The following is a 72,089-nucleotide window of genomic DNA, read 5'->3' on the forward strand; positions in this document are numbered from 1 at the left end:
TACTATAGAATCTACAGATAAACCAGAACATACCCAGATTCATCACATGTGCTCTAATCTTCTGAAAAATAAATAGAATGTGATAACCTATACAGTAGAACACTATCTAGCAATTAAATGAATGAACTATTTCTACATATCAACCTGGATAAATTTCTAAAACATGCTGACAAAATAAAAACTAATTTCAAAATGTTTCATATAGTGGGAGACATTTATGTAGAGTTTAAAAAACGCAGACACGTGTAATAAAAAAATATAAAAGCATGCATGAAGAAGTGTATTAGTTTCCTATTGCTGTTGTGAAAAATTACCACAAATTTAACAAGTTAAAGCAATGCCTATTTATTATCTCAAGGTTCTGTAGCTCAGAAGTCCAAGTACAGCATGCTCAACTGGGTCCTCTGCTTAGAGTCTCAGCAGGTGGAAATCAAGGTGTCAGCAGGGCTTCATTCCTTTCTGGAGATTCCGATGATGAATCCACTTCCAGGCTCAGATTGATGGCTGAATTCAGTTTCTTGACATTGTAGGACTAAGGTCCCTGTTTCTTTGCTGGCTCTCAGCTGGGGGCTAGGCTCTTCTTCTAGAGGCTGGTTGCATTACTTCTCATGCTTTCTATGTATCCCTCCCCAAGAGATGATGAGCCAGGTCTTCTCATGCTTCCACTCCTCTTTGACTTCCATTTCTACCTCAACTTTCTCATGCCAGTGAGAGAAAGTTCTCTGCTTTTAAGGGCCCGTATTATTAGATTGGGCTCACCTGGATAATCCAAGATAATCTCCTTATTTTAAAGTCTGTACAAAGTCTCTTTTGCCATGTAAGGTAACATATTCATAGGTTCCAGAGATTAGAGAATGAACATCTTTGGGGGGCCATCCTGTCTACCACAGGAGGCTACATTCTGACTTTAGGATGGTGGCTATCTATGGGTAGGGAGGAAGAGATTGGGAAATGGTATAAAAAGAAGACTTCAAATCTACAGCGTCCTATTTTTGAAAAATAATCTGAAGTAAATATGGTAAAAGTTAAGATTTGTTAAGTATGCATGGTGTGTAGTGGATGTTATTTATGTTTTTCTAGTCATTATGTATATTTGAAATGTTACATAATAAAAACACTTTTTAAAATAAATGAAAACAAAAAACATTAAAAATACTGAAAATGGTGTTTTATGCATCTCGGTGTTTTAGAACAAATGCATTCTTGTGTCAGAGATCATAAATAAACCATAGAGAAGCTTTAGAAGAGTGGTTGGTGCAGAAATGGTTGCCAGGTAATATAGTTATTACTTCAGTACATTTGGGTGTGAGGAAATGCAAGAATTTGGTCAGATGTTGTAAGGGTATATGGGACTAGGAAAGTAGTTTTAGAAAATAATATATGCTATGAAAACACACACAAATAGAGAAGCTAGTTTGAATGTGCTAACTGCTAAATGTAAAAGACAAATGGAGAGGAAAAATTGAATACCAACTAGAAAAATAGCAAGTTTGAGGGAGCTTGGTCCCAGAGAAAGCAGAATGGAAAAATATCTAAAGCATAGGTGGAGGCATTTGTCTTGGATTGAGAAGGACATCTCCTCTACTGTATTAGCTCAGTACATATTTTTCATAGCAAAATGTCATAGTCTGAGTGGTGGAGATTGAGAGAGAGGAAGCTCTCCTGTGTCTTTTCTTGTAAGGACACTAATCCCATGATGAGGGTCCCACCCTAATGACCTCATCTAAACCTAATTATCTCCTGAAGGCCACATCTCCAAATACCATCGCACTGGGGCTTAGGACTGCACCATGTGAATTTTGTGGGACACCATTCAGACCATAGCATCTATCAAATTGAAGGAGGGAGTAAAAATAGTTCTATACAGAAGTATGTAGTCACAGATAGGAAGATAGGTAAACATGTTCTTATATATTGGATACCAAAAAATGCATTCAATGAAGTATCCAAGCTCTCAATCTATAACAAAAAAGGAAAGACAAATAGAAAGGTAAGGGTATCAGTGAGAATTCTAGCATACTACAGTAAAGACATTCAAAATTAGGAAGGAAAGAAACATGCCATTTGGGAGGAGACACCATGGCTTTCCTATTTTATTATTTTGCTTTTTTACTTACTAACATCTCTCATTTTATTTAGATACACAGTAGTAGGGGGTACTTTGTTATTGTCTAAACCATTCATGAAATTCCACTCTCCTTTCCCAGATAATCAGCTTCCCAGTCTTCCTTGCAGCTAAGGGTATTCATGTGACACAGTATTAGCCAATGAGTCTGAGGGGCACCCTCTAGAGGAATAATCTTTGCACTCCTCTCTAACTTGAGGACACAGGGAGGGGGAAGGGTAAGCTGGGACGAAGTGAGAGAGTGGCATGGACATATGTGCACTACCAAACGTAAAATAGATAGTTAGTGGGAAGCAGCCGCATAGCACAGGGAGATCAGCTCGGTGCTTTGTGACCGCCTAGAAGGGTGGGATAGGGAGGGTGGGAGGGAGATGCAAGAAGGAGGAGATATGGGGATATATGTATATGTATAGCTGATTCACTTTGGTATAAAGCAGAAACTAACACACTGTTGTAAAGCAATTATACTCTAATAAAGATGTTAAAAAAAAACTTACACAGTTAAAAAAAAAAAGAATGTGATGCTAGGAGCTACAGAACCTGTAGTGAGACTATGAGGGAAAGGGAAAAATATCATAGTTACATTGAAGCAATAACTTTACTTATCATGGAAATGCTGAATAAAACCCCAAATCTCATTACTGCCCCCATTCCCAGACTTCTCAAGTAAAAATAAACATTCTTATGGATTAGACTATGGCTATTTAAGTTTTCTCTTATTTTCATCCAAATGCATCCTAACTGATATGCAATGCTAAGATAGAGGAAGAAACCAATCTTGGAAAAAAAATAAACTAAGAAGCTTCAAATTCTTTGCATATACTTCTTTTGATAGAAATATGTAATAAGAACATCCATTGCTTTTAAAAAAGTAGGGAGCAAAGAAAGAATGATAAAAATTGAGATTAGAGAAAAAGCAGACAGAAGAGTAAAGTATTATAAAATATGTAAATTAGCAATAGCAAGTAATAATAATAGAATAGGAATGGACTAAAATTATCAGGGACTTCCACTTCGGGTAACTACTAACTAGATCACTTGGACCAACACACATTTAAAAAATTTTTAAAAAGCTGAAAAGCATATTTTTAAGATCTGCTCTAAAGATATTTGAAAGCTAAGAAGGCAGTGAGTAATTATGGAGCTGTCATCCCAAAGAAGAAGAAAAGCCAGAGAAGCAAGCTTTGCATTTAGGGTTCTCTTTTTCCTGTAAGGGCATCTTGAAGAGGTGATTGAAAATATGAAAAGTTATTTTGACAGTTTCCTAAAGTTAGTGGGGAAAATGGAATTCAGGGACCACCAGGGTGGGTTGGAACCTTAAAGGGCAATACCCTGAAGTAAAGGTGGATTGGAAGCAGAGCAGCTTTGTGTGGGTTGGAGCCCAGCTTCATTTCAGTCCCCAAGTTACATGAGGGTCATCCAGTATTGCTGATGCCCATGGTTGTCTGACAGAAGCAAGTAAAAATTTTCTCTGGAGGAAGAGAATATAATTCAGAGCCTTAAGTTATCTCCATAATTTTTCATAATAATATCCTATTCTCAATAGAAAAAATTTAACAAGAATATGGGGAGACAGAAACTAGAGGCAGTGGAAACAGATACAGATGCTTAACTTAAAAATAAATATTTATAGAGATTAAAGAAAAGATTGAGAATTTTGGCATAATATTTTTGGAAACTATAAATAATCTTAGTGAAAATCTTGAAAAAGTAGAACTCAATAGCTGAATAAGATCTTAATGGATAAGTTTAAAGGAACTTAGTGTTGAGGAGTATACTAATAACTTATAGGATAGGCAAGAAGAAAATATATACAGTAAGGCACAAAAAGAATAAAGAAAAGAGTATGAGATACATAATGCATAGATGCAGAAGGATACCATACATTTACATGGAGTTCTAAAGAAGAGGGAGAATTAGGCAATACCTAAGAAAATAGGGCAATATGTAAGACAACGAATGAAAATATTCCAAACTGAAAAATTATATCAACTATAAATGCTAGGAATTCTATAAATATACCCCAAGTATGATAAATTAAAAGAAAGTCACACTTTGTCCCATCATAATAAAATTACTGAAAGTCAAAACAGAAAATATTAAGCGTGGCAAGAGGGAAAGGAAAGACAAATTAGCTCCAAAGAAGTACAAGTAGACCAACAACTGACTTCTCAAGAGAAATATTAGACTAACAAGAAGACAGAAGACAATGAGGTAGTATATTAAAAGTACTGGATAAAAAAAAAACAACAGCCCTCCCCCATTAGGATTCTGTGCCCAGTAAAACATCCTTTAAGAATGAAGGTGAAAGAAATACATCATTAGAAGAGTTGCACTAAAGGGAAAATTAAAAGGAGTTCTTCAAGGAGAAGGAAAATGCCCTCAGATGGAAGTTCTTATTTTCTTCTGGCTTATCTTCTGAGTCACCTCTTCAGCTTTGTCTAATTTGTGTTAAACTTATCCATTGAAATCTATTTTCAGGTATTGAACTTTCAATTCTAGATATAGAAAAAATTGAGCAAAAAAAAAAAAAAGTCAAACATGTAGGTAAATTTAAATGACCGTTGATCATATAATAGTGATAGAGGCGGCGGCGGGGTCGACGTGGGGTCAGCAGGCCGCTCTGAGGCGGGAGTGCGAGCGGGGGCGTCAGCGTCGGGCCCAGCGGCTGGAGGCCAGACTCACCACACACACCGCTCTCTTTTGAAAGGGTAAGAAAAAGAAGAGGAAGAGAGAGCAACTACAGGAATCTACACCGAAACCCCCGCCAGGTGGAAGAGGTTAACTGTCTGCTGCCCACAAGCACGGAGACCCCAGACCGGTTGGGACCTAAAGTTTGATGATCTTGACTCCTGATTACCTCACCACCAGCCTATCAGAAGAATGTCCATGAGCGGATCACATACCCACAAACCCCGCTCCCTCACCCTGTCTTTAAAAACTTTTGCCTGAAAGCCTTCGGGGAATTTGTGTCTTTTAAGCACTAGCTATCCTGGCCTCCTTGCTTGATGCTCTTCAGTGAACGCTGCACTTTCCTTCACCAGAACCCAGTGTCAGTAGATTGGCTTTACAGCGCGTGGGCAAGCGGACCCAAGTTTGGTTCGGTAACATCTTCAGGTGAGAGCAGTTGACATGCCACGGTTTGGAACCATTAGCCTGGAGCAGAATCACCTGAAGGGCTTGTTAAGTCCCAGCGTAATGGGCCTCACGTGCAGAGCCTTTCAAAATAAATAGGTTGGGGGGGCGGAGCATTTGCGCTTCTAACAAGTTCCGGGAGGGAGGATGGTGCTGCTGGTGCAAGGACCACGCTTAGAGAAGAGCGGAACAAGAGAGGTTAGTGCTTATAAAGATTTCTATATTATCCAACTTCAGCTACTAGCAACCTAGGACCAATCTTGCTTATGTATATCCCTACCCCGTCCTCCTCAGCAAATTGTTTTGAAATGAATATCAGAAATTGTTATTTTGTTTGTAAATATATCAGTACTTATCTCTAAAATATAAGAATGTTATTTTCTTCATTGTTTTATGTTAATCTATAGAAATGCGATTGGTTTTTGTGTGTTTATCTTGTATTGTGTGACCTCACAGAGCTCGCTTACTTGTTCTTGTTTTTTGCTTTTGGTGATTATTTGGGTTGGTCTACATAGATAATCATGGACACCTGCAAAGAGATTTATTTTTTCCTTTGCTATCTTTGTGCCTTTTATGTCTTTTCTTGCCCATTGTAGTAGCTGGAACTTCCTGTAGTGAGGAGAATGAGAGTAGTGAGAGCACGTCCTTGCCTTGTTTCCAGTTTTAGAGGGAAAGTTTGTGTCTTTTGCTATTAAGTAGGATGTTGGTTTTAGAGGTTTTTTTTGTTTTTTGTAAATCTTCTTTACCAAGTTGAGGTAATTCCTCTGTAACTTTCTGAGAGTTTTTATCATGTTGGATTTTCTCAAATAATTTTCTTTAGCATGTTGGAATCGTGGATTTAATTTGATTTTCAAATGTTAAATCAACTTTGCATAGTGGTTTTTTGCAGAGGGGTCGGTTTATTTTTTTTGTACTGTCTTTGGTGTCAGGATAATACTGGTCTCATAAAATGAGTTGGGAAAACTGCAAAGGAACCTTCAAATTTGGCCATGGAATGGTAATTAGTGACCAGAGAGCAATGTAAATGATTAGAACAAAACTTTCACTAAGCTTTGGAATTAACATGAGGTTGAATATTGTCAATGTCAATATTATGAACATTATTTTTGTTAAAATGAGTCTAAGCTGGGACTGAGTGAGAGATTTTAGTAAATATAAGTGAGTTTGTGTTGAAGAGAAGCAGCCAGTAAAGATGGAGACGGTTGAGTAACCCAGATTAAAGACAAGCACCTGGGAGTGCTAAGTGGAAAAGAACCAGATTTGTAGGTAGAAAGATGTTTGTGGTTTTTTTATTGGTGTTGTGGATTTGGCTCACGCTGGCTCAGGAGGGCCCACTGTTAAAATTTCAGGAAGTTTGCAAGACAGTTGACTTCACGTTGGTAGCTTAAAATTAACCAGAGTAGGAGTATTTACACTATGGAAATTAGAAAATAGTACAAATCAGGATTTGAACTTCCCGTCACTGCCAGAGCCTGTTTTAAATATTTCCCAACATATCTCTGATTAGAAGACTCAGCTGATGGAAACACTATCAAATTAGATAAAACATTTAACATAAAGTTTACAATTGTAATTGTCTCTATATGGTGGTAAACAAGTCTGTAAAATTTCACCTTTAAAAGCAACAAACTGATGTGTATGTACCAAACATATGCCAACTAAGTACTGGGAGGCTTGGGGAACTGGTATAAATTTTAGTAACATTTAGATATGTGGTTTAGGATTTGATTTCTTTGTGAAAGCATCATAAGGAAACAGAGCTATATGTATATTTTTAAATGCAAAAACTGTGTTAGATGATGCAAAAATTGGCTATATGATTGATGCCAGTACTGCAAGTCAAGAGCCTAGATAAAATTGTTTAATACAAGGTAGGAAGGGAAAACAAATGTTGTATTTCTAAATAAAAATATTTTATGTAATGTTATTTAAGATAGTTGTATATAATTGTGCTAACAATTATCAGTAGATTTTTATTTTGTAAGTTCCTCAGTGTTCATATATTCAAACTGATGCACAGACTTTTTAAAAAAATATTTAGATTTGGAAAATTAAGTATCGCATTATTTTCAAGTTTCCTTTATAATTAGGAATGCATGCTGTATTGTACAAAAAGGATCATGAATAAATTGTATTTTTTTTTTTTTTTTTTTTTTCGGTACGCGGGCCTCTCACCGCTGTGACCTCTCCCATTGCGGAGCACAGGCTCTGGACGCACAGGCTCAGCGGCCATGGCTCACGGGCCCAGCTGCTCCGCAGCATGTGGGATCTTCCCAGACCGGGGCACGAACCCATGTCCCCTGCATCGGCAGGCGGACTCTCAACCACTGCGCCACCAGGGAAGCCCAAATTGTATTTTTAAACCTGAAAAAAAATAGTGATAATGTCATGTATAATAATTATGTCTTTAATGTGTATCATGATAAAACACTTGACAACATTAGAAAAATTATCTAAAGGTAAGCTATGAGTCACTTAGCTTCAATGGTAATTCCCAGAGGGATCATCCTGTAACTGTTTTTAGCTAATAAGTCCAAAGTATACTTCAGGCTGAGCTTTCCAGAAATCAGGAAGGTCCTAGATGCCGCCTGGGCTTTCAGGTTACATCTTGCCATCCCACTGGCCACCTTAACACACAGGCCCTTCTGGTAGACCTGAGCCTCCTTTGTTAGGATGCTGCTCGTAGCAGTATATCAGTGGTAATAGAGATATGTAAAGAAATGATTGTGCAGTTATGCTAGGGGAAGTATGAAAGAGGTTGCTTTATTCCTTGTTAGGAATTTGAAGTTCTCAGTTTTCCTTTTCTTTCTCATTTTATGGAGTCATAAAGGATAGGACCAAAATGCTACCAAAGTTCAGAAGAGTTTTCTGAAGTCTTTATTTGCAGGAGCTTTTAAGGACTGAGCTTATACATTTGTCTTTATGCACAAAATGTCTAATAGAAAAATCAATGTCAGTTTACACAATGGGACAGTTGTGGTGCATTTTCTATCTTGTGAATTTCTCCTGCACTCAGGCATGCCCACCAGCTTAGAAAACCAGGATGTATTCTGCACCAGGAACAGAGAAACTTGGTAATGTTTTCCTTCTGTTTTCTGATGTTGTTTTCCTGTTCTTGTGCTCCCCGTTTCCCCTCAGTTCCCGCCACTTCTTACCCTTCCCTCATCAGGCCCCTCCTTTCTCCTGCAGTTCTATCATCTTACCTTTGTTCCCCTGGGCTGAGGTAGTGCCCTCCTCAAGTCTCTCTGACATGGTATTCACTTCTGTTACCTAGACTGTTGGTCTGTTCCTCAAAATTACTTCTTGTCCTCCTTTTGGGAAAATTAAACACTTGGGTTAGAGGTGAAGAAAAGAGAATCTAATGATTCTTCAGCACCTCAGTTGTCTTCAGCACCACACTTCAGTTAATAAGTTAAGTCCTCACAACATTCCAAGCTAATTATTTTTAGCTTTCATTTCACATATGGGACAATTAAGACAAGAGTTTCCCTATATCTTACTATACTCCTTGTTTCTGATGCTGACAGCCCACATTATACCAGAAACCTGGAAGCTTGGGGAGGCTAATACCTGAGAACTGTCTATAAGAGGGGGGAGGAGATCAGGAAAATGATAGACTTTGGGCACCTCATGACTCAAAAATAACCCTCTCCAAGCCTTCCAAACATATAGGGTCCAGAAACTAATTGTACCTTTAATTATAGGTATTCCCTATAATTATATACTCATAGGTACGTGGAAGTTGAGGGCACGAGACACTGCATTGGGGCAAACCTCTCCTGTTGGCAGAACTTTTCTCCTGTGCCCTTCCCACAACTGGTTTCATGCAAGCTCAGGATGTCTAAATCCGTTACTGGTTCCTAATCAGATCTGTTCTCTACTAGTAGTAAAGCTCTAGACTATTCTCTTTCTGAGTTTCCTCCATTCACTTACTCATTCACTCATTTGTGCATTTATTTTAATTGTTAAGTAACATTTTTGAGCAACTCCTTGGGCCAGTCACCATGCTAGGTACTTTTGTATGTCCCATTCTAAAATGGACTCCGCTCAGGCCGTCTTTCTTTGGAAGTGATCTAGTCGGCCAACTCCACCTAATTAGGATAACAACTGAAAACATATAGTGGTAGCATTCTCAGAGCTGTTTCCATTCTCAATTTGGAATCTGAAGCATCGATTCTGAATAAATGAAGTATCAAGGACAGTGAAATTGCAGCATCAGGCAAAAAAAAATAAGTGATTTTATTTATTTCTTTGACTGCTTCAGGTAACTCTAACACAGTACACCTCTACCTGTGAGGAAGTATGGTTCCTGATAGTGTACAGTTTCTAGGTTTGTCCTTCATGAAAATGCCCTGTGCAGGATTTTCACTCTTTGGCTTTTATTTATAGGAGAATAAGTTTCCCCAAAGTTTAAGGAATTTCTAGTGCTAGTTAGTAGGGCTCCATTTAGAGATGAGTAAAATGGAGGGGACCTTTCTTTTTGCTGCCCTCCAAAATTACAGTGGGTGCTTCTCTGTATTTCATGACCTGATTTTCCTGTGTCTTCTGCCAATGATGTGATATTCTCAGGATGAATCCAGGTTGCTGTAGCTAGAGCTACAGTAGTGAGTAAAAGAAAAAAAAGTAATAATAATAGAAAATTATTATAATCCCCACATGAGAGGAAGAATTGAGGTTTTTAGAAATAATATACACAACTTACCCTTTTATTTTCCTCCTTTAGAAATCAAGGAAGAGGTCTATATCCAACAGGAATTTTCAAACTCCATCTTAACTCTGAATTCTCACACCGACATTCAAATTTAGTCATATTCTGGATCACTGGATTTGAAAAAGTTTTTGTTTAATTCTGTGCTAGATATCGCTCAACTAGGTGAGAAATACAGGTAATGTGAACTTGATTTCTAAGATAGCTCTAATTCTGGGTGTCGTTTGGATATACATGGGAGAGAAATCCTATTGGGTGGCGGGTCTTGCAGTGTGAGCACAAAAGATAGAGCAGGTCAGGAAGGGTCGAGATGGTGGAGTCAGTAGTGTTGAAGCGTTATCCTGAATCTTTGGATGTAATTTGGATTGTCAGTTTAGAGCAGAGAAAAAGAAGGCCAAACTTTAGAAAGTTAGTGGGTAGTCTATACTTACAAATGGCATGAAGGCACAGACAAGAGCTGAATCTGAATAGATTACCCAAGCTGGGCATGGAGATTATGAGCAGAGTATGTTCTCATACTGGTCAGCAGTTTCTTGTGATCAATTATATAACATCTAGGATATCTCTGTTCTACTTTCTCTGTAATTAATTCCCTTTCTCCTGACTCTGCAAATCTCCAGCCACTACCCCTCTTCACTTTCCATTAATGACCCTATTTAAATATTTAGTGAAAAAATAAAAGCCATTAGATGAGAACTGCTTCCTTCCTAACACCAAATCTATGGACTTCATGCATGTTTGATGAAGTAAACCCTCTCCTGCCTTTGGCCATGCTCTGCTTCTGCTCTGAGACCCAACTGCTCTCAGAGACACCATTTCTGCAGTTTCCTCTTATTCCTCCTGCAATTTCTCCCTCTCTACTAGTTTATTGTCACTTTAATAATAAAACAACAAAAAATAAACTCTAAGACATCAAAGAAAGAACAGTAAAGGTGGAGAGGGAGTTGATCTAGTGTTGGGATCCCACAGAAAAATTACAGGTTTTGGTAAATCTAGAGACTTAGGGGAAGTTTATCATTTCAGAACGTACATTTTTTTTAACATCTTTATTGGAGTATAGTTGCTGAACGTACATTTTTGAGTAGGCATGAGACTTTGTGAATGGAGCGGGTTAAAACACTTGGATATTTGTTAGGCATCAGAAGAGACTTCACCTGATTTTTTTCTTGCATTCCAAAGAAAGTACTGAAGGCAATGAGAAACCACAGCGTTGTCTCTGAGTTCATCCTCCTTGGGCTGTCTGCTGACCCCCAAATCCAGGCTCTGCTCTTTGTGCTGTTCTTTGTTATTTATATCCTGACCCTTATGGGGAACCTGATGATGCTGCTGGTGATAAGGGTGGATTCCCAGCTCCACAACCCCCTGTACTTTTTCCTGGGACAGTTGTCCTTCCTGGATCTCTGCCACTCTTCTGTCACTGTGCCCAAGCTGTTGGAGAACCTCCTGTCTGAGAAGAAAACCATCTCAGTAGAGGGCTGCACAGCTCAGGTCTTCTTTGTGTTTGCCACTGGAGGCACTGAATCCTGCCTACTTGCTGTCATGGCCTATGACCGCTATGTTGCCATCAGTTCTCCTCTGCTGTATGGCCAGATGATGAACAGAAAGCTGTGTATGGGGCTGGTGTGGGGCTCATGGGGCTTGGCTTTTATGGATGCTCTCATCAATATCCTTGTAGCTCTCAATTTAGACTTCTGCGAGGCTCAAAACATTCACCACTTCAGCTGTGAGCTGCCCTCTCTCTACCCTTTGTCTTGTTCTGATGCGTCTGCAAGGTTTACTGCCTTGCTCTGCTCCAGCCTCCTGCATTTCTTTGGAAATTTCCTCTTGATATTTTTCTCCTATGTTTGCATTTTTTTCACCATCCTGAGCATCAGCTCAACTAAAGGCAGAAGCAAGGCCTTCTCCACCTGTTCCTCCCACCTCACTGCAGTGAGCTTCTTTTATGGCTCAGGTTTACTCCGCTATCTCATGCCAAATTCAGGATCCACTCAAGAGTTAATCTTCTCCTTGCAGTATAGTGTGATCACCCCCATGCTGAATCCTCTCATCTACAGCCTGAAGAACAAGGAGGTGAAGGCAGCTGTGAGAAAAATGTTGAGAAAATGTTTCTAGTGTTTCAAATCATAGATTAAAAAATCAGAATGATGAGGAAATTGGGTAGAATTGCAATAAATAATGCCTGCATATTAAGGAGAATTCTCTGATATAAGGATCTGCACGATGCCAACCTCTTTTCTTGAAAATACTTAAGAAAAGTTGAAGTTATTTTCTGGAATGATACCAGTTCAGTCCTAATCAGAGGAAGGTGGATAGATAAACATTTTATCTAGCAATTTTTCTTGCAAAAATATTTAATTTATTACACACAATATGGTAGACATTGTTATTGCCTGCTTAGGCTATCTTTACCATTCTTCCAGTAACTAAACTCCATGTGTTCAATGTGGTCCCAGAGAGACTGTTAACCACAGTGTCCCCAAATCCTCCCCCTCCCCTTCTCATTATTCACTCATTCTTCCTGGCACAGTGGCTGGTACAGGAGTGAGCACATGGTCAATGCTGGACCATTCACTCTCTTAGGATATTTGAAATTGTTTATTTGACCTACATGTGTCCAATAGAGACTACAAATGAAACATTTGTTTATCATTCTTCAAACCATTTACATAGTGACCCACCATCTCCAGCTGTGAGGGGGCCCCATAACAAGAGAAGATTCCCTGGCTTGTACACACTGCTGGACAAATAGCTCTGCCACTGAGCTCTAGTGGTGCTGCAGAAAAGGCAGAATGTGAGCAAATCAACAACAGAGCCAAGTACTGTACAGGGCCTTTGATAAACACCAGGAAGAAACCAAAGGGCTTTTCAACAAAGCCCCTTTAGATCTTGAAACACAATTAGAGCACTAGTGAGAAGCAGACTTAGGTGAGGTATATGGATTAAAATTATCATGGTCAAAAGTTAATTATTATTTCTTTATGAAATTACCTTTTAGTTTTTACTTACTTACAAACTGTCAACTGTCATCCTCCACTTCACTTTGCGCTCCGCAGGAGTAGAGAATATAAGCTCAAAGAGAGCAACGACATTTTCTGGCATCTTCACTACTTTTTCAAGAATATTAAAGTAGTTTCAAACATGCTTGTTGCACAATAAATATATTTTGGATGTATGAATCATGAGCAAGAAACAGAGGATATATCTAGGATGAATTCTCACCAGAGGGCCAAAGCAGTTTGAAATAATTCTGTGAGTAGAATAGCCTATTATGTGAGTGTCAGTCTTTTCCTTCCTGGTGAGCCTAGTTCTGGTCCATGGATTCACAAAGAGTGTGGCCATGGCTGGCAAGGTGGCGGTTATGCAAAGGTTCAACAACATTTTCATTCACCAAGGCCGATCTGCTGTTGCCACTGGTGAAAATTATTTTGCTAAAGGTCACACACAAATTTTGTTAGATATATTATCAGATACCTTCCACTGTTTGTTTCTACTGTGAATTAACAATCCAATTACATTTACTACTTGGTTATTTCTAGGAATGCTGTGGTATTTTGTATACAGATCTTGTATCTTGTTGAACTTGTATCTTGTTGAACTATCTTCCTAGTTCTAATGGCTTGTTTATATATACTGTTGGATTTTTAAAATTACATTTTAATTATTTTATCTTACATAAAGGGAAACAATTTTTTTTCTTTTTCTATGCAATTTTTGTATATCTCATTTTTATGCACTATGCATAATTAGTGCAGTGGCCAGGGCCTCTACTACAAGCATCTTTCTATTGGGATCAGTAAGAAAGCTTCTAATATTTCAGCATTAAGGATGACTGTTCTGTTTCTGATCAATACCTTTAACTTATTATAAGAGTTCTCTTCTAACAATATTTTCCTAAGAATTGGTGTGAAATTTTATCAAGTGCTTTTACTATTTCTATTGAGGATCAGGACTTTTTCTCTTTTGTTTACTAATGTGTAGTGTCCATCACATAATAAGCATGCAATAAATACATGTCGAATAAAAAAATTTATTGAAATAATCATATGGCTTTTATTGTTTTTTTTAAATAATAAATTATATCAACAGGTGCTCTGGTGTTGAAGAACTGTTACATTCCTGAAATCACCCTACTTAGGTAGAGTGGTAAAAACTGAATTAACTTTTGCCGATATTCAACTTAGGAATTTCCTGTTGATGTTCATATGTGAGATAGTATAATTTTTTTCTTGCTTTCATCTGGCATATTCTTTTTTTTTTAAACATCTTTATTAGAGTATAATTGCTTTACAGTGGTGTGTCAGTTTCTGCTTTATAACAAAGTGAATCAGTTATACATATACATATGTCCCCGTATCTCTTTCCTCTTGCATCTCCCTCCCTCCCACCCTCCCTATTCCACCCCTCTAGGTGGTCACAAAGCACTGAGCTGATCTCCCTGTGCTATGCGGCTGCTTCCCACTAGCTATCTATTTTATGTTTGGTAGTGTATATGTCCATGCCACTCTCTCACTTTTTTTTCTTGCTCATTGCAGCTCAAGGTTTGGCAATTTTGTGTCATTTATTGCTCTTGCTGGAGAGCTGGAACTGGAAACTCCATATGGTAATCTCAGTTTCTGTGTGACGTATACAGCTCGTTCTCATGTGGAGAACTATTCAAAATCTTGTCAATTGATTGCACAGTGGAAATCATTATGATTTGTATATAAATCCTAGGTAACTTTTTTTTTTAAGGTGTTGGGGGTAGGAGTTTATTAATTAATTTATTTTTGCTGTGTTGGGTCTTTGTTTCTGTGCGAGGGCTTTCTCTAGTTGTGGCAAGCGGGGGCCTCTCACTATCGCGGCCTCTCTTGTTGCGGAGCACAGGCTCCAGACACGCAGGCTCAGTAGTTGTGGCTCATGGGCCTAGTTGCTCCGCGGCATGTGGGATCCTCCCAGACCAGGGCTCAAACCCGTGTCCCCTGCATTAGCAGGCAGACTCTCAACCACTGCGCCACCAGAGAAGCCCAATCCTAGGTAATTTTTACTGCAGTCTAACTTATGTAATAATACTGTGGATTTCCAGGTTTGTTTAGTAAAGCTTTGCAAAATAAAACCTAACAAAGCACTTCCCTTATCCCACCACAGAGCATATGAGGTATCTAACTGAGTAAGGAGCAGCACATAAACCAAAATCAGGACACATTTAAAAAAAATAGGTGATGGTTGTCTTTGGCACCTCTCACTTTATACTTTCCCCCTAATGCCAAGTGCCCCTCATAAAGTAAGGGACTTCAAGCTAATACAGACCATTTAAAAACCTGTGTCTTGGTTACATAGATTGGCTTGTATTCCAAAAGCAGTGTCATTTATTCATTCATGTTTTTCACTATTACATTCTGAGCAACACATGGATTATATATTATGCTTGGTACCCTTTGTCTAATTCTGAAATGAACTCTTCTCAGGGAATTTTTCTTTAGGCAGGAGCCAACTAATTTTCTCTTTGTTTCTTAATATCTAGAAACAAACCTATTATGTTATGTTCCCAAAGCTGTTTATTTTAAATTTTGAAATAGATTTTGAAGAAATAAATCAATAATGATGATATTTCTGCCACAGTAAAAGTGAAAATTTTAAAATAATTTTAAAAGCACTTTATTGAGGTTTGATTGACAAAGAAAAAGCTATACATATTAAATTTGTATGACTTGATGAATTCGAAGATGAGTGGACATCTGTTAAACCATCAAAACAATCAATGCATAAACATATCCATCACCATCAAAACTTTCCTCCACCCTCTTTATTATTATTGCGATTTTTTGTTTGTGATAATAACACTTAAGGGCTAACCTCTTAACCAGTTTTTAAGTATACAATACAGCATTATTAACTGTAGTCACTATGCTGTACAGGAGATCTCTAGAACTTACTAATGTTGTATAATTAACTTCATACTTTTTGACTAATACCTCCCTCTTACCCCTTCCTCCCAGACTCTGACAACCCCATTCTACTCTCTGCTTTTATGAGTTTGGCTATTTTCGATTCCTCATATAAGCAGTATCATGTAGTATTTTTCCTTCTTTGCCTGGCTTATTTCACTAACTATATAGTCCTCCAGGTTCATCCATGTTGTTGCAAATGGCAGGATTTCCTTTTTTTAAGGCTGAATAATATTTTATGTATTTATGGCATTTTCTTTATCCATTAATCTGTTGATTGACACTTAGATTGTTACCATGTCTTGGCTACTGTGAATAATGTTGCAATGAGGAAGTACAGATATCTGTACAGATATCTCTTCAATATCTAGATTTCAGTTCCTTTGGAAATATACCCAAATGATTGCTGGATTATGTGGTAGTTGTATTTTTAATATTTTGAGGAACTTCCATACTATTTTCCTAAGTGACTACCGATTTACATTCCTACCAACAGCATGCCAGGTTTCCCCTTTTCTCCACATCTTCACCAACAATTACTTATTGTTTTTTGATAATAGCCATCCTAACTGGTATGAGGTGATATCTCCTTGTGATTTAGATTTGTATTTCACTGATGAGTAGTGATGTTGAACACCTTTTCGTGTACCTATTCGCCATTTGTATGTCTTCTTTAGAAAATGTCAATTCAGATCCTTTTTTCATTTTTTAATCAGACGATGATGATGATAATGATTTGCTAATGAGTTGTAACAGTTCCCTATATATGTTGGATATCAACCCTTTAACAGATCTATGGTTTGCAAATATTTTCTCTCATTCCTTAGGTTGCCTTTTCATTTTGTTGATTGTTTCCTTTGCTGTGCAGAGCTTTTTAGTTTGATATAGTCTCACTTAGTCTATTTTTGTTGTTATTTCCTGTGCCTTTGATGTCATATTCAAGAAAACATTGACAAGACCAATAATAAGGTTTCCCCAGTGTTTTCTTCTACTAGTATTATAGTTTCAGGTCTTACATTTAAACTTCTAACACATTTTGTGTTAATTTTTGTGTACAGTGTAAGATAAGGATCCAATTTCATTGTTTTTCATGTGGATATATAGTTTTACCAATACCACTTATTGAAGAGACTGTCCTTTCTCCATTGCGTACTCTTGGCACTCTTGTTGGAGATTGACTTTGCATGCATGAGTTTATTTCTAGGCTCTTTATTCTGTCCTGTTTGTGTGTATGTTTGTTTTTTCTGCCAGTACTGTACTGTTTTTATTATTCTAACTTTGTAATATATTTTGAAATGGGGGTGTGTGATACATCCAGCTTTCTTCTTGCTCAAAATTGCTTCAGCTATTTAGGGTATTTCTGTGGTTTCATATGGATTTTAGAATTGTTTTTTCTGTTTCTGTGAAAAATGCCATTGGTATTTTGAAAGGGATTGTGTTGACTCTGTAGATCACTTTGGTTGGCATGGACATTTAAAAAATATTATTTCTTCCAATCCGTGAAGACAGAATATCTTTCCATTTATGTGTGTCTTCTTAAGTTTCCTTCATCAAAGTCAGAGTTTTTACTATAAAGATCTTTAATCTCCTTGGTTAAATTTATTCCTAGGTATTTTATTCTTTTTGGTGCTATTGTAAATGGAATTGTTTTCTTAATTTCTTTTTCAGCTAGTTAGTTGTTAGTGTATAGAAATATAATGTTTTTCTATATTGATTTTATATACTACAACTTTACTGAATTCATTTATTAATTCTAACAGTTTTTTGTTGTACTTAGGGTTTTCTATATATAACATTGTATTATATAACAATAGAGACAATTTAAATCCTTCCTTTCCAATTTGGATGCCTTTTATTTCTTTTTCTTGCCTTCTGGCTAGGACTTCTAATATTATATTGAGTAAGATTGGCAAGAGTGGGCATCCTTGTCTTGTTCTGATCTTAGAGGGATAATTTTCCATTTTTCACCACTGAGTGTGATATTAGCTGTGGGTTTGTCATATATGGTCTTTATTATGTTGAGGTATGTTCCCTCAACACTTTGCTGAGAATTTTTTTATCATAAATGATGTTGAATTTTGTCAAATGCTTTTTCTGCATCCATTGAAATTATCATGTGGTTTTCATCCTTCATTCTGTTAATGTGGTATATCAGATTAATTGATTTGTGTGTGTTGAGCCATCCATGCATCCCAAGAATAAATCCACTTGACCATGGTGAATAATCCTTTTAGTGTACTGTTGAATTCAATTTGCTAATATTTTGTTGAGGATATTTACGTGTATGTTCATCAGGGATCTTGGCCTATAATTTTCTTTTCTTGTGGTGCCTCTGTTTGGCTTTGGAATCAGGGTAACGCTGGACTCATAAAATGAACTTGAAAGTGTTCCCTCTTCTATTATTTGGAAGTGTTTAAGAAGGATTGGTATTAATTCTTCTTTAAATATTTGGTAGGATTTGCCAGTGTGTGTTGGCTCTGAAATCATACAAAAACAAGCCTCATCCCTGGCTACAGTGAACCCTTACTTGAGTTCCCTTCCAAGTTGCTTTGTTCTGGGGTGATCTCAGGATGAGCCCTGGGAGCCCCCATGAACAATGTTGCTATACACAAGAGTGAAAGAGGAAGAATTTAAGAAAGTATCTCCTTTATCCTGATGCCAAATTACTGTAAATAAATGTCCAGATATTGTCCACAGTTTATCACTTTACATTATTAGTATTGAATCCATCATAAATGTTAACTTTCAATATGATTTTCTATTTCTTCCTTACAATGGTATTCTCAATATTGACTTCACAAGCTAAACAGTTTTATCACTTACTGGATCTGAAAGTGCTACAAACCAGTGTACCACTGAGAATTCAGGTAATTGGGTTTTATTCCTCACCTGGGCTTGGGAACTTAGCTATTTAGTCAATGAATGGACAAAAGGATAGGTTTCTGAGTCTTCAATGATGAACTAAATGAACCAGTGTTGAATTAGAACATCAAAGGCCAGGATGGGCCTCTAGATTGAGGCCAGAGTATTGAATAGTTATATTGAGACTCAGGTGAAGTCTAGAATATCAAGATAGTGTGGGAATATATACACAAGCCTTAAAGTGTGAGGATAGAGTTTAGATGACCATGTGGGACCTTAAAACCTGCTAGAATGGCTAAGACAGGTGTGGTGACTACATATATTATTGGATATATTGGTTTTAGGGTGAGCATGGTGTATCTACCCAGAGCATTGTTCTATTACTGGGAACAGCTTCTTATGACTCATTGTAATCATAGCATTGTCTACAAAAACCCACCTAAAATATCCCTGGGCATGATAATCTAGGCTACCAATTTTTTAAAAATTTATTATAATTGTATTAATGTATTTTAAAATTAAATGATAACATGATGCCACTAAATAAAACGAGAGAAATTTAAAACAAGAAAATTCCAAAGCAATCTAATTCCACATTCAGTCTCTAAATTCCTTCATGTCATATTGTCCTCCTACCCCCTAATGGTTTCTTACACTTCACCTTGGCCTCTATTCCCATGACTGAACACTTAATTTTATCATTATCATGCTTTTGTAATTTCTTGTGTGCATGTGGGCATGCTCACAGACATACACATGCATAACCAATGAATTCGTTTACACTTTATGGAAAACAAATGGAAGCAATCAAATGTAAATTCCCTTAACTTCTTGTACTCTTGACCTTCCCTCCTTGACATAAAAGAGACAAAGTGCCTCTGCTCCTAACTAAGTCCTTTTCATCTAGATTTAGTGCTCTGTTTCTCAAGTTAGTTCACTCCTGAAATTTTTTTCTCCATATTTCTCTAATATCAGCAAACTTTCCTTTTCAAATGTATCACTCTGAACCACATAAAAATACTCTAGCTCAAAAACAGATTATAATAAAAAATAGTAATATAGTTGATTTAAAACATCAATGGTACGATGATGACCAGGAAGTGAGCTTTTAAATATCTGAATGTGGATTGTGAGACAGTAATGAAAAAACATTTATGCAGAATAAGATCTAGGTGCTGGGGTAACTGAGAGGCATTAAAGGACTTTTGATGGATCTTCTTTTTTTGTTTTCCAGAGAGAACACTTCTCTATATGGCAATGAAAAACTACAGTGCTGTCAGTGAGTTCATTCTCCTTGGACTATCTATTGACCCCCATACTCAGCCTGTACTCTTCGTGCTGTTCCTTCTGATTTACCTCCTCAATCTGATGGGAAATTTCTTAATGCTGCTGATGATTAGGGCTGATTTTTACCTCCACATACCCATGTACTTCTTTTTGAGATGACTCTCCTTTCTGGACCTTTGCCACTCATCTGTCACAGTCCCCAAGATGCTGGAAAATGTACTTTCTGAAAGTAAAACCATCTTTGTAGAGAGCTGCCTGGCTCAGGCCTTCTTTGTTTGCCACCAGGGGCACTGAGGCATGTCTGCTGGCTGTGATGGCCTATGACCACTATGTAGCCATCAGCTCCCCCTGCTCTGTGGCCAGGTGATGAACAACCAGCTCTGTATTGGGCTGATGTGGGGCTCCTGGGGCCTGGCCTTTGCTGATGCTCTCATCAACATCCTCCTGGCTGTCAATTTAGACTATTGTGAGGACCAAACTATTCCCCACTTCAGCTGTGAGCTGTCTTTCTTCCATCTTTCTTGCTTTGATACCTCCACCAGTTTCACACTCCTGCTCTGCTCTTCTGTCTTGCATCTCTTTGGAGCCTTCATTATGATTGTTTCTTCCTATGAGCACATTGTCTGCACTATCCAAAGCGTCAGCTCCACCTCAGGCAGAAGCAAGGCCTTCTCTACCTGCTCTTTCCACCTCACTACTATTATTTTGTTCTATGGCTCAGGTTTCCTCAGCTATTTCTTGCCAACCTCAGGCTCCACTCTGGAGATGATCTTCTCCTTGCAGTACAGTGTGATTACTCCCATGCTGAATCCCGTCTTCTATAGCCTACAGAACAAAGAGGTGAAGGCAGCTATGGGAAGAATGTTTAGAAAATATTTTAATTCTCTCTTGTAGTGTACACAAAATGATAATGAAAGAGGAGCTGAACTGTTGTGCTACATGATCAAACAATGGACTTTAAGGAGAGTTTCTTGATTGTCCATGCTGCCAGATATTACAGGGAACATAGTGGCATTTATTTCCTCGGAAATACTTCTGAAAAGGACAGAAAACTCTTATTTTAGGATGATTCAGGTTCAGTCTTATTTGGAAAAGGAGAAATGAATCACATAACCCTCTTTTTCAAGGGATCATTTTATTAAAATGTTGATTTATTATTCATATTATGTGGACATCTATTGCTATTGTTGCTTATTACTTCTTCATGCTTCTTCATATAATTACACTTCAAGTCCACAGGAAGACTGATTTTCTCAAATTTACACGTCCATAAAGTGAGGTGATCCTATAACCCACGATAGACTAACCATTCTACCCTTTCTCCCGACAGTGCATTGAGGCAAGGTGTGAAACGAAGACCCAAGTGAGGTTATTTAGAATCCTTCTCTAGGAAATTCAGATATTGAGCAGGAAGAAACAACAACAACAGCAACAAAAAACCCATCATTCAGAATAAAGTCAATCTGACCGTAGTGCCTAAAGAGACCACGAAACCCTGTTCCCCTGGCAATTGTCCTTTCTGAGGTCGTATTTTTAATAGAGATGGTAATAATAGCTAATTTGTTACATTTCTTAACTCGTGTCACAAAGTGCGCTAAGTTCCTGGAATAGACAGGATGGCCTCCTGAAGATGATCTCCTAATCCCTGGAACTTGTGAATGTGTTATGTGACAAAAGGGCTGGGCAGATGAATAATGTTATAGACCTTAAAAGGGGTCAAGTAATATAGATTATCCAGGTGGGCTCAATCTAATCACATGAATCCTTAAAAGCAGGGAAACTTCTCCAGCTGTAGGCAGTTATGATGAGGCAGAAAGGGAAGGTCAGAGATAATATAAGCATGAGAAAGACTCAACCCACCATTGCTGGTGTGGGTCCATGAGCCAGAGATTGTGGGTGGCCTCTAAAAGCTGAAAACAACCCCCAGCCAAGAGCCAGCAAAGAAATAGGAACTTTAATCCATGGAATTCATGGAACTGAATTCTGCCAACAACCTGAATGGTGTCTCTCCTAGATCCACCAGGTAAGACCTACTGACTTGACTTTGGCCTTGTGTGACCCAGGGCAAAAAATCAGTTGAGTGCACCCATATTTCTGACCTTAAGAACTATCAGAAAATGTATTTGTGTCATTTGAAGCCACTAAATTTGTGGTAATTTGTTATGGCAGCAATAGAAAATGAATATAGTACCTTTTATTATCCTACTTAGTTATCTCAACAGATATATGAGATAGGTTTATTGTTAGCTTTCCTTTACTGATGAGGAAATGAGACTCAGGATGTTTGTATGCTGTCCAGCAATTCATAGCAAGGAAATGGTGGAGCTGGAATTTTAACCCATGCAGTTTGAATCAAGTCCACACTCTCAATCACTGTAGTGCTGCTTCCATTAAGTCTATGAGGCTCGCAAATACTTTCTATAATTATATTTGCTATTGGATTCAGTTGCTTACAAAGAATGGTAATTAATACCACTAATACCAAAGGTGAGGTTCAAGCAACAGAACTTTGGATAAATGCAAAGTATTTAGATTTAGATATTTAGTTAAGATTTGGGAAAAGATAGTAATCGCTATGCTGCCCTTCCTCTTCTATTTTGTGAACTATCCTTTTTTCCAAAAATGTGTTTTCTCTCTTTAATCAGGTTATTTGCAGTCAATCTCTGTTTTTTTCAAAGAAAAATGATTGGTTTTGAAATTGGAACTGGGAGATTGATTTGTAGGCAACAAATATCAGGGAAGTGAGGATATGTAGAATTCGTGATTGTGCTAAGACACGCACAATGAAGTGAGCCGTCTGTCCGTCGTTACTGCTCATCATATGTAATTGCCACTCTTAAGATCCATTGCCTGAGACCATGGACACTGTGCTAATAAGCCTTTCAGTAAGAGGTAGTTGCTAAAATTAAGCAAGTACAAGAGAAAGAGGAATGCCAACACCACAGTGTCTTCTGTTGTCAAGACAATTATTTCATTTCTTGATTTTTAAATTTTTAATTTTTATACAATTTTTAAAGGTTACTTACCATTTACAGTTATTACAAAATATTGGCTATATTCCCTATGTTGTACAATATATCCTTGAGCCTATCATACACCTAATAGTTGCATCTCCCACTCCCCCACCTTTATGTTACCCCTCCCCCCCCACTGGTAACCACTAGTTTGTTCTCTGTGAGTCTGCTTTTTTGTTGTTATATTTTTTAGATTCCACATATAAGTGATATCGTACAGTATTTGTCTTTCTCTGTCTCAGTTATTTCACTTAGCATAATGCCCTCCAAGTCCATCCATGTTGCTACAAATGGCAAAATTTTGTTCTTTTTTATGGCTTAGTATTCCATATTGTGTGTGTGTGTGTGTGTAACACATCTTCTTTATCCATTCATCTGTTGATGAACACAAGTTATTTTCATGTCTTGGCAATTGTAAATAATGCTGCTATGAACATTAGGGTGCATGTATCTTTTACAATTAGTGTTTTTGTTTTTTTGGGCTGTATACTCAGGAGTGGAATTGCTTGGTCATATGGTAGTTCTATTTTTAGTTTTTTTGAGAAACCCTCATATTGGTTTCCACAGTAATTGGTTGTGCCAATTTACAGTTCCACAGACAGTGTACAAGGGTTCCCTTTTCTGCACATCCTTGTCAGCGTTTGTTATCTGTAGACTTTTTGATGATAGCCATTCTGACAGGTGTGAGGTGATATCTTCTTGTGGTTTTGATTTGCACTTCCCTGATGATTAGTGATGTCAAGCATCTTTTCATGTGCCTGTTGGCCATCTGAATGTCTTCTTTGAAAAAATGTCTATTTCGTTCTTCTGCACATTTTTAAATCGGGTTGTTGGGGAAAAAGTGTTTGCAAATGGTATGACTGACAAGGGATTAATATTCAACATATATAAACAGCTCATACAACACAACATCTAAAAAACATTTCTTGATTTTTGACCTTAAGGTTCAGAATGAAATTCAGTGACTTTCTTTCCCTGTGCTGAAAGAATGCCTGTCCTTTTATAGATGTAGAGCAGAGACTATTCAAAAATAACTCAGAGACTGACTCAGTGACTTCACTACAGCAGCAGGTTGCTTATCAGAGAAATGGATGTTGACCAGGGAATTACATCATCTCAGCATCATAGAATATCAGAATAGTGACATCATGGACTTGGAGGACCTGGAGAACCAAGAACCGCCAACCTCTCTAAAACCACCATGTTTCCCTTGCCTCAGCATACTGTGACTCCCTAATGGAATAAAGCTAGTTACTCCTCATAGCCTATATTCTTCCCTGTTGCTTTGTTGAGGTCCAGGATTCAAAACCAACATGGCCTGAAAGATGAGACCAGAATGAGAAAAGGAAAGAATTACATGTTGGAAAAAATATAGTAACAGATGAATTTTTATCTCCAATAATCTAGAGAATATTTCTGGGGATAAATTTTATTTTTTTCTTAACAAATCAGAGTAAATTTAATTTCTATGTAGTGTTGTTTTTTGAACCATTTTTATTTATCTATATTCTTTTATTCAGACATCATTTTACATGAACACCTGAATGGGATCACATCATACAATCTGTTTCCTGTTTTGTTTTGTTTTGTTTTTTTGGCTTGCCATCCTTTCCACATTTTCTCCTACTTATTCTCCACTCAAGGTAACCCATGTTAATCACAGAGTATATATCTTTCTTAGCTTTCTCTGGGTTTATATAGTCACATTCAAACTTATACACATATACGTATATGTATACATATAGAAGTTTTCCACCTCTGTTTAAAAACTGTATAAATACAACTTGTTAATATGGTGTATCACATTGATTGATTTGTGTATATTGAAGAATCCTTGCATTCCTGGAATAAACCCCACTTGATCATGGTGTATGATCCTTTTAATGTGCTGTTGGATTCTGTTTGCTAGTATTTTGTTGAGGATTTTTGCATCTATGTTCATCAGTGATATTGGCCTGTAGTTTTCTTTCTTTGTGACATCCTTGCCTGGTTTTGGTATCAAGGTGATGGTGGCCTCGTAGAACGAGTTTGGGAGTGTTCCTTCCTCTGATATTGTTTGGAAGAGTTTGAGAAGGATGGGTGTTAGCTCTTCTCTAAATGTTTGATAGAATTCGCCTGTGAAGCCATCTGGTCCTGGGCTTTTGTTTGATGGAAGATTTTTAATCACAGTTTCAATTTCAGTGCTTGTGATTGGTCTATTCATATTTTCTATTTCTTCCTGATTCAGTCTTGGCAGGTTATGCATTTCTAAGAATTTGTCCATTTCTTCCAGGTTGTCCATTTTATTGGCATAGAGTTGCTTATAGTAATCTCTCATGATCTTTTGTATTTCTGCAGTGTCAGTTGTTACTTCTCCTTTTTCATTTCTAATTCTATTGATTTGAGTCTTCTCCCTTCTTTTCTTGATGAGTCTGGCTAATGGTTTGTCAATTTTGTTTATCTTCTCAAAGAACCAGCTTTTAGTTTGGTTGATCTTTGCTATCGTTTCCTTCATTTCTTTTTCATTTATTTCTGATCTGATCTTTATGATTTCTTTCCTTCTGCTAACTTTGGGGGTTTTTTGTTCTTCTTTCTCTAATTGCTTTAGGTGCAGGGTCAGGTTGTTTACTCGAAACGTTTCCTGTTTCTTAAGGTGGGATTGTATTGCTATGAACTTCCCCCTTAGAACTGCTTTTGCTGCGTCCCATAGGTTTTGGGTCGTCGTGTCTCCATTGTCATTTGTTTCTAGGTATTTTTTTAATTTCCTCTTTGATTTCTTCAGTGATCACTTCGTTATTGAGTAGTGTATTGTTTAGCCTCCATGTGTTTGTATTTTTTACAGCTCTTTTCCTGTAATTGATGTCTAGTCTCATAGCATTGTGGTCGGAAAAGATACTTAATACAATTTCAATTTTCTTAAATTTACCAAGGCTTGATTTGTGACCCAAGATATGATCTATCCTGGAGAATGTTCCATGAGCACTTGAGAAAAATGTGTATTCTGTTGTTTTTGGATGGAATGTCCTATAAATATCAACTAAGTCCATCTTGTTTAATGTATCATTTAAAGCTTGTGTTTCCTTATTTATTTTCATTTTGGATGATCGATACACCATATTAACAAGTTGAAGGAGAAAAACCATATGATCATCTCAATAGATGCAGAGAAAGCTTTCGACAAAATTCAACACCCATTTATGATAAAAACCCTGCAGAAAGTAGGCATAGAGGGATCTTTCCTCAACATAATAAAGGCCATATATGACAAACCCACAGCCAACATTGTCCTCAGTGGTGAAAAACTGAAACCATTTCCACTAAGATCAGGAACAAGACAAGGCTGCCCACTCTCACCACTCTTATTCAACATAGTTTTGGAAGTTTTAGCCACAGCAATCAGAGAAGAAAAGGAAATAAAAGGAATCCAAATTAGAAAAGAAGAAGTAAAGCTGTCACTGTTTGCAGATGACATGATACTATACATAGAGAATCCTAAAGATGCTACCGAAAAACTACTAGAGCTAATCAATGAATTTGGTAAAGTAGCAGGATACAAAATTAATGTACAGAAATCTCTGGCATTCCTGTACACTAATGATGAAAAATCTGAAAATGAAATCAAGAAAACACTCCCATTTACCATCGCAACAAAAAGAATAAAATATCTAGGAATAAACCTACCTAAGGAGACAAAAGACCTGTATGCAGAAAATTATAAGACACTGATGAAAGAAATTAAAGATGATACAAATAGATGGAGAGATATACCATGCTCCTGGATTGGAAGAATCAATATTGTGAAAATGACTCTACTACCCAAAGCAATCTACAGATTCAATGCAATCCCTATCAAACTACCACTGGAATTTTTCACAGAACTAGAACAAAAAATTTCAAAATTTGTTTGGAATAACAAAAGACCCCGAATAGCCAAAGCAATCTTGAGAACGAAAAACGGAGCTGGAGGAACCAGGCTCCCTGACTTCAGACTATACTACAAAGCTACAGTAATTAAGACAGTGTGGTACTGGCATAAAAACAGAAAGATAGATCAGTGGATCAGGATAGAAAGCCCAGAGATAAACGCACGCACATATGGCCAACTTATCTTTGATAAAGGAGGCAGGAATGTACAGTGGAGAAAGGACAGCCTCTTCAATAAGTGGTGCTGGGAAAACTGGACAGGGACATGTAAAAGTTTGAGATTAGATCATTCCCTAACACCATACATAAAAATAAGCTCAAAATGGATTAAAGACCTAAATGTAAGGCCAGAAACTATCAAACTCTTAGAGGAAAACATAGGCAGAACACTCTATGACATAAATCACAGCAAGATCCTTTTGGACCCACCTCCTAGAGAAATGGAAATAAAAACAAAGATAAACAAATGGGACCTAATGAAACTTCAAAGCTTTTGCACAGCAAAGGAAACCATAAACAAGACCAAAAGACAACCCTCAGAATGGGAGAAAATATTTGCAAATGAAGCAACTGACAAAGGATTAATCTCCAAAATTTATAAACAGCTCATGCAGCTCAATAGCAAAAAAACAAACAACCCAATCCAAAAATGGGCAGAAGACTTAAATAGGCATTTCTCCAAAGAAGATATACAGACTGCCAACAAACACATGAAAGAATGCTCAACATCATTAATCATTAGAGAAATGCAAATCAAAACTACAATGAGATATCATCTCACACCAGTCAGAATGGCCATCATCAAGAAATCTAGAAACAATAAATGCTGGAGAGGGTGTGAAGAAAAGGGAACACTCTTGCACTGCTGGTGGGAATGTGAATTGGTACAGCCACTATGGAGAACAGTATGGAGGTTCCTTAAAAAACTAAAAATAGAACTACCATATGACCCAGCAATCCCACTACTAGGCATATACCCTGAGAAAACCATAATTCAAAAAGAGACATGTACCAAAATGTTCATTGCAGCTCTATTCACAATAGCCCGGAGCTGGAAACAACCTAAGTGTCCATCATCGGATGAATGGATAAAGAAGATGTGCACATATATACAATGGAATATTACTCAGCCATTAAAAGAAACGAAACTGAGCTATTTGTAATGAGGTGGATAGACCTAGAGTCTGTCATACAGAGTGAAGTAAGTCAGAAAGAGAAAGACAAATACCGTATGCTAACACATATATACGGAATTAAAAAAAAAATGTCATGAAGAACCTAGGGGTAAAACGGGAATAAAGACACAGACCTACTTGAGAATGGACTTGAGGATATGGGGAGGGGGAAGGGTAAGCTGTGACAAAGGGAAAGAGAGGCATGGACATATATACACTACCAAACGTAAGGTAGATAGATAGTGGGAAGCAGCCGCAGAGCACAGGGAGATCAGGTCGGTGCTTTGTGACCGCCTGGAGGGGTGGGATGGGGAGGGTGGGAGGGAGGGAGATGCATGAGGGAAGGGATGTGGGAACAGATGTATATGTATGACTGATTCACTTTGTTATAAAGCAGAAACTAATAAAAAAACTGTATAAATACACAGTTTTTATTCTGTTTGCTTTTCATTCTTTAATAATTTATAAAACGTACTACACTTCAAATGCCATAGCTCTAATTTATTTTTCTGTGTGTCAGCATAAAATTCTACTTGTGAATGTACCATAGTTTCTAAACCATTCCCCTATGTTTAGGCTCACTCTGCTTCCATTTTTTAACCACTGCAAAAATGCTACAGTAAACATTTTTGAGTACATAACATGAAATTTACATGTCTTTATGTCTTTGGGATTGATTCCCAGAAATAGACTTGTAAAGTGTATGTATTTTTCTAATTTTAATTGATGTCAACAAATTGTTTTCTGGGTATGCTATAACACCTCACATCTCCACCAGCAAAGAGTGCCCTTTAACCCCTACTGAGCCTGCAATGTGTTATAGTTTATTACATAGTGCTATTTCATTTTTATTTCAATTTGCATTCCTCTGCCACTAGGCAATATTAACATCTTTTCACATATTAGTTGGTCCTTTGCATTTGATCTTTTGTGAAGATTATATCCACAGCTCATTTTTTTTCAGCTTGTTTGCTGTTTTTTTTTTTTTTTTTTTTTGCGGTACATGGGCCTTTTTAGATACAACATCAAAGACAGGATTAATGAGAAATAATTGATAAACCAGACTTCATTGAAATTTAAAACTTCTTCTCTGTGAACAATGTCAAGAGAATGAGAAGATAGGTCATGGATTGGGAGAAAATATTTGCAAAATGCACATCAGAAAGAGTACTGTTATCCAAAATATACAAAGAAATCCCTATAACAATAAAAAAAATGGGCCAAATACTTTGACACCTTGCAAAGAAGATATACAGATAGAAAATAAGCACATGATGAGGTGTTCTTCATCGTATGTCATCAGGGAAATGCAAATTAAAACAAAAATAAGAAACCATTGGACACCCTTTAGAGTTGGCAAAATCTAAAATACTCACAATACCAAATACTGGTAGGGATGTGGGGCAACAGGAATTCTCATTCACTACTGGTGGGAATGTAAAATGGGATTGTCACTTTGGAAGACAGTTTGATATTTCTTATAAAACTAAAAATACTCCTACCATAATCTAGCAATCATGCTCCTTGGTATTTACTCAAAGGAGTTAAATACTTATGTCCATACAAAAACCTGCTCATGGATGTTTATAGCAGCTTTATTAACAATTCCCCAAATATGGAAGTAATCAAGATGTCCTTCAGTAGGGAAATGAATAAATTGTGGTACATCCAAACAATGGAATATTACTCAGTGCTAAAAAAAAAAAATAGCTAGCAAGTCATGAAGAAACCTTAAATGCATATTACTAAGTGAACAAAACCAAACTGGAAAAGCTACATACTTTGATTCCAAATGTATGACATTCTGGAAAAGGCAAAACTGTGGAGAACAGTGTAAAGGTCAGTGATTGCCAGGGACGAGGGTAGGGGAGGGATGAATAGGTAGAATACAGAGGATTTTTAGGGCAGTGAAACTACTTTGTATAATACAGATGGATACATGTCATTATGCATTTGTCCAAATCCATGGAATGTACAACACCAAGAGTAAACCTTAAGGTAAACTGTGTACTTTGGTTGTTTATGATGTGTCATTGTAGGTTCATCAGTTGTAACATTTGTATAAATTTGGTGGGTGATATTGATAGTGGAGGAGGCTATGCATGAGTGGGGGTGGGGATAAATGGAAAATCTCTGTATCTTCCTCTCAGTTTTGCTGTGAACCTGAAAATACGCTAAAATATAAAGTCACAAAAGTTATTGAAATAAAGAATAAATAAGTTAAAAAATAGTCTATGTTCAAGTGTTGGAAGTCTCAATATTGTGAAGATATTAATAGTCCCCAAAGTAATAAACTGAATCTTCACCCTAAGAATGTTTTATTAATAAACAAAAGAAGAAAACAAGGATACTTTACTGTGAAATAATTATGCTGTCTTCTCAATTTTGATATAAAATAGTTACAACCTTAAAATTGTAATTAAAAAACAGTAACAACAACAACGTGCTTGGAACACGCTGTCTTTTGAAGTATTTTCCCCTAAAATCAAAAAGAAAAATTAAATTTATTTTTAAGAAATATGCTCATGTCTTATCATCAAAACAAGAGGGAAATATAATTTAAAAGATGAAGATGATATAATTAATCAGGAGTAAGAGATAAAGCAGGGGTTTTTGGTGCTTCGCTCACAACTCCTCAGATTTTACCTTCTTAACATTGAGGTACAGGTTGTCCTGACAGAGCCCACATTTGATCTAACATGTGTCAGAAACAAATGCTAGAACAAAATAGAAATTAAAATATTTTGAATACTCTGAGAGGCGAAGAAAGTACCTTACTTCAGTAACAATCCCAGGGACTGGGACTACCACTATTGCAAATGTTTACTCTTTCTAAGACAGCAATATTTTAAATATCACTTTCTGAGAGATGCATCCATGTGTACATATGGCTTTGGCCCAACAAATATGGCAAAACATAGGGCCAAAATTACTTCTTGACAGATTATTTTTCTCATTTGTGTCTTAGTAAACAAGTCATGTCTTTCAGGCAACAAGCAAAGAGTGACTGGTATCCTGGTTACCATAAAAGCAAAATTTGCTCCATCTGCTTACCTTCCCCCAGGCCCCTGTATGTCTCTGTTATGGTCTTTGACAATGATAATGTAGTTCTAATTGAACAATGAATAGAGTTTATTCAGTTTGCTTGAAATAACTTATCTGGTGCTAGCACAATTGTTTCTTCTCATAATATTTTAGGTGTTTGGCTGATGCTCTGATAATCTTATGGGTTTTATTAATTCTCTATAGTATTCAACAGTGGAGCCTATGAGAGATTAAATCAGCTTCTAAAGTTCAGAAATTCCACTGGATTTCATCTTAGGATACAGCTGCTAGACTTTACCTGAAACCACAGTCTTGTACAAATCCTACCCTATTCTGGATATAATGGATTCCCCTCACTTCCTTACTGATTTCTCCTGAGAGCTTTCTCCTTTAAATTATATACATATGAACACCCCTCTCAGTTTCTGCTTCTCAGGATCCCAACCTAAGACACTATCTAACCCTCAATCAATCTTTCCAACCCCACCAGAGGGCAAGTTGTTACCCGATGGGTGAGTTAGGGAGAAGAAGCATTGCTCAACCCCACCTTTCTCCTCTTTCCCATTTGTCCATAGAGAAGGTACATGCTAGTTTATTCCCTTGGTCATGTGATAAAATTAGTGGAGCAAGTTCACCCTGTTGAGACATGTATGTTAACCTGTGCTATCTATGGTGGGATGCATAAATAAGCCTAATTCAGGGGGAGCGGTAGCTACTTACAACTCAGTAGAGCATGTATGTGTGTGTGTTCCTTATGGTCAATCAATGGGATGTCAAGCTCACTGAGTTATTCCCGAGTTTGCAAATGTTTTTGTCTGTGATTAGGCCATCCATATTTACTAGTATTTACTAATTGTTGTTTATGTAAATTAGTCTCCTGTCCTTCCACAGAGACTGAGAGCTAGGAGTACTATCTTCTTCAATGTTTACATTTCAAAGAGATAGTTCTCAGGACCTCGAGAAAGACAGGCAAGAAGCTGAGAGAAGATTTACATTCATTTTAAAGAGGCAGAGAAAGAATTTACGATTTCAAGTTTTTTAAAGCAAATGCTCTAAGAAAAGGGAGATCAGGGCCAGCAAATGCTCTAAAAAAAGGGAGGTCAGGAACCTATATTCAGGAAAAACCTATTTAAGGTTTAGTCAAGCTGACTAAGGTTTAGTCAAAAACCTATTTAAGGTTTAGTCATTAAGATTATATTTGTCAACACACACATACATGCATATAAGAAAACTTCTAAGATAATGAGGTCAAAAATTTGCTTCTGGCTGAACTCCAAGGAATTCAAGGAATCAACTCAGCTGTATCCTGGGCTTGCATGATCAGGTACCCACCCACTGGCTATTTAAATCTAGGCGTTCTTCTGAATGGTTAGATCTGAGGAGGCTTTATTTGTATAATACTCTTGGGAAACTATTTAGAGCAATAAGAGAAAATAGTGAAAAACAACTGTGTAATTGGTTTTGAAATGGTCTGAGTAGTTGCTCAAATATTTATATGCTGAGAATCAGAACTTTTCAAAATTGTATTTCTATGTACTTTTCTTAGGATTCAGAGCAGCCCAAGTTTATAAGAATCTAAAAAAGGATTTTTAAATCTTAGCCAGGGAGACTCCTGGCATATACACTAATATACTTTTTTTTCCCCCCAATACTGTCATGTAGATAGACAAGAGCTTTTCTTCAGAGAAAAGAGTTGTTGCTCTTTTCCACCTGCATGGTTTATTGAGACATTCTGTTAACAGGTCAGAGCACCTAGAGGGTTCTCTCCACTGGGGAAGAGGAGAGCTAGGTCTGCCTTGATATCTCCTGGGCCACTTATCTCTACTCTTCATCTCTTCCTCTCTGTGTCTCCTTTGCTCTGTACTTTGAGCTTTCCTGCAACTCTGCTCTTACAGTGAGATGATCCTTCCCCCATCCATCTCCGTCTCTCCCTCTTTGATCTGGTTTTTATTTCTCTATTTACGAACATGCTCTGATCTGCCCTCAAAATTAACTCTTGTCCTTTCCTTGAGAATATTGAGGCATTAAAACTAAGGCAATGAATAACAAATAAGTCTATCATAACCAACGTATGCTGAGCACTGCACATAAGTTATATAAATAACTTCTTAAAACCATGTAAGAGAGGTGTTACTATATGCCATTTTATGGATCAGAAAATTGAGATAAGGAAGGCTTAAAGACTTTCCAAAGATCATACAACTAGTAAGAAACAGAACTAGGACTTGATGACTTGACCCCAGGTATGTCTCAGGCCATAGGAAGAGACACAGGAGAGGTTCCGAAAAACAAAATCTATTGTACTCACAGGCACTAGAAACAGTAGGCATGGCACACCACACAGGGCCATGGGGGGAAGCACCAGCACTGATGAGGAGGCAGAAGGGGAGAGAGAGAGCATGGCCTAGGGCCTTTACTGGGGTTTTCACTAGAAGGCAAGGTAGGGCAGGAACAGTTTGGAACTGGCTAAGTTGAATAATTTTGGGAGGCTCTGTGCTATAGGGGTGGTCCCTATTTGCCTGGTACCTGGCTCTGGGATGGTTAAGGCAGACGAATATTGTTTCCTGGCTTGTAAGGGCTACATAGAGGAGATATGGCTGTGAATTGGTTAGTGTGTATATTAAAGGCATTCTCCCTGCTAATTCCTTTGCTATCTCTAAGAATTAGCTATCCCTGGTGAGAGGCAGACTCTCCACAGCCAGAAAGTTTAAGATGTCAAAATATCACATTATACAAAAAATTAAAAATATAAACAATACACTGAGCCAGCTCCTTACTGGCAGTTCTCAAAGCATATTTTACAAGCCAATTAAACATCTTTGTCACTGAATCTGAATGAATTCTGCCAACTTGTCTACTGATTGGTTCATTGGATTATGTTCACAGGTTAATTTGGACTTGGTAGCTAACAAGGGCTTGATTGCTGGGTGAAGAAACAATAGGAGAAAAGTCTCCATCTCCCTTAAGTAATTAATTGCATCAGCCATAAGAGAGGAAGGCCAGAATGAACCAGCTGAGTCAACAAGTTTGAATAGTGATCTTGAGGCTGAGTTTGTGTCTCAGTGTCAGGTCAGAGCAAGTGAATCTGGGCAAGTTCGAGGTTAGCATAAGTTAGCTAAATCTGGTATGAGAACAGAGAATGTAGCAAGGTCTGAATATAACACTCTTAAATAGGACTTAATTATGGATCTGTAGAGGGGAATAAGTAATCATGACTCATTGAGACAGGTGCCTTTCTACAGTAGAACATCTGGGGTATCTCTGGACTAACTTCCTTGTGCTCTAATTTCTAAATTTTAAAACTTTAACATATTTTAAAATGCTTTAACATCATGTGACTTTTCTAGGAGAAGAAGAAAAAATAACCCCCAAAATTCTCATCTTAATTAGTACCAAGTCTCTGGTTTCCTTGTGTCCCTCCATCCAAGGATGTTTTCCTTCACACATTCAGCCAGCACCTTCAAAAACCTCAATTTCAAACACTCTCCTACCACAGTCACCTCTCTGTCTGATTCATTTAATTTAGTGTTCCTACACCAGCCATTTTTCACATGCATTGAGAACACTAATCCTTTATGTCGACCACATTTCCATTTCATACCACTCATATCCTTACTTCTCTCATTACACAGGCAAGATTCATTCACTTAATCACCAGGGAAATTTCTTAACTCCATAACCCATCTCTCCTTTTATTACATCACATGTCTGACATAAATGCAATGACTGACTCTCCACATATACCAAACATGAGAAAAATCACATAAGAGTGACCACTGGACTCAAATTTATAACCAAAAATCTGGACTATACTTCACCACTGCAACTAATCCAAAGTAGTTATTTCAAACACCAGTCTCCCCCTGCATACCCCCACTGATGACTTTACCTTTCACCTTATTGACAATATAGAGGCTATAAATAAGAAACTCCCTTCCCTTCCAGATACAAAAACTTCCCTGTATCTTTCTCCACACTTTTTGCTTTCCTTCCTCTAACAATGGATCAAGCATCCCTATTCCCAAGGTAAACTCCTCCACTTATTCTCTGGCTCCTATTGACATTCCCCTTTCAATAAATTCAGCCCTTCCACCTATATTAGCAACTTCTCTCTGCATCTGCAAATGCTGTAATCTATCATCTATCTAAATATTTTATTAGACTGAGCAGCATCAGCTTGATCTAGAGTTGAGGGTGTAGAATATAAGAAAATAAAATATACTGTTGAGTCTAGAGAGTTAGTGAAGGTGGTTCAAAACTTGAACTTGGATCCCAGAGTCAAGAAATAATGTGTATAGAGAAAGGATTTAAGGCCCAGAGGAAACAGGCAAAAAATGAGGTTTGAAATGCTAATTTTATTCCAAGGGAAAGTTTCTTCTTTTTGAGAAACACAGCACCATCACCAAGTTCACCATCCTCAGGCTATCTGCTGACCCCCACATCCAGGCTCTGTGTTTTGTGCTATTCCTTGGGGTTTACTTCCTAACCCTGATGAAGAATCTGGTGATGCTGCTGGTGATCAGTGCTGATTCCCATTTCCATGTACCTATGTACTTCTTCCTAGAACAACTCTCCTTCCTTGACATCTGCTACTTCTCAGTCTCAGTGCCCAAGTTGCTGGAAAATCTCTTGTCTAAAAAGAAAGCAATCTCAGTAGCGGGTTGCGTGGCCCACATCTCCTTCGTTTCTGCCTCTGAGGGCATTGAATCCTTCCTGTTCCTAGCAATGGCCCATGACCACTATGTTGACATTTGTCATTCTCTGTTATTCAGTCAGGTGATGAGAAACCACCTGTGTGTGGGACTGCTGTTGGCCTAGTGGGGCCTGGGCTTTCTGGATGATCACATCAATATCTTTGGAGCTGGCAATTTAGAGTTCTGTGAGACCCACACTGTCTCCTATTGCAGTTGTGAGCTGCCCTCCCTCTTCCCTCTAGCCTGCTCCACCAATCTCACTGTCCTGGCCTGGTCTTATGTCACACATAGCCTTGGAACTGTCCTCCTCATTTTCTTCTCCTATGCTCGCATTGTGTCCACGATTCTGAGCATCAACTCCACCACAAGCAAAAACAAGGATTTCTCTGCCTGTTCCTCCTACCTCACTGTAGTATCTTGTCTAAGTCTTAGATTTTCACTTGAGCAACTGGGTAAAAATGGTGGCATCAGTTACTAAAATCAGCATGATTGGGGGAAATGCACAATAGAAGGGTGAAAATTAAGGATTTGATCTTTTGTTAGTTTGGCTGTTTGGCTAGTTGCATTTTGGCTAAACTGCTTAAGATGCTTATTAGACATTAAAGTAGAATGTCAAGTTGTACATATTATCTTGACATTCTGGGGAGAGGTCAGGGCTAATATTTGGCGTATATGTGGTATTTAGTGATATAAGATTAACATAGAACATCTAAGGAAAATGAAGTGAAGAGGAGGTCCTGGGAATGAGATCTGGAGCAGTCCAGCATTTCTAGTTCAAGTTGAGAATGACCCAGCAAGAGAAACAGGAGCAGCAGCCATTAAATAAGTAAGGAAATCAGGAAATTTTTGTGTCACAAAATCCAAGGAAAGAGAATGCTACAAGGAGGATAGAGAGGTCAGGTGTGTTGGATGCCACTCAAAATTCAAATAAGAAGAAAACAGAAAAATTACCATTGGGTTTTGCAACATTTGTTTTAAAGGGGTTGACAGTATTGACAAGAGAAGTTTCAACTAGCTGGAATAAGATGAGGAGAGAATGGCAAGTGAAAAAGTACAAAGAGCAACCATAGATAAATTTACTGAGAAGTTTTGCTGTGAAGGAGATTGAGAAAATGGAGCAGTAGGTTTAAGGAAAGTCAAGGGTTTTTTTTGTTTGTTTTTTCTTCTTGCTTTTGATTTTGTTTTGTTTTTAAGAGGAGATACTAAAGCTTGTTTAGATGTTTGTGGAAGTGGTCACATAGGTAATATAATGTCAAGATTTGGAGCAGGATGGAGGCAAAGAAACTTTAGCTGATGGAAGAGAGTTCCTGAGGAAGTTCAAACAGAGGCTGGATGGTCACTTATGGGACATGTTGTATGGGACTCATGCATCAGATTGGAGATTGAAATAAAATGATCCATGTGATCCTTTATGCTCCATAGAATCCTGTGATTCTAAAAGTAAGGCTTATCTGTTTGCATATATGTGAGAGAATGTGGGTAGGAGTATATGTGCATGTAAGTGCACATTGAGGTCGAGTTTTGTCAAACCTGAGGAAGCCCCAGGCTGGTCTCTGGCTAGCAGAAGGGTTTATAGGCCCTCAGTGTCCACCCCATATCCTCCCCTTTCTCCGGACCACAATAGAGGCAGAAGTGCCAGGGGTCCAGATAACTGGCTACTGCTGTTTCCCCGTGAGTACTGATTAGTCCCCAGCTCCCTGGGGCCCTCATTACTCCCTCTCACTCTTTAAGAACCAGCCTGGCATATGGGTACCAAGTAGAGAGACAGAAAAATGATACAAGTCACACCCTCCAGGAGCCCTCCTTAGAACCAAAAGTGATAAAGGAGGAAGAAGAAGGAAGAAAAGGAGGATGGCTAAAGCTTCTTAATAGGTACTGACTCAAACCAGAGCCCATGCATACCAACACTTTAGGCTTTATCCAAAACTAAACACAAAGTGACTATTTAACTGCATTAAACACAGTTTTCAACTGGTTGGGAAAGAAAACCAGCTTTTCCTGAAGTCTAACTGAGTTCTTTGAGCACTGCACATCATTCACTCTCAAAGTGACACAGAAGGCAACGACTCAGGTCTCCATGTTAGAGCGAGACTCAACAGTCCTTCTTGGTCCTTCCCATCCCACGAGATGTGAGGAATCTTACTAGGGTCCAAACCTTTCATTGCACAGCAGAGAGAACTAAGTTCAAGAAGAAGAAGCAAAAACTGCCTTGCCAAACTGGCAAAAGTAGGTCATGACAGAGCTGGGGTGAGATATTTACAAGGTTGAGCAATTTGCCACTTTATTAATCTGTAATCTGTCCTTTCCCTTCATTTATAAGATGAAGTTCAAGATTCCTTTGGGATATAATGGAGGGGGGAGCTATAACTTCAGTGGGGGGGCAACTGAATGGAGCATTTCTGAATTATGGAGTGAGTTTGGAGTATTCTCTGGTTGAAGATTTCCTAGATAAATGCCAGGATCTTAAGCTGAAAGTAATTTGAGAGGTCATTTAGTTCAGGGCCCATCTCCAAGCAAGACCAAATCTGTAGAAATCACAGACTTAATTGCACAGCTTCTTAGAATTTTTCAGAGATAAAGCAAAATCTGTAACTCTCCTTTACATTCTTGTCACAAAACAAGATTTTTTGAAAGTTTTCATTATCTAAAAGTCTAAACACCTTGTGTCTACAAAGATTTACTCAGGAAGACCACAAAGTCTGCAACTAGGGTAAGAATTGGAGAAGAAAAAAGGACATTTTTGATACCCCTTTCTTCCTACTACACAAGAGCACAGCTCCTCTTGTCTTCACTTCAAGACATTCTCTTCCCTTAAAAAGCTTCTTTCTTTACTTTTCTACCAGGAACCTTTCAATAGCCTTCAACCTTCCCAGTGGCCTCAAGACCGTATCCTCCAGCCACATTTCCTAGACCACAAACTTGGGATTAAAGAGCTAGTAGACAGGGGACAGACATAAGAATAAAGCAGAATAACTAAGAGAAAAATCAGACTACTTGAGCCAGTTCCATTCTCCAGCTGAGCATTTAAGACTCCTTCTTGAAAAAATGGCTTCTCAGACCAAGTTCAATCTTGTTAGAGAATATACAGGGTAGAAATAGAGTGGTAAGAGGAAGAGGTGCATATATTTTGTTGGAATTGAGCTTAATTAATTGCTGAATTTGAAGCAAAAGGGTAGAATTTGGATTGCATATTACCCCCCATAAAGATATTTTTCATTGAAAATATAAAAAGCATATTTAAAAAAATGTAAAATCAAGACAACTGACCATTCTGTTACTACCCAAACAACTCAGCTGTTTATTTTTCCACTGTTAATTCCACATAAGCCCCTATTGTGTGCATATTTTTACATAATTTAATGAATTTATACTAATCATGTATTCTGATTTTTTACTAGATATCATGAATATATTCTTTCTGCCTCTCCTCTATAATTATCATTTTAATCATTAGATAATATTCTGTCGTTTGTTTCTACAAAAATAAAGTAGCTATTCTCCAGTTATTAGATATTTTAGGTTGATCCTTGTGTCACCGTCTTGAAAATAACCCTGGAATATATATTTTCATACATAGTTTTTTCTCTTCTTTGAATCATTTGTTTAAGATAAATTTCCAAAAGAGAGAACCTAGATTTCATGTTGCCAAAATTATTGTACCAAATATAATGCTACCAATAATGTATAAGGTCATATAAGCCTCAACAAATCTTGCCAGCACTGGGTATTACAATTTAAAATAGTTAATTTCCATATAAATAGATGTAGAACAGTATCATCATCTGGCTTTAATTTGCAAATAGAGTGGAGGATTCCCATATATGTTTCTAGTATATGCATAGGATTTTAGGCTACTCATGCATTCACCACTTTAATTTTGTCCGAGGAATTGCAGCAGCTCAAAACCATGGCAGAGAGAACCTGCATACAGACAGGATACAGAAAGCTTCTAGAGTCGTTCAGTGCCAGATGATGAATCCCAAAGGGTAAATACTGTAGAAGGATATGGAAAGAGGGAAATTTTTAAATATTGAGAAGACAATTAAAATAACAAAATATGTTAGGTAGAAACTGGGGAGACTACCCTGTACCCAGCAGCATGTTTAGACTAAACCAAGAAGAATCAATTGCCTTGTTAAAGATCATGAACTATGTAAGTTAGTTCTCATCAGAAATAGAGTTCTTACATTAGCCAATTACTTTTGTTTTCCAATCAATTTTACTCCATTATGGACATGTTGTTATCCCTATTTTTTCCAACAATGTAACCAATCCTTTCTGAAGTGAACTGACAAATCCAAGGTTCCCAAACTAAACCAACTGGTGTTGGAATTAGGACCAAAAACTAGACTTTAAGGCCTATTTCTATATAGTTTGTCATGTAGACCTTGGGAGATAACTCAAATGAGAAAACAGAGATTCAGATTTTCCTCCTTGCCCAAAGTCTGACTGCCTGCACAGTAGCTGAGGCTCACGTCAAGGTCCTCTGACTCTGTACAGCCCCATTACCATCCATTCAAGAAAGCTACAGAGGGCTTCCCTGGTGGCGCAGTGGTTGAGAGTCCGCCTGCCGATGCAGGGGACACGGGTTCGTGCCCCGGTCCGGGAAGATCCCGCATGCCGCGGAGCGGCTGGGTCCGTGAGCCATGGCCGCTGAGCCTACGCTCCGCAACGGGAGAGGCCACAACAGTGAGAGGCCCGCGTACCGCAAAAAAAAAAAAAAAAAAAGAAAGCTACAGAGACCTCAAACTAGCCCCTTCCTTCAAAGAGGACACAGGCCATAGAGTGTATGTAACATCTCACTGCCAGTGCAACTTATGGTCTTACCAGTGGGGTTGCCTATGGATCATATGATTATTTATTTAATTAATTCTTTTACTTATACAATAACCAAAAATATTTTTATGATCTCCTATGTGTGGTGCATTAAAAATAAAACTAGCTTATGCAAAATCTAGCTTTGTGGTGTTTTCATACATTTATTCTATAAACGTTTACTAAGTGCCAGGCACTGTGCTAAGCTCTGAGGAGATGATGAAAAATACTGACATAGTCTCTGTCTTCACAGAACTGACTCAAAGATCAGACAGATGTGAAACAAATGCATTCAGTCACTCAGTAAATATATACTGAGCCCTTTTCACATGTTAGGCACTCTTTTATGTGCTAGAGATAGAGTAATGACCAAAACAGACAAAATCTTTGAGTTTACATTTCAGTAGAAGAGAAAATTGATAATAAATGTATTTTAAAATAGCAGGTGCTGGTAAGTGCTTTGAAGACAAAGCAGGGTAATAAGACAGAGGAAGTCTGCAGGGAGTGGGGACAGGTTGAGGGAGGATGGGAATAACTTTCTTACATACTCTAAAAAGTTTTTTTTTTTTTTACAATTATAACTAGCATAATAAAAGAGAAACAAGTATACCAAAAGGAACTTACTGTGTCGGGATGGAGAGCAAGGGCTTCCCTGAGGAAATGACCCTTGAACTGAGATATGATGGTTCTTAGCAGGTTAGGAAGAAAAAGAGAAATAGAGATGATGGGTGGGTTAGTGAGTGATGGAGCTAGAGGAAGGAGTTATAGGTCACTTCCCCCTCTTTGGGACCCAGTCTCCTCACCTATAAACAGAGGGCATTGGGCCTCATGACCTCCAGTGGACCCTTCAGATCAGAGAGGCACAGGTGCATGATTGACCATGCTGAATGAGTGCAGGGATCCTTTGTGAGTTTTTCTTCCTCTCTTTTCATTAAATTTTTCTGGTATATGAAACTCTGTCCTAGAGCATCTTCTCTTATGAGTGGGCTCTCTCTGTGTAAGCTTGTTGATGGTTCTTTATCTCATATATTCAGCCCAAATAATTTTCCTGAACTTCAGGACTCTAGCTTCAAGTGCCTCCTGGATGTCTCATCACTGTCTCATAGGCTCATCAAACACAACATATTCAAAACTGAGTTTATCATCTTTCCCTCAAACATACTTCTTTTCCCGGGTCACCTTTTTAATCAATGGGACCCCTCAGTCATCAAGGACAGAAACCTGAATCATTTTTTATTCACTTCCTTTTACCCTATCATCTAATTGATGATGAAATTCTTTTGTTTTTTTTGTTTGTTTGTTTGGTTTTGGGGGTTTTTGTTTTGAGAAGTATCAATGTAAGTTCTTCTTTTTATGGTTGGTAGAATTCCCCAGCAAAGCCATCTGGTCCTGGACTTTTGTTTGCAGGGGATTTTTAAAATTACAGATTCTACTTCACTTCTAGTGATAAGCTGTTCAAATTATCTGTTTCTTCTTGATTCAGTTTTGGTGGGCTGTATGTTTCTAGAAACTTGTCCATTTCTTCCGGGTTGCCCAATTTGTTGGCATGTAATTGCTCAGAGTATTCTCTTATGGTTTTTTGTATTTTGAGTATCAGTTCTCATTTTTCCTCTTTGATTTCTTATTTTGTTTATTTTGGTCCTCTCTCTTTTCTTCTTGGTGAGCCCTGCCAGAGGTTTGTCGATTTTGTTTACCCTTTCAAAGAACCAGCTCTTGGTTTTATTGATTATTTTTCTAGTTTTTTAATCTCTATTTTATTTATTTCCTCTCTGATCTTTATTATTCCTTCCTTGTGCTGACTTTAGGTTTTGTCTTTTCTTCCTTTTCTGATTCTTTTAGGTGGTAGATTAGGTTGTTTATTTGATATTTTTTTCTTGTTTTTTGAGGAAGGCCTGTATTGCTGTGAACTTCCCTCTTAGGACTGCTTTTAGTGCATCCCATAGACTATGATCATTCCACAGAATTTGTATGGTTGTGTTCTCATTGTCATTTGTCTCAAGGTATTATTTAATATCCTCTTTGATTTCATTGTTGACCCGTTGGTTTTTTAGTAGCATGTTACTTAGTCTCCAAATAATCATTTTTTATCTCATTTCCTTTTCTGTGGTTTACTTCGAGTTTCATGCTATTTGTTCAGAAAAGATGCTTGAAATAATTTCTATCGTCTTAAGTTTGTTGAGGCTTGTTTTGTGTCTATCCTAGAGAATGTTCCATATGCACTTGAAAAGAATGTGCATTCTGGTTTTTTTCTGATGTAATGTCATGAAAATATTAATTAAGTCTAACTGTTCTATTGTGTCATTTAGGATCTCTATCTCCTTACTGATTTTCTGCCTGGAAGATTTGTCCATTGATGTCAGTGGGGTATTAAAATCTCCTACTATTATTGTATTCCTGTCAATTTCTCTCTTTATGTCTGTTAGTGTATTGATATTTCCTTTATATATTTAGGTGCTCCTATATTGGGTGCATATATGTTAACAAGTGTAGTATCCTCTTCTTGTATTGATCTTTCTATCATTATATAGTGTCTTTCTTTATCTTTCTTTTTGGCCTTGGTTTTAAAGTCTTTTTTTTTGTCTGATACAAGTATTGTGACCTCCATTTTCTTGTCATTTCCATTTGCATGAAATACCTTTTTCCATTCCCTCACTTTCAATCTATGTGTGTCCTTTGTCCAAAGTGGTATCTTGTAGGCAGCATATCGTAGGCTCTTATTTTTTTTAGTCCAGTCTGTCACTCTATGTCTTTTGATTAGAGCATTTAGTCCATTGGCATTTAAGGTAATTATTGATAGATATGTATTTATTGCCATCTTAAACCTTGTTTTCCAGTAGTTGTATTTCTTCTAGATGGTTTCTTTCTTTTTCTTTTTCTTTTTCCTTTTGTGGTTTGATGGTTTTCTTTTGTATTATGCTTGTGTTCTCTTCTTTTTGGTTTTTGTGAATCTATTGTATGTTTTTGATTTGTGGTTACCGTTTTTCAAGTATGTCAACCCATTACTATATCTACTTGCTTTAGAATAGTAGTCATATGGGCTCAAATACATTCTAAAAAAAAAAAGAGGGCTTCCCTGGTGGCGCAGTGGTTGAGAGTCCGCCTGCCGATGCAGGGGACACGGGTTCGTGCCCCGGTCTGGGAGGATCCCACATGCCGCGGAGCGGCTGGGCCCGTGAGCCATGGCCGCTGAGCCTGCGTGTCCGGAGCCTGCGCTCCGCAATGGGAGAGGCCACAACACTGAGAGGCCTGCGTACCACAAAACAAGAAAAAAAAAACAAGAAAAAAAAAAAAAAAGAAAAAGAAAACTATGTTTTTACTCACTTCCCCCGCATTTTATGATTTGATGTCCTCTTTTACATCTTCATGTTTATCCTTTTGCTGTTCATTGTAGTTATCATTGCTTTCACAAGTTTTTTGTTTGTTTTTAAATCTGTGTACTGGCTTATTTAAGTGATTTACTTTCCAATTGTGGTTTTCTCTTTTCTATAGATTCTTGTTTCTTTTCTAAAGATGACCTTTCAATATTTCTTTTAAGATAGGTTTAATATTGCTGTATTCTTTTAATTTTTGCTTGTCTGAGAAATTCTTTCTCTTCCTTTCTATTCTAAATGATAAACTTGCTGGGTAAAGTATCCTAGGTTGCAGGTTTTTCCCTTTCAGGGCTTTGAATGCAACGTTTCTGTATAGAATCAGCTGACAGCCTTTCAGGGCTTCCCTTATAATTAACTCTTTGTTTTTCTCTTGCTGCCTTTAGAATCCTCTCTTTAACTTTTACAATTTCAATTATAATATGTCTTCGTGTAGCTCTGTTTGGATTCACCTTGTTTGGGACCCTCTGTTCTTCCTGTACCTAGACATTTGTTTCCTTCTTTAGGTTTGGGAAGTTTTCAGCTATAATTTCTTCAAATACATTTTCTATCCCTTTTCTCTTTCTTCTCCTTCTGGGATCCCTATTATGCATAGATTGGCATGCTTTATATTATCCCATAGGTTTCATATCTTGCTTTCATTTTTTTTTTGTCTTTCTGTCTGCTGTTTTGATTGGGTGATTTTCATTTTTCTGTCTCCCAGATCACTTATTTGTTCTTTTGCATTATTTAGTTTGCTATTTATTGCCTTTAGGTCAGCTTTTGTCTCAGCAAATGAGTTTTTAAATTTTAATTGGCTCCCCTTTATAGTTTCTAGTTCCCTTTTACAGCGATCTGAATTTTTATCGATAGGCTCTCTTAATTCCTTCAGTATTTTTTTTACCTCCTGTTTCAACTTGAGATCTAGTAGGCTGGATAGGTCTGTTTCATTGTTTGTTCTTTCAGGAGGATTCTCTTGTTCTCTTAATTGGGAATGGCTCCTCTGTTTCTTTGTTTTATTTATATTTGTCTGACTCTATGAATTTTGGAGAAACAGTTATCTACTCTGGTCTTGAAGGGCTGTTTTTATATGGGAGCATCCCTGCGTAGCCTGCATGAATCTAATATTTTTGGTGTGAGGGCTGTTTTTAATATGAATGCCTGCCACGTGTTTCCTCAGTGTGTGCTGGCTGTTTTCCCCTTGATAGGAGGTGTGATTGGTGTTGTGATGACCAGAGCCTGCACTGTATGTTAAGCAGCACCTCCTCTTTGCTAGGTGGTTTTCACAGCCCTGCTGGTGGCAGGGTCTGCTCCCCAGTTGGAGTAGAAGCCCCCAGATCCTTTTCTGAGCTGTGGTGTGAGATAGGCCCAACTGGAGTACTCCCACTGAGAGAGGAGTCACTGAGTATTCCTCTGCAGGAGCTGTCCACAGGAAAGTGTGTACGCTTTGTGGTGTCACCTGTCATCTGATGTGCAGGCTCACAAAGTACACTGTTGCTGGCACTGACCTCAGCCCCACCTCAACCAGGGGAATGCAGGCAATAGGCCCAGATGTCCCTCAGGCACTGTATTCACAAACCACCAGTGCAAATCTACCAGTACAGATCTGAGGAGCTCAGGCATTGGGCCCATCTGTGGGAGCTATGGAATCAGCCCAGACCCCAGCCCCACCTCCATGTGCATGTGCCTGCAAAGCCCACAACTGCTAACACCGGACCCACCCCAGCCACTGGAGCACCAGTAATCCTCTTGGATGTCCCACAGGCCCTGAGCTTACAAAGCCACTGGCAGTGGTGTAAATCCACTGGCTTCAAATAGCCTCTGGGACACAGCCCAAATTTCAGTCCCACCTCTGCATGTGGGCCACCAACCAGTGCTTGCACACTCCCAGAGCTCATAGAGGTGGAGCCGTGCCCACTGTGAGCAAGGTGAGAATGAGGCTGCAGTGGTGGAGCCCCACCCCTCACCTCACACACCCATTAACAATGGGGCTTCTATGGCAGACCCGAGCTCCATCCTGTATACACTCTTGGTTGTGGCCCAGATTGAACTACAGTCTCTTCAGGCTGTCTCTATGCAACGGACCCCAGTCCTCTCCCTGGGTCTGTCTGCTGAAGCACGAGTTTCAGCACCCAGCCCCTGCATGCACCGTCAGATGCGTGTCTGAAGCTGGGCAGTGCAGCGAGGTGGCCAGATTGTCTGTGCTGCTCTCTCTCCATTCTGCCTGCCACAATCTGGCTGCTGCACTCTCCTCTGAGTCTCTGAAGCTCCCTGCCTGTCCCAGCTGATCTCCCAGCAGAGGAAGGGGGTTCGCAGGGTGAGAGAAACTTTCTCTTTCATAGCTCACTCCCAGGGGTACAGGTCCCATCCTGATTCCTTTTCTTCTCCTTTCTTCCTACCCAGTTATGCAGTGACCTTTCTTGCAGCTTTGATAGTATGATATCTTCCACCAATGTTCAGTAGGTATTCTTTGAGAACTGTTCCACATGTAGATGTATTTTTGATGTATTTGTGGGAGGAGGTGAGCTCCTTGTCTTTCTACTCTGCCATCTTGATCTCCTCTCTAAAATTAGTATGTTTATCTTCTTTCAAGATAATATGAAGGCCATAAAACACTTTAACTCAAAACAACATCACCCCCAACTTATATGCCCTTTCAATCCAGTAATTTAGTTTTTCCTTCCCCCCCTTAAATTAGATATTATTACTATTTTATTTATTCAGTCAGTTTTTGTTTAGATGTGCCCAGATATTTACCATATCATTGCTTGCCCTTTCTTTTTAAAAATACTGTAATATGGTTGTTATTTATGTGGTGCTTACAGAATGCTGAAGAAACTTGATTTATGACAATTATACTTATGAAGGTAAAATTACAAACAAAATACAAATTATTATAGCACCATAATGATGTTTTACAACATATAGAAAAAACACAGGAGACTTTATATGATGTGATTTTCCCTATACATGCTATAGATCACATAACTTATTAAATTAAAAAAACAATTATTTATTAGAGTATACAATTAAAAGTTATTTATATCAATATTGCCTATACATGCCAATGAAATGCTAACAATAGAATTATAAACTACAAATATATTGACTTTTCTGATAATATTTATCAGTAATTTTGGTATTATTTTATTAAACCATAACACTTGGGATCTTATGTATCTTTTATAGAAGGCACTCAAAACACTTCATAAATATTGAATATCATTTTGGGTACAAGTGACAAATGCAATACCAGCCCACCTCCACATGAGACCTTATAAAATATAGGCAGGCTCCTTGAACGCACTATGTCTTTTTGCATCTCAAATCTTCCATTAGGGATCATTTTCTCATGTCTAAATTGGATCCTTTAGAATTCTCTTTAAGTATCCGTCCCTCAGTAATGTTTTCGTTTGCCTGAAAATGACTTTATTTCCCGAAAGATAATTTTTCTGGCCATAAAATTCGACGTGTGGTCTGAGTTGAAGTTTCTATTTTCACAGAAAGGATATTTATTTCATTCTAATTGTTACCTGGGTGTCAGCCCCACTTTTAAAAATTGGAGTATAGTTGATTCACAACATTATATTAGTTTAGGTGTGCAGCATAGTGATTCAATATTTTCACAGACTATACTCCATTAAAAGTGATTAGAAGATAATGCTTATAATTCCCTGTGCTATACCATATATCCTTGTTGCTTATCTATTTTATGCATAGTAGTTTTTATCTCTTAATCTCAAATCCCTAATTTGCCACTCCCACCGTCCCTCTCCCCTTTGCTAGCCACTAGTTTGTTTTCTATATCTGTGACCTGTTTCTGTTTTACATTTACATTCATTTGTATGATTTTTTAGATTCCACATATCATACTGCTTGAGGGGTTTCAGACAAAAAAACAAACAAACAAGCAAACAAACCACAGCATGAATTTAGACCTCAAACTTGTCTGAGCACCAGCTGTAGTTATGAATTTTCAAGAAATACCCTCCTCTTCATTTAACCAACTACAATGTCAAAAGACCCAATTTTATCATGGCCCCTGTCCACATGGTGAATTATTCCTTATTTATGATTACACACATGTTGTTGTCCCTATTTATAACAATTATATAGTTCTTGCTATCTGCTAAGCATTCTAAGAACTTTATTTTATTTAATGTTTGATATATTTATATCTGTATAGCATTTTAAAAATATTTTATTTTAATTAGAATACAGTTGATTTACAATGTTGTGTTAGTTTCAGGTATACAGCAAAGTAATACAGTTATACATATCCATATATCTATTCTTCCACAAATTCTCTTCCCATTTAGGTTATTACAGAATACTGAGTAGAGTTCCCTGTGCTATACAGTAGGTCTGTGTTGATTATCTATTTTATATATCGTAGTGTGTATATGTTAATCCCAAACTCCCAATTTATTCCTCCCCCCTCTTTTCCCCTTTGGTAACCATAACTTTGTTTTCTAAGTCTGTGAGTCTGTTTATATTTTGTAAATAAGTTCATTTGTATCATTGTTTTAGATTCCACATGTAAGTGATATCATGTGATATTTGTCCTCTGTCCACCTTACTTCACTTAGTATGATAATGTACACATCCATTCATGTTGCTGCAAATGGCATTATTTCATTCTTTTTAATGGCTGAGTAATATTCCTTTCTATATATGTACCACATCTTCTTTATCCATTAATCTGTTAATGTACATTTAGGTTGCTTCCATGTCTTGGCTATTGTAAACAGTGCTGCAATGAACATTGGGGTGCATGTGTCTTTTCGAATTATGGTTTTCTCTGGGTATATGCCCAGTAGTGGGATTGCTGGATCATATGGTTTAGTTTTTTAAGGAACCTCCATACTGTTCTGCATAGAGGCTGTACCAATTTATATTTTCACCAACAGTGTAGGAGGGTTAATGTTTCTCAACAGCCTCTCCAGCAACTACTGTTTTTAGACTTTTTGATGATGGACATTGTGACTAGTGTGAAGTGATATCTCATTGTAGTTTTGATTTGCATTTCTCTAATAATATGCGATGTTGAGCATCTTTGCATGTGTCCCTTGGCCATCTGTATGTCTTCTTTAGAGAAATGTCTATTTAGGTCTTCTGCTTATTTTTTGATTGGATTCTTTGTTTTTTAGATATTGAGCTGCATGTGCTGTTTGTAAATTTTGGAGAATAATCCCTTGTCAGTCACATTGTGAATATTTTCTCCCATTCTGTGGGTTGTCTTTTGATTTTGTTTGTGGTTTCCTTTGCTGTGCAAAAGCTTTTGAATTTAATTAGGTCCCATTTATTTTTGTTTTTATTTCCATTACTCTAGGAGACAGATAAAAAAGATATTGCTGTGATTTATGTCAGAGAGCGTTCTGCCTATATTTTCCTCTAAGAGTTTTATAGTGTCTTGTCTTACTTTTAGGTCTTTAATCAATTTTGAGTTTATTTTCATGTATGATGTTAGAGAATGTTCTAATTTCATTCTTTTATATGTAGCTGTCCAGTTTTCCCACTACCATTTTTTGAAGAGACTGTCTCTTCTCTGTATTATTCTTGCCTCCTTTGCCGTATATTAATAGACCATAGGTGTGTGGACTTACTTCTGGGCTTTCTATCCTGTTACATTGATCTATAAGTCTATTTTTGTGCCAGTACCATACTGTTTTGATTAGTGCAGCTTTGTAGTATAGTCTGAAGTCAGCCTGATTCTTCCAACTCCGTTTTTCTTTCTCAGGATTGCTTTTGCTATTTGGGGTCTTTTGGGTCTCTGTATAAATTTTAAGATTTTTTTGTTCTAGTTCTGAGAAAAATGGCCTTGGTAATTTGATAGCAATTGCACTGAATCTGTAGATTCCCTGGTCAGTATGGTCATTTTGACCATATTGATTCTCCCGATCCAAGAACATGGTATATCTTTCCATCTGTTTGTGTCACCATTGATTTCTTTCATCAGCATCTTATAGTTTTCAGAGTACAGGAGTTTTGCCTCCTTAGGTAGGTTTATTCCTAGGTATTTTTTTTATTGTGATGGCAAATGGGATTGTTCCTTGAATTTCTCTCTCTGATCTTTTGTTATTAGTGTATAAAAATGCAACTGATTTCTCTGTATAAATTTTGTATCCTGTAATTTTACCAAATTCATTGATGAGCTCTAGAAGTTTTCTGGTAGCATCTTTAGGATTTTCTAAGTATAGTGTCATATCATCTGCAAACACTGACAGTTTTACTTCTTTTTCAATTTGGATTCCTCTTATTTCTTTTTCTCCTCCGATTACTGTGGCTACAACTTCCAAAACTATGTTCAGTAAAAGTGGGGAGAGTCAACATCCTTGTCTTATTTCTGATCTTAGAGGAAATGCTTTCAGCTTTTCACCATTGAGTATGATGTTAGTTGTAGGTTTGTCATATATGGTCTTTATTATGTTGAGGTTTGTTCCCTCTATGCCCACTTTCTGGAGAGTTTTTATTATAAATGGGTGTTGAATTTTGTCAAAAGTTTTTTCTGCATCTGTTGAGATGATCATATGGTTTTCATTCTTCAGTTTGTTAATGTGGTGTATCACACTGATTCATCTGTGGATACTGAAGAATCCTTGCATCACTGGGATAAACCCCACTTGATCATGGTGTATGATCCTTTTAATGTATTGTTAGATTCGGTTTGCTAGTATTTTGTTGAGGAATTGTGCATCTATGTTCATCAGTAATATTGGTCAGTAATCTTTTTTTGTGGTGTCGTTGGTTTTGGCATCAGGGTGATGTTGACATCATAGAATGACTTTGGGAGTATTCCTTCCTCTGCAGTTTTTTGGAAGAATATCAGAAGGACAGGTGTTAACTCTTCACTAAATGTTATAGAATTCCCCTGTGAAGCCATCTGGTTCTGGACTTTTTGGGAGTTTTTAAATCACAGTTTCAATTTCAGTACTTGTGATTGGTCTGTTCATATTTTATATATCTTCCTGGTTCAGTGTTGGGAGATTGTACCTTTCTACAAATTAGCCCATTTCTTCCAGGTTGTCCATTTTATTGGCATATAGTTGCTTGTAATAATCTCTTATGATCCTGTGTATTTCTGTGATATCCGTTGTAAGGTCTCCTTTTTTATTTCTAATTTTATTGATTTGAGCCCTCTCCCATTTTTTCTTGATGAGTCTGGCTAAAGGTTTATCAATTTTATTTATCTCCTCTAAGAACCACCTTTTAGTTTCATTGATCTTTTCTATTGATTTCTTGGATTCTATGCCATTTTTATTTCTGCTTTGATCTTTATGATTTCTTTCCTTCTGCTAACTTTGGGTTTTGCTTGTTCTTCTTTCTCTAGTTGCTTTATTGTAAGCTTACATTGTTTACTAGTCATTTTTCTTGTTTCTTGAGCTAAGATTGTATTGGTATGAACTTCCCTCTTAGAACTGCTTTCGCTGTGTCCCATAGGTTTTGGATCATCATGCTTTTGTTTTCATTTCTCTCCAGGTATTTTTTTTATTTCCTCTTTGATTTCTTCAGTAATCCATTGGGTTTTGAGTAGAATATTGCTTAGCCTCCATGTCTTCTTGTTGTTTACAGTTTTTTTCTTGTACTCAACTTCTAATCTCATAGCATTTTGGTCAGAAAGTTGTTTGATATCATTTCAATTTTAAAAATTTACCAAGGCTTGCTTTGTGTCCCAGCATGTGATCTCTCCTGGAGAATGTTCTGTGTGGACTTGAAAAGAATGTGTATTCTGCTGCTTTCAGATGTAATGCTCAATAAATAACAGTTAAGTGCATCTGTAGTCTAATATGTCATTTAAAGCCTTTGTTTCCATATTGATTTTGTATCTGGATGCTCTATTGATGAAAGTAAGGTGTTAAATTCCCTATTATTGTGTTACTGTCAATTTCTCCTTTTATAGCTGTTAGCATTTGCCTTATATATTGAGGTGCTCTTATGTTGGCTGCAAAGATACTTACAATTGTTATATCTTCTTCTTGGACTGATCTCTCTCTTTTTTAAATTTTTATTTACTTTTTTAACATCTTTATTGGAGTATAATTGCTTTACAATGGTGTGTTAGTTTCTGCTTTATAACAAGGTGAATCAGTTATACATATACATATGTCCCCATATCTCTTCCCTCTTGTGTCTCCCTTCCTCCCACCCTCCCTATCCTACCCCTCTAGGTGGTCACAAAGCACCGAGCTGATCTCCCTGTGCTATGCGGCTGCTTCCCACTAGCTATCTGTTTTACATTTGGTAGTGTATATATGTCCATGCCACTCTCTCACTTTGTCCCAGCTTACCCTACCCCCTCCCCGTGTCCTCAAGTCCATTCTCAGGTAGGTCTGCGTCTTTATTTCTGTCTTGCCCCTAGGTTCTTCATGACCTTTTTTTTTTTTTTTTTAGATTCCATATATATGTGTTAGCATACGGTATTTGTTTTTCTCTTTCTGACTTACTTCACTCTGTATGACAGTTTCTAGGTCCATCCACCTCACTACAAATAACTCAATTTCGTCTCTTTTTATGGCTGAGTAATATCCCATTGTATATATGTGCCACATCTTCTTTATCCATTCATCTGTTGATGGACACTTAGGTTGCTTCCATGTCCTGGCTATTGTAAATAGAGCTGCAATGAACATTTTGGTACATGACTCTTTTTGAATTATGGTCTTCTCAGGGTATGTGCCCAGTAGTGGGATTGCTGGGTTGTATGGTAGTTCTATTTTTAGTTTTTTAAGGAACCTCCATACTGTTCTCCATACTGGTGGTATCAATTTACATTCCCACCAACAGTGTAAGAGAGTTCCCTTTTCTCCACACCCTCTCCAGCATTTATTGTTTGTAGATTTTTTGATGATGGCCATTCTGACTGGTGTGAGAGGATATCTCATTGTAGTTTTGATTTGCATTTCTCTAATGATTAATGATGTTGTGCATTCTTTCATGTGTTTGTTGGCAATCTGTATATCTTCTTTGGAGAAATGTCTATTTAGGTCTTTTGCCCATGTTTTGATTGGGTTGGGGTTTTTTTGATATTGAGCTGCATGAGCTGCTTGTAAATTTTGGAGATTAATCCTTTGTCAGTTGCTGCATTTGCAAATATTTTCTCCCATTCTGAGGGTTGTTGGACTGATCTCTTGATCATTATGTAGGGTCCTTCTTTGTCTCTTGTAATAGTCTTTATTTTAAAGTCTATTTTGTCTGATACAAAAATTGCTACTCCAGCTTTCTTTTGATTTCCATTTGCATGGAATATCCTTTTCCATCCCCTCACTTTCAGTCTGTATGTGTCCCTAGGTCTGAAGTGGGTCTCTTGTAGACAGCATTTATATGTGTCTTGTTATTGTATTCATTCAAGCAGTCTATGTCTTTTGGTTAGAATATGTAATCTATTTAATTTTAAGGTAATTATTGATATGTATATCCTTATTGAAGTTTTGTTAATTGATTTTGTAAGTCCTTTTTCTTCCCTTCCTCTTTTGTTCTCTTCTCTTGTGATTTGATGACTAACTTTAGGGTTGTGTTTGGATTCCCTTTTCTTTTTTTGTGTGTGTATTTATTGTAAATTTTCGGTTTGCAGTTACCATGAGGTTTTGATATAGCAGTCTATATATAAACAATATATTTTTAAGTTGATGGTCTTTTATTTTCAGATACATTTCTAATATCCTGCATTTATACTCTCCTTTTCTCATGATTTCTGGTTTTGATATCATATTTGTGTGTGGATGACTTCCTACATTTAGTGTATTTTTGCCTTTTTCAGTGAGCTTTCCCACTTGTAATTTTCTTGTTTCTAGTTGGGGGCTTTACTTTTTCTGCCTAGAGAAGTTCCTTTAGCATTTGCTGCAAAACTGGTCTGGTGGTGCTGAATTCTTTTAGCCTTGCTTGTGTGCAATGTTTTTGATTTCTCCATCAAATCTGAATGAGAGCCTTGCTGGGTAGAATCTTCTTGGTTGTAGTTTTTTCCCTTTCATCACTTTAAATATATCATGCCACTCCCTTCTGTACTGCAGAGTTTCTACTGAAAAATCAGCTGATAACCTTATGGGAATTCCCCTGTATGTTATTTGTTGCTTTTCTCTTATTGCTTTTAACATTTTCTCTTTGTCTTTAATTTTGGATTAATAAATGTCTTGGCAAGTTCCTCCTTGACTTTATCCCATATAGGGCTCTCTGCACTTCCTGGACTTGTGTGACTGTTTCCTTTCCCATGTTAGGGAAGCTTTTGCTTATTATCTCTTCAAGGGTTTTCTCAATCCCTTTCTTTCTCTTTTCCTTCTGGAAACCCTATTAATGTGGATGTTGTTTTATTTAATGTTATCACAGAAGCTGCTTAGACTGTCCTCCTTTCTTTCCATTCTTTTTTCTTTATTCTGTTCTGTAAGGAGATTTCCACCATTCTGTCTTCCAGCTCACTCATCCGTTCTTCTGCCTGATTTATTCTGCAATTGATTTCTTCTAGTGTATTTTTCATTTCAGTCATTGTATTGTTTATCTCTTTCTGTTTGTTCTTTAGACTTTATAGCTCTTGGTCAAACATTTCTTGTATCTTCTCGGTCTGTGCCTCCATTCTTTTTCTGAAATCTTGGATCATCTTTACTATCATTACTCTGAATTCTTTTTCAGGTAGATTGCCTATCTCCACTTCACTTAGTTGTTCTTCTGAGGTTTTATCTCGTTCCTTCATCTGGGACATACTCCTCTGCCATCTCTTCTTGCCTACCTTTCTGTGTTTGTAGTTTCTATTTCACAGGCTGCAGGGTTGTAGTCCTTCCTGCTTCTGCTGTCTGCCCCATGATGGATGAAGCTGGATTAAGAGGCTTGTGCAGGCTTCCTGGTGGAAGGGACTGGTTCCTGCCCACTGTTGGGTGGAACTGGGTTTTGTCCCTCTTCTGGGCAGGGCCGTGTCAAGGCGTGTGTCTAGTGGGTAGCTGTGGGCTCAGGAATAGTTTAGGCAGCCTGTCTGCTGATGGCTGGTGCTATGTTCCCACCCTGTTGGTTGTTTGGCCTGAGGTGTCCCAGCACTGGAGCTTACAGGTTGTTGGGTTGGGTCCAGGACTTGGTGAGAAAATGGCAGCCTCCAGGAGGGTTGATGCCAATGAGTACTCCCCAGAACTATTGCCACCAGTGTATTTGTCCCCACAGTGCACCATAACTCCCCCCACCTCTGCAGGAGACCCTCCAATACCAACAGGTAGGGCTGGCCCATGCTCCTATGAGGTCAGTGCTTTTTCCCCTGGGTTCTAGTCATATGAATCCTTGTGTGCACCCTCCAAGAGTGGAATATCATTTCCCCCAGTCCTGTTGAATTCCTGCAATCAAACCCTGCTGACCTTCAAATCCAGATGCTCTGGGGGCTCCTTCTCCCACTGCCCAACCCCCAGGTTGGGGAGCCTGATGTGGGGCTCAGAACTTCACTCCTGTGGGATGAAATGATATAATTATTTTCCAGTTTGTCGGTCCCCCACCCAACAGGTAATGTGTTTGACTTATTGTGATTGTACCCCTCCTACCATTTCACTGTGGCTTCTTCTTTGTCTTTGGATGTTGAGTATCTTTTTTGTTAGGTTCTGGTGTTTTTAGTTGATGGTTGTTCAGCAGTTAGTTGTGATTTTGGTGTGTTCATAAGAAGAGTTGAGCTTATGTCCCTGTACTCTGCCATCTTGTCTCCACTCCCCGTCTCTAAGATCTTTATATATATTAACTAATTTAATGCTCTGAACAACCATATGAGATAGTTACATTATTATCCTTATTTTACAGATAAAGAAACTGATGCCCAGGGAGGAAAAGTGCCTTCTTCAAGGTCATTGGAAGAGCTTGGATTTAAACCCAGGCAGTTTGGACCCAGAATCTATGCTCTTAACTGCTAGGCTATAATGCTTCTGGGGTTCATTCCAGTGAATGTGTATCATTCTCCCTGTTGGAGTTCTCCTATTAGGATCATTTCTATTGGAATTTTCCTATTAGACTCACTAGCCTAGATGGTCTCTAGGTTTTATCTCCTGCCCCTGCATCTAGCTGGTTTGGGTATATGCTTAACTTCTAGGATTTCTGCTTTCACTTCATTTGTGAACTGTGAAGAGCTAAAAATGTCATCTTGGCAACACATTAATTTTTTAAAATTCAGCTTGTTAGTTATTTAAACCAAAAACATTGTTTGAGTCGATTAATGTACTATATTGTCAGAAGTAGAAGTCATCTCCTCAGTCAATAATTCTTGATACTTTCTAATCCTACCATCCCAATTTCTGGCCCAGGTGTCTCTGGCTTCCAAACTTATCACTGACATTTTCAGTATTTTATACTTCATTAAGATATATCAGAACCTCGTTTTCAATAAAACAATTTAATTAAACAAAGAAGTCAATAACTACATTATATTGAATTACAATACTCATACTAATTTTTTCAAATACAGAAATTAATCCTTTGGTGTCAGCTCCTTATTTATTTTGGAGGTAACAAATTTACTCCTTCAGAGATAAAGGGTCTTGGTAAAGAACATAACCAGCCACATATCTTATTTAGAATATCTGATTTCCCTAGAACTTCATCTTTAAGAAGCCAATATCTGAGAAATATTTAGAAAGTAGAATTAAGACAACTTGATAACCCATTAGATCTGATGAATGAGGGAAAAGCAAGAATCTGGCATTCTTTAATTTGATTTGGGTTAATGTGAACTCTTTCATAATTGTGGAACTATTAGACTTTTTGTCAGGTTTTTCTGTTACAAGTAATATTGTTCTTGACATCTTTGTGCCTAAATACTGGTCTGTATTTTAGATTCTTTGCTTTAAAAAGAGTCCCAGAAGTAGAATCACCAGCTCAAATTGTTTAACATGATATCCACATTGCTCCTGGCCATACCTGGGCATGAAAGATGGAGTCACATAAACTATTTGGAAGGATTTGGCAGAGGGATGCTTGCTTTCATGAGCTACTATTAGATATGTGTTCCCTCCCTTATGACCTGCCTTCATTTACAGGAAACCCCAGGAGTGTTTATTGGTTCTCTAAGTATGTCCTCCCAAGTTCCATAAACTTCCAAGAGCATTTGCATGGGAGGTATTGAAATGGCCCTAAACCACTACCACTGATGTCAGTGCCTGAGAATATTTTGCAATATTCAGTATTCTGATCCAGAAAAGTGAAATTCTCTACTCACTGAGATCTTCTACTTAGGACAGAAATAGGTGGTTTTTCTTCATACTGATTCCACATGTTTCTTGTTCAGGATTAGTCTTAGTGTTTTTTTATAGATTATATAAATGGAATCTATTTTTCTGTTATTGTGATTATATTTCCAGTGATTGTTACTGGAAATAGAATATATAATAGTGAAAACAATGATACCATATACTTGATATTTCTGATACACTGACAAATATATATGTACTAGTAGTGTCTTGGGAAAATGCTCAGTGTTTTCCTTTACTCTTAAACTCATGCTTCTGTGACCAGATGTGTGGGTTTTTCCCCACACTGACCAATTCTCTGACACCAGTCAGCTGTCCTACAATTCAATTCTGATACTATCTACCTGTGGTTAGCACAGACCCCAAAGTTTAAGGGCTCAGTCGCACAAGACTGCCCTCCACCCCAACTTCAGATATCAATCACAATCCAGGTTGTCACCTGTGCTTCTGACCAACCAGCTATAAATCAGGGATTCCCATGACCCCCTCCTTGGATTTGATAATTTGCTAGAGCAGTTCACAGAACTCAGGAAAACATTTTGCTTACTAGATTACTTGTTTATTATAAGAGAATACAACTCAGGAATGGGCAGATGAAATAAATGCATTGGGCAAAGCATGTGGGAAGTGGCACAGAGCTTCCATGCCCTTCTGGAGGCCACCCACAGGCATCTTCACAAGTTTAGTTAGCTGGAAGCTCTCTAAACCCCATACTTTAGGAATATTTATGGAGACTGCATCATGTAGGCATGATCAGTTAACTCATTTTCCAGCCCCTCTCTCTTCTCCAGAGGATTGGGTAGGTAGGGCTGAAAGTTACAAGCTTCTAATCATGGTTTGGTCTAATGACCATCCCTCATCCAGGAGCCCACCAAGAGTTGACACTCCTATGAGTCAGAAAATTGTAAGAGATTTAGGAGCTCTGTATCAGAGACTGTTATTACTCAAGAAATTACAGTCATCCTCCTTTATCTGTGGTTTCACTTTTCATGGTTTCAGTGACCCACATTAAACTGTGGTCCAAAAATACTACATGGAAAGTTCCAGAAATAAACAATTCATAAGTTTTTAACTGCACACCTTTCTGAGTAGCATTATGAAATCTCGTGCCATTCTGCTCTGTCCCAGCCAGGACGTGAATCATGCCTTTGTCAAGCTTGTCCATGCTGTATATGCTACCAGCCCATTAGTATAGGAAAAATCATAGTACAGTTGACCCTTGAACAATGCAGGGACTAGGGGCATGGACCCCACACAGTAAAAAAATCTGCATCAGCCTTGCATATCTGCAATACCAAATCCATGGATTCAACCAATCAACTGCAGATTTTGTAGTACTATAATACATATTTATTGAAAACTAATTCTCATATAAGTGGACCACCACAGTTCAAACCCGTATTGTTCAAGGGTCAACTGTATATTTAGGGTTCAGTACTATCTGGGGTTTCAGGCATCCACTGGAATTCCTGGAACTTATTCCCCATGGATAAGTGTTTAAAGCCTTATTATATCAGTAACTGGGGTCAAAAACAAAATTTTGGTAGAAACATGGGGGCAGACCAATATATATAATGTACATATTACATATACTATGTATTTGTTATTTCACAAGTATTTATTACACACACACACACACTCATTTTCACGGTGTTGTTTCTCTAACCCAAAAAGTGTACCCATTTAAATAAAAAAACCTTTCAATATTATCAATCTTTTCCTGCATTATTTTATTATAACATTTAAAAATATGTTCAAACAAGAGGAAATATAACTTCCTTACCTTTATGACATATAATACACTGTGAAATCAAATCAAACATATAAATTAAACATGCACAATATTACAAAACTCATAAAACTCCAAGTAACTACCTTAATGGGATGGATACTATCATTAGCTGTATTTGCTTGCTTTATGTTTGACTGGCCAATTTTATTCATTTGATTCTGAGCATAATGGTTTATCATTTGAGTCACTGTAATTATCATTATTTTTCTTTTTAACAATTAACTCTTTTTATCTCCAATGTGCTATTTTGATTAAATAGTTTATGTTATTTCAGTGAAATACTGAATAAACAACATTGTTTAATTAAAAGACTTTCATTCATATTTAATAATGCAGTTATTGCTAATTACCTTTATTTTTCACTGCACTGTGATGTCTTTCACCCTTCACTTTACCCAAGAAATGAATAGTCATCAGTGTTTTCTCTCGATTGCCTATAACAATTAAAATATCCCCTCACTGTGGAAAAGTCTTTTAACTGTAAATTAGCACTGTAACAGAGGAACACATTCTAACTAGTAATTAGGAAAATAATTAATCATTAATAAAACAATGGGAGAGGATTATTGTAGGGTTTCTACATTGAACATGCAAACCTAATGGCCGCCAGAGTGCTTAACATATCAAATTAACTTCCATTGTTATTCCTTCTCTGATCTGTGGGTTACATGAAATTATATTGCTTTTCCCCCAAACATTTAAGGTTTTCTAGCTATTTTTATTGATTTGTACTTAAATTAGAGACCATCATGCTCTGTATGATTTCAATCCATTAGAAATTTATTTAGATTTTTAAAATATTTTTATTTTATTTTGGAGTATAATTGATTAACAATGTGTTAATTTCAGGTGTACACAGAGTGATTCAGTTTTACATATACATGTATCTATTCTTTTTCAAATCTTTTGCCATTTAGGTTATTACAGAGTATTGAGCAGCGTTCCCTGTGCTATACAGTAGGTTCTTGATGGTTATCTATTTTAAATATAGCAGTGTCCTGGTTTATGGTGAACTTTAGAAAATGTTTCCTGTGCATAAAAATGAAAACAGTGAGCATTCTGCAGTTGCGAGCTGCAGTGATTTGTGTATGTCAATGAAGTCAAGATGTTACTCATTCTTTTCCAATCTTTCACATACTTACTGGGTTTTGGTCTACTTTTCTATCAGATGGTTATTAAGGGTGGGGTTTGTCTATGTCTTTTTTTTTTTTTTTTGCAGTACGCGGGCCTCTCACTGTTGTGGCCTCTCCCATTGCGGAGCACAGGCTCTGGACGCACAGGTTCAGCGGCCGTGGCTCATGGGCCTAGCCACCCCGCAGCATGTGGGATCCTACTGGACTGGGGCATGAACCCGTGTCCCCTGCATCGGCAGGCGGACTCTCAACCACTGCGCCACCAGGGAAGCCCTGTCTATTATTTTTTTTGTTACATTTTTACTTCATATATATATATATGTTTTGTTATTAGGTGATCTATCAGTCATCTGTTGTTGCACAACAAGCATCCACAAAATCTTAGTGGCATACAGCAGTAACTACTTAGTTAGTTCTCACTCATGGGCATACAGATCAGCTGAGGTAGCACAGCTGCAGATTGGCTGGACTTGGTTCCTGGCTGTAATCTATTCCAAATGTCTCATTCTGGGGCTTAGGCTGAAGGGGCAGTGCCTTCCTAGGGCTATTAGTTTCATCATGGAGTTTAGAAGCTCTCAGAAAGACAAATGGAAATACGCATTCCCTCTTAAAGCGCATGCTCAGAGCTGGCAATCTGGCACTTCTATTTACATTCCATTGGACAAAGCAATTCATTCCCATGGACAAGCCCAACTTCAATGGGATAGAGAAGTGTATTTCTCTATGGAGGTGGTGAGGAAGGGTTAAGTAGTAGATATTTGCTGAACAATGATCTAATCCACATGTGCTTACAATTAGCAATTTTATATGATCTTATTGGACTGACTCCTCTATCATTGTTAAATGTGTCTTATTATCTCCAGTAAATTTTTTTGCTTTAATTCTACTTTGTTATTAATATAGTTTCACCAACTTCCTTTAGGTTAGTGTTGCTTGATATATAATTTTCCATCCTTTTAATGTCATCTTAAGTGTCTTTATATTTCAAACATGTCCCTTATAAGTAGCATATACTGGAGTTTTGTTTTTTAATCCAATATGATCATCTTTATCTTTTAATTGGAGTGTTCAGTAGATTTACACTTAATATAATTATTCATACATTCTGGTTTAAGTTGACTGACTGTTTTCTTTAAGTTCCATATGTTCTATGTTCCTTTTTCTATCCTTTTATTTCCTTCCTTTCAATTTACTAAGAATTTTTATTATTCTATTTTTCAATTTACTAAGAATTTTTATTATACTATTTTTCCCCTTTACTAACTTGTTAGATATAAATTTTTTCACTATTTTTAGGAATGGCTCTAGAAATAACATGTGTTCTTGTTTTATTAAAGTCTAATGTAAAGTAGTACTTCTGTTACTTTCTAAATAGCAGAAGGACCCTAGAACCTTTTAACTACATTTCTTTTTTTTTTTTTTGCCTTTTATTCTACGGCTAGCATATATTTTGATTATATATATTATTTATAAACAGTTGAACCTTGAACAACACGGGTTTGAACTGTGTGGGTCCACTTATACATGGATTTTTTTCAATAGGAAATTCTACAGTACTAAGCAATCTGTAGTTGGTTGATCCAGGGATGTGAGACAGCAGATGTGGAGGAACCCAAATGCATATATGTAGGGCTGACTATAAGTTATACGTGGATTTTCCACTCCATGGAGGGTCAGTGCTCCAACTCTCTCTTGGTTCAAGATCAACTGTATAGGGCTTCCCTGGTGGTGCAGTGGTTGAGAGTCCGCCTGCCGATGCAGGGGACACGGGTTCGTGCCCCGGTCCAGGAAGATCCCACATGCTGCAGAGCGGCTAGGCCCGTGGGCCATGGCCGCTGAGCCTGCGCATCCGGAGCCTGTGCTCTGCAACGGGAGAGGCCACAACAGTGAGAGGCCTGCATACCACACACACACACACACACAAATTATTCTTGCCATTCTAAGTATTTCTTCCTCTAAAAGCCAAGGTGAAGCCTTCTCTACCTGCTACTCCCATCTCACCATGGTGCTCTTGTTCTATGGGATGGCTCTATTCAGGTACATCAGCCCCTCTTCAGGATCAGTCCTGTAGTGAGTTATCTCTATACAGTATGGTGTGATCACTTCCTTATTAAACCCCCTCATTTACAGCTTCAAGAACCAGGAGGTGAAGGCAGCTCTGCAGAGGATGCCGAGGCAGCAAATATGTGTCTCAGGGTAAGAAACCACAACATGATGTTTGTTCTATAAGAGAACCAATCTACAAGGGCTGAGAACTTTGTAGGCTTAGAGCTCATGTATAACTTGATTTTTAATTAACTTCAACTGTATTTATTTCTTATTCAAAGTTAAGTAACTTCCAAAAGCTAAGCAATGTAGTCAGAGAAGTATTTGGCCCATCCTGGGTCTTAGGGGAAAGGTTCACAGACATTAGCTCCTACCATAGCCTTTGGAAACTAATCCAGAAAGAATGACTTCACTACAGTTGAGGAGGCTGAACCAGAACAAAGACTCTGACAAGAACTAACATTCTGAGCCCAGGACTTTTACCTGTGGAGTTACACAAAGGAGCCCATTAGTAGAAGGGCACAGAACAAGTAAACTAGACACAGACAATGCTCCAGGATAAGGCAGTCCAGCACCCTCCATTCACCTGACCTGGTGGCACCATAGGCATCAAATGGCATGTGTGCCTGCAAATAGTCAAAGAATAGTGAACACAAAGAATGAACATATTAAATGTCCATGGACAGATTAATGGATAAAGAAAATGTGATATATACATACAATGGAGTATTATTCGGCTTTAAAACAAGAAGGAAATTCTACAATGTGTGACAACATAGATTAACTTTGAGGCCATTGTGTTAAGTGAGATAAGCCAGTCACAGGAGAAATACTGTGTCGTCCTACTTATATGGGATATCTAACGCAAACTCATAGAAGCAGAAAGTAGAATAGTGGTTGCCAGGGACTAGGGGAAAGGGAGAACTGGGAAGTTGCTACTCATTGGGTATAGAGTTTCAGTCATGAAGATAAAAATAGTTCTGAAGATCTTCTACACAGCAATATGCATATAGTTAACAATACTGTACAGTTAAAATTTGTTAAGAGGGTAAAATTTATGTTTTGTGTTTTTTACCACAATAAAAATAAATAAATAAATATACATATAAGAAGATTGAACATATTGTTATGCTAAAAATTGATTTTTCATTCTGCTACAGCCTCTTGCCTGAAGGCATACATTAAAAAATACAGTATTTGTATTTGATGTATAAATATACTGTAAACAAAAAAAAGTAGAAGTAAATTAAAGCAAATTAAAACATCAAGAGAGCATTATTTTTATATTTATCTTAACAAACATAAAGAAATATCAAGAAATACAGTGATAAAATGGGCACACAGATATGTGTATACATTGTTGACCATGCTTTATTTTAGCTAAACCTTTCATAAATCAATCTAATTATATGTATCAATATTAAGAGTTATAACATGATCATACAGGTTTTAAAACACCACTCTTATTATAAGTGAAGAAGTTCTTACACCTTCCCCTAAATGAAGATGCACACTGTCCCACTAGTCATTGTAGCTACCCTGGCTAAATTCATCACTACACATATTCCACCACAGTATCACGAAATAATCTGTTCCTTAAAGATTAAACTGCTAGTGAGATCAGCAAAATGCAGAAATAGGAAGACTCAATCGTTGTTCCCCCATAGAAACAGCGATGTAAAAGTTATGCATGAACCAAAATACCTTTATGAGAATTCCAGATTCCAAATAAGAAGTTTCAGCACCCCAGATAAGCACAAAAACCAAGAACAGCCACGTTGAAACAGGTAAGAAGAGCAATTTCACTTTAACTGCATCAGCCCCTGCCTGCAAACTGCACAGCCCAGGGCCAGGAGAGATCTCCTCAGCCAATGATTTCTCCCATGGTGGGGAAAAGAGAATAGAGTGTGCGCTCAGCCTCCCAGCCTTTCAGTGCACTCACTCCCCAAGGGGCCAGGTGCTGTCTCACCTCACACCAAGTGCTGAAGGAACTAGCATAGTCCAGATGCCTGGGGTGGCTAAGAACAAAGGAAAAGCAGAGGATGGCTTCCTACAGCTAGCAAGGATCTTCAAGATTGGGAAAATGGGCAGAACTGAGGCTTCTCCCTCAGAAGGGAGGCAGAGGAGTAGGGCATGCCTCCAATGTCTTTACCTTTCAGGGTCCTACCCATGGCACCAGCTTCTGTGTAGCCTCACATCAAGTGCTGACAGAACCAGCAAAGTTAGACACCAGAGGGAATAAGAGATTACAGCCTCCATTAAAAAAAAAAAAAAAAAGGCTGGTCATCTGGAGCAATTTAGAGTGTTTGTGTCTTCAAAAAATGCAGACATCAGCACAAAGCTACAAGGGACTCGACTGATCTTTCAGGAAAATATAATCAAAGGAGAAAAATAAATCTCTAGTAATGACCCTAAAGAAATAGAGATCTATGAATTTGCTGACAAAATTCAAAACAATCTTCTAAAAGAAGCTCAGTGAGTTACAGTAGAACTCAGCCAATTAAGCGAATTCAGGAAAATGATATATGAACAAAATGAAAAACATCAATAAAGAGACAGAAACAATAAAAAGAACCACTCAGAAATACTGGAGATGAGAGCAGATTGGTGGTTGCCGGAAGTGGGGGATGGGGGTTGGATAAAATGGGTGATGGTGTCAAAAGGTACAAACTTCCAGTTATAAAATAAATAAGTCCTGGGGATGTAATGTACAGCATGACGAATATGTTAACAATACTCTATTGTATACTTGAAAGTTGCTAAGAGAGTAACCTTAAAAGTTCTCATCACTGGGCTTCCCTGGTGGCGCAGTGGTTGAGAGTCTGCCTGCTGATGCAGGGGACACGGGTTCGTGCCCCAGTCCGGGAAGATCCCACATGCTGCGGAGCGGCTAGGCCCATGAGCCATGGCTGCTGAGCCTGCATGTCTGGAGCCTGTGCTCTGCAACGGGAGAGGCCACAACAGTGAGAGGCCCGTGTACTGCAAAAAAAAAAAAAAAGTTCTCATCACAAGAGAAAAAAAATGTAACTGTGTGGTGATGGATGCTAGCTAAACTTATTGCGGTGATCATTTCACAGTATATACATATATCAACCATTATGTTGTACACCTAAAATGAATACAATGTTATATGTCAATATCTCAATTAAAAAAAAAACCTCACCATTTAAAAAATGACCATAAAGATACAGAAAAGGAGAAAAACTGGCAACGACACTATGGATTTAAAATGAGAGAGGAACAGTTGCTAAAATCCAGGTGGAATTTCAACTAACTGTTTCATTGATGATGGACTGAAAACATACTTTTAAACTACTTTTTATGAGCCCCTCCCTCTGAAACATGACAGATGATGTCAAAACCCAGGGAAAATTTGGCATCCCCCACCCACACTGTCTGCATTTAACTCCAGTATGCAGGTACTTTGCTGACCATAAACAAACACCTACAGAGCCAGAGAGAACTAAAGTTCTATTATTTACCTTCTCTTCCACCCCCTAATCTCATTAGCATCCATCTCTCTCCCAGAAACAGCACAGCAGAAAGAGGGATTCTGTGGGTCAGAAATTGGAAAGGGCACAGTAAGGATGACTTTTATGTGCTTCACCCCATCTGGGCTTCAGCTAGGAGGAGTCAAAGGCTTGGGGTGACTCAACAGCTGGGAGCTGAGATTACCTATATGCTCCTTCAGTCACAGAATCTGACACATGGGCTGGGAGGACTTGATGACAGAGAATGCCCATCAGAGTGGTTTGGCTTCATCACTGCATGGTACCCTTTGGATAGTCAGACTTATGCATGGCATTCCTGGGCTTTGAGTATGAGAGTTCAAGAGAAGAAGGTAAAAGTAGCATGGACTTTTCTGGCCTTACCTAGGAAGTCATCCAGCATCACTTCTACTTCACTCTGATTACAAGCGAGTCTAAGCCCACTCAGATTTGAGGTCAAGAGCAGACCCACTAATCAGTGAGAATGTCAAAGGAGATATTGCATCATCTTTAGAAAATAGAATCTGCCATACCCTGTAAAAGAAACTAATAAAATAAAAATACTAGAGCTGAAGAGTGCAATGACTGCAGTGAAAAATTCAACAGCAGACTTAGAAAAAAAAAAAAACAGAAGAAGGAATCAGTGAACTCAAAGAGCACTTAAATTATATAGCCAGAGGATCAAAAAGGAAAAAGAATGAAAAAGGTGAAGAAAGCCTAAAGGGCTCAGGGAACTCCATCAACTGAGCCAATGTACACATTTTAGGAGTCCTGAAAGAGAAGAGATAGAGAAAGGGGCAGAAAGCTTATTTAAGGAAATAATGGCTGAAAACGTCCCAGATGTGGAGAGAGAAATGGGCATCCATATTCAGGATGCCAAAGGATGTCAAATAGAAGAAACCAAGAAGTCTATACCGATACATTATAATCACATTTTCAAAGATAAAGAAAGAATTTTGAAAGCAGCAAGAGAACAGCAACTCATCACATATAAGGGAACCCCATAAGGCTATCAGTGGATTTGTCAGCAGAAACCTCTCAATCCAGGAAAGATTGAGATGATATATTCAAAGTTCTGAAAGAAAAAAATTAACAACCAAGAATACTGTACCCAGTAAAACTGTCCCTTAGAAATAAAGGCAAGATAAAGTCTTCCAGAAAAACAAAAGAAGAAATAGAAAACCTTAACTGGCCAATATAAATAAAGAGATTAGCAGAAAAAGTAAATAACCACATTAAAAAATGGGCAACAGAACTGAATAGACATTTTCCACAGAAAACATACAAATGGTCAACAAGTATATGAAAAAGTGCTAAATATCAGTAATCATCAGGGAAATGCAAATCAAAAACAGTGAGATATCACCTCAAACCTATTAGAATGACTATTACAAAAACAAACAAAAGATAAAAAGTGTTGTCAAGGATCTGGAGAAATTGGAACCGTCTACTCTGTTGGTGGGAATGTAAATTGGTACAGCGGCTGTAGAAAACAGCACTTATATTAGGTGCATATTTGTTTATGATTGTTATATCTTCTTGGATTGATCCCTTGATCATTATGTAGTGTCCTTCTTTGTCTCTTGTAATAGTCTTTATTTTAAAGTCTATTTTGTCTAATATGAGAATTGCTACTCCAGCTTTCTTTTGATTTCCATTTGCATGGAATATCTTTTTCCATCCCCTCACTTTCAGTCTGTATGTGTCCCTAGGTCTGAAGTGGGTCTCTTGTAGACAGTATATGTATGGGTCTTGTTTCTGTATCCATTCAGCCAGTCTCTGTCTTTTGGTTGGAGCATTAATGTAGAACAATGTTAACTCTCATTTGGGAAAAAGGTTTAGTTACCCATTGTGTAGTAAAGTTAATTCGGCCCCAAATTCTACTATTAGGGATTTATCCTAGAGAAACTCATACGCACTGCACCAAAATAAATGTACAAAAGTGTTCATGGTAGCCATGTTTGTAATAACCAAATATAGGAAATAACTCATGGACACCTACAATAGAAATTAAAAGATAAATTTTGATATATCCATACTGTGAAGTGAATACAACCAAAGAAAATGAATAAACCTTTTCACATGAAGTAGCATGGATCAATCTTAGATATAATATTGAACAAAATGATACATAAAACATTATTCCATTCATATAAAGTTCAAATAAAGGCAAACAGGACTATATTATTTAGGGTTGCACATATAAATGATAAAACTATTAAAAAAGTAAGGAAATCAGTAAGAATGTTAGGGCAACCTCTGTTATCACTAAGAGGAGAAGGAACAGGGTTCTTGTAGCGGAGTTGTGTACAGTCCCAGTGCTGGTAATGTACTATCTGTTAACCTTTAAAATTTTTTCTTGTACAGTGGTCACATAGACTTTTGCTTTACAATTATTTGTTAAATTGTACATATATGTTTTGTGTACTTTTCAGTATATATGGCATATTTTACTTTCTTGAATAAACTGTAAACAACAAGATAAATGGTGAAATACTAAAATAATTTCGATTAAAACCAGATATTGGGCAGAGATGCCTGTTTTCTCCACTATTTCCTAACATTGTTTTGAAAGTTATAACTAATGTAATAGACATGAAGATGAAATACTTAGAATAATTATAAAATACCAAATTACTTATTTTGTATGCACATAATATGATTTTATTCTTGGACTCAATAGGCTGAGGGTTGGGGGGAAGAATGAGAATAAGAGAGATTAAGTTGGCAACACAAAAAATAAATACACAGAAATAGTCTTTCACTATCCTATTAATAATCAATTTGAACTGAAAATAGGAGAAAATCCATTCACAGAAGCAACAAAATCATAAAATAACTAGTAATAAATTTAACCAAAACAGGTATAGAATTTGTACGACTAAAACTATATTTAGTGTCATAAAACAAGATCTGAATAAATATTTCTGAAAACAGATTTTTGTAGAATTACTATCCTTTTGTTTAAGCTTGATCAAATACACCAGGAAAACCACCTGGACCTTGGGTTTCCTTATGATTTATGGTTACAAATTCAATTTATTTAGTTGATATGGGACTACTGTGGTTTCCTATATTTTCTTGTAATTTGGTAATTTGTGTCTTTCAAAGAATTTGTCCACTTCAACTAAATTGTCAAATTAATTGGCATAAAATCATTTATAACATTCTCTTATTAGCTTTTAAGTCTGTGAAGGATCTGTAGTGATACACTGTTTTATTCCTGATACTAATAATTTGTCTTTTCTCTTTTTCCCTTAATCAATCTAATGGAGATTTATTGACTTTACTGATTTAAAAAAAACTTTTTGGTTTAATTCATTTTCTTTATTGTTTGTTGTTTCTTATTTTGTTGACTTCAACTTTTCATTATTGTTTCTTTATATTTATTTTCAGTCTAAGTTGATTTTTTTCTGACTTTTTTTTTAGGAGTTTTTATTTATTAATTTATTTTTGCTGTGTTGCGTCTTCGTTTCTGTGCAAGGGCTTTCTCTAGTTGTGGCAAGCGGGGGCCACTCTTCATCGCGGTGCGCGGGCCTCTCACTATCGCGGCCTCTTGTTGCGGAGCACAGGCTCCAGACGCACAGGCTCAGTAGTCATGGCTCATGGGCCTAGTTGCTCCGCGGCATGTGGGATCCTCCCAGACCAGGGCTCGAACCCGTGTCCCCTGCATTAGCAGGCAGATCCTCAACCACTGCGCCACCAGGGAAGCCCCTCTGACTTCTTAAGATGGATTTTAGACCTTTCTTCTTTTCTAATATAAGCATTTAATTTCCCTTTAAGCATTAATTTAGCTGTGCCCCACAAATGTTGATGTTTTCATTTTCATTCAGTTAAAAAATAATTTACTATTTCCTTTGTGGTTTCTTCTTTGACCTCTGGGGTTATTTGAAAGTGTGTTGTTTGATATTTAACTATTTTGGGATTTTCCAGATACTTTCAAATATTGATTTATAATTTAGTTCCATTGTGATCAATTTGCTTAATGGATAATCATAGTTCTAGCTTGAGACTGTTCCATGTGTATTCAGCTGTTGTTGCATGGAGTGTTCTATAAATGTCTACTAGATAAAGTTTGTGGTTATGTTATTCAAGTCTTCTATATCCTTACTAATTTTCTGTCTACTGTTTTTATTAGTTACTGAGAAAGGAGAGTTAAAATAAATTCACAAGATCATTGTGAATTTGTCTATTTCTTCTTTCAATTCCATTAGTTTTTCCTTCATTATTTTGAAACTCTGTGTGTCTTCTTGGAAAATTGATTTTTTTATTATCATGAAGTGTCCTTATTTATCCCTAGTAGTATGGCTTGTTCTGAAGTATACTTTTCCCTATACTATGGCTTGTTCTGAAGTCTACTTTGCCCTAGATTTCTATAATGCCTTCTGCTTTCTCATAATTGTATATAATGTTATATCCTTTCCCATCCTTTTACTTTTAAACTAAGGCAAAGGCTGCCATTGCCAATAAGAGTGTACACACATAGAGGGAACAGAGCTGACTTGAACTCCAGACTTGCCTCTGACCAGGGCAGAAGCAGCCTTTCTAGTGTATGTGTCCCTGCCTACATTTGGGAGGAGAAAAACTAGTTCCAGGGTGGAGACCACCAAAGCCTGTAGGAGAAAAACCAGCTTAATAGTGTAGCACCAGGCACTGAGGCCCCAACCCAGCCTCTAACTAAGGCATATACACAGAGGAAAAAGTGAAACCAGCATAGAAGTGCAGTCCCTCAGGCCCCAGCCATAACCCCAACCAAGGCAAAGACTACCATCACACCCAGGAGAAATACAACTGCTTCAGGGGTCCTGCTCCAGCACCTTGGGCCCCAAACCTACTTCCAACAGGGTCGCAATAGCCATTAAGCATAGGAAAAGTCCTGATCACACTTGGCTCTGGCTCTAGCCCTTCAAATCCATCCCTACTTCCCACCAAGGTGGTGGTTGCCAGCAGAACCCAGGGTAAGATGTGGCCCATGCTCACTTCAGATCCAGCTCTCCTACCAAAGCCACTGGGCACATGCAGACTACATAGGGATTCTCCCACACAAGGAAATGACTTCAAGACTGAGATAGGTAACTGCTTCACCTAATTTCATAAAGAAAGAGAATATTAAAAACAAGATGAGAAGACAAAGGAATATGTTTCAAACAAAAGAACAAGAAAAAAATCACTCTACTGAAACAAAGATAAGTAATTTACCTGATAAAGAGTTCAAAGCAATAGTAATAAGAATGCTAACTGAACTTGGGAAAAGAACAAATGAACACAGCAAGAATTTTTAAAAAGAACTAGAAAATATAAAAAAAGCCAGTCAGAGCTGAAGAATACAATAACTGAAATAAAAATTACACTACAAGGAATTAATAGCAGCTTAATGATACAGAACACACAAGTGATCTGGAAGATAGAATAATGGAAACAACCTTATCAGAACAGCAAAAAGAAAAACACATTAAAAAAAATAAGGATAGTTTAAGGGACCTCTATGACAACATCAAACATACACCAAGAAGGAGAAGAGAGGGAAAAAAGGGGGGTAGAAAATGTATTTGATGAAATTATAGTTGAAAATTTCCTGAACCTAAAGAAAGAAATAGATGTCCAGGTACAGGAAGCAAAGAGAGTCCCAAACAAGATGAAACCAAAAAGACCCACACCAAGACATGTCATAATTAAAATGCCAAAAGTTAAAGAGGTAATTTTAAGGGCAGCAAGAGAAAAACAAAGGGTCACATACAAGGGAACCCCCTTAAGGCTATCAGCTGATTTTTCTGCAGAAATTTTGCAGGCCAAAAGGGAATGGAATAATATATTTAATGTGCTGAAAGGGAAAAACCTATAATCTAGGATACTCTACCCAGCAAGGTTATCATTCAGAATTAAAGGAAAGATAAAGAGCTTCTCAGACAAGCAAGATCTAAAAGAGTTAATCAAAACTAAACTGACCTTACAAAGTGTTTAAAGGTCTTCTTTAACTGAAAAAGAAAAGACTACAACAAAAATAAGACATTATAGGAAAGGAAAAATCCCACAGGTAAAGGCAAATATATGGTAAGGCTGTGGATCAACCACTTAAATAAGTTAGTACAAAGATTAAAAGACAAATTGTAAAATCAACTATAACTACAATAAACAGTTAAAGGATAGACACAAAGATGTAAAACATGATATTGAAAACACAAAACATAGTGGGGGAGGGTAAAAATGTAGAGCTTTTAGAATGTGTTTGAACTGAAATAACAAGATTAAAACAAGTAGGTAAGCTATAATAGGTCAACATATATGACCTCTATGGTAACCACAAATCAAAAACCTCCAATAGATACATAAAAACTAGAGAGAAAGGAATACAAGTGTACCACTAAAGAAAATCATCAAACCACAAGGGAAGAGACTAAAA

The 72,089-nt window shown here is 37.5% G+C and overlaps 1 protein-coding gene and 2 pseudogenes across 3 annotated transcripts; all 3 read left to right on the forward strand.

Annotated features, from left to right (window-relative positions):
• Positions 1–11,162: 11,162 nt before the first annotated feature.
• Positions 11,163–12,080, forward strand: LOC308625553 (olfactory receptor 8S1-like; the record flags this gene model as incomplete). The annotated part of the gene is made up of 1 exon (XM_081249863.1): positions 11,163–12,080. The coding sequence occupies one exon, from the start codon at positions 11,163–11,165 to the stop codon at positions 12,078–12,080; it is 918 nt and encodes a 305-aa protein (XP_081105989.1).
• A 7,925-nt stretch (positions 12,081–20,005) lies between these two features.
• On the forward strand, positions 20,006–20,935 carry LOC308625741 (olfactory receptor 8S1-like; annotated as a pseudogene). The gene has a single exon. The product of its transcript is annotated as an olfactory receptor 8S1-like (transcript).
• A 14,243-nt stretch (positions 20,936–35,178) lies between these two features.
• Positions 35,179–36,350, forward strand: LOC308625742 (olfactory receptor 8S1-like; annotated as a pseudogene). Its single transcript has 2 exons — positions 35,179–35,204; positions 35,573–36,350. The product of its transcript is annotated as an olfactory receptor 8S1-like (transcript).
• The last annotated feature ends 35,739 nt before the right edge of the window (positions 36,351–72,089 follow it).

This window comes from Mesoplodon bidens, assembly GCF_964165515.1.
Source record: "Mesoplodon bidens genome assembly, chromosome: 11".
NCBI classification, from domain to species: Eukaryota; Metazoa; Chordata; class Mammalia; order Artiodactyla; family Ziphiidae; genus Mesoplodon; species Mesoplodon bidens.